The sequence below is a fragment of the Anguilla rostrata genome, chromosome 9 (assembly GCF_018555375.3).
Source record: "Anguilla rostrata isolate EN2019 chromosome 9, ASM1855537v3, whole genome shotgun sequence".
NCBI classification, from domain to species: Eukaryota; Metazoa; Chordata; class Actinopteri; order Anguilliformes; family Anguillidae; genus Anguilla; species Anguilla rostrata.
This window is the reverse complement of record NC_057941.1, coordinates 8896868-8968956: the sequence shown is the minus strand read 5'-3', so window position 1 is coordinate 8968956 and position 72089 is coordinate 8896868. Positions and strand designations below refer to the sequence as shown.

Here is a 72089-nt window from a genome sequence, read left to right as displayed (position 1 = left end):
CATGACTTTGACTAAGTTTGTTAATAGGGAGAGAGAGAGAGAGAGATAAAAAGCCTAAAACATTATCCCCTCTCAATCAGTTGGTTCTGAACCTTTCTAGACTACTATTAACACCCACTAACACAAACCAGCTTCAGATCAGCACTGCTTCATAACTGCTCAAATTATACTAAATTAGAAAACACATCAAAGACTCCTATCTGTACCACTGAAACAAAGAAACACAATCCCAAAATAAACTGTATTATCAGTTATCAGGCCCTAAACAGAGAACCTGAAAGTACACACTGGCAGAGACAGGGTATCTCTTCTCTGTCAGAGATACAAAGCAGAGACGGATGCTGAGCAAGTACAGGCTCAGTGACCACACGCTTGCAATTGAAAAAGGCAGATGACTCATGGTCACCAAAAGAAGACCAAACATGTGATCACTGTGAGACAGGAGAGGTAGAAACAGTGATGCACTTCCTAAATAAATATATATCCTCAATTTATATATTAATAATCACCTCTAATTATAAATAATTTCATTTACCTATCTAAAGAAGAAAAATGAGAAATTTTATTAGGAGAATACAACAGTCCTAGCTGTGGCACAGTTCATTTCAGCGTGTCATAACTTAAGGGACAATGAGTGTCCTCCACACCAAACATATGAACATGTACATATTTTTAGACTTACTATTGTTGTTGATATTATTTTTTGTTATTGTTATTGTTATGATTATTATTATTATATTATGTTATAATAATAATGTATTATATATGTTATTAGGTAATAATTACATTTGTTTTTCATGCCAATAAAGCAACTTGAATTAGAATTTCAGAGGGAGAGAGAGAGAGACTCTCTCTCTCTCTCTCTCTCTCTCGCTGCTACACAGATTTTATGCCAGCTTTTAAAAGTTATCTTAATAAATTAGTTTGTTATTTATTTTGTTATTATTAGTTTGTTACTTATTGAATACTAACCTGGATCTGACATCACATGATAGTTGTGTACCTGGCTCTGCTACAGAGAAATAGTTTCTAGAGCCTTTTTTCTATTTCTTTCCCCAGCTAACTGGCATGCAGTCTTATTTAGTACTTTGGGTTGAAATAAAAGTACATGTATCAAAAGAATTTCAGAACCTACATTAGTAAAAGTTCCACATGCATGTCCAAAAAACACATTAGAGCTGGAAGTCCTGTAGCTGTCAGTCAGTCAGGTTGTGTACTTTCAATAAACAGAGGTATTCTGGCTGATGCAAAGGGCTATTAGTAGCTTGCTTATTTAAATAATATAGTATGCTACTGTGGAACCAGATTATTAGTCCCTAATATGGTCCAATTCATCCTGAGTCTTAAACAATACATTGAATCTTTTAATTTTTTATGCTTTTCCTGTGTTTTTATCTCCTTTTTTGAATTTCCAATTTTACTTATCAGTGCCAGAGCCAGCTCAACCCAATATGTGACTTAAGTTTCTGCTAAGAGCCCTGCGACCACCAGGGGCTCCTTAATTATTCTTTTACATATACACTATATGACCAAAAATATCTGGTCACCCCTTGCTCTGGGGCTATTTTTCATGTTTTGGGCTCGGCCCCTTAGTTCCAGTGAAGGCAAATTGTAATGCTACAGCTTACAATCTCATTATAGACAATTCTGTGCTTTCCCAACAGTTTGGAGAAGGTCCTTTCCTGTATCAGCATGACAATGCCCCCCAGGCACGCAGAGAGGCTCCATATAGAAATGGTTTTGTCAAGAACGGTGTGGAAGACCTTGACTGGTCTGCACCGAGCCCTGACCGGCAAGCCAGGCCTAATTGCCCAATCAGTGCCCAATCTCACAAATACTCTTTTGGCTGAATGGAAGCAATTCTGTGCAGCAAGGCTCCCAAATCTAGTATAAAGCCTTCCCAGAAGGGTGGAGGTTGTTATAGCGGCAAAAGGTGGACCAACTATGTATTAATGCCCATAATTTTGGATGAGATGTTGGATGTCCACATACCTTTGGCCATGTAGTATATATATATATATATAAGTCCGACATGAGTGTTGTGCACACACAACTGATCATGCTGGGGGGTCAGCAATCATTCTGGCCGACTGGCACCCTACCATCCCTGGGCGACACTACAGGCAATCCTGCATCACCCTGTGTGGCTGCCAGCCACAGCTGGCATTGGCACGGTGCTGACTCAATAACAGACTATGGGGCCACTCAGAAGACCCGGATCTCTTCGTTCTGGTGAATGTGACCTGTGCAACAAAGGAGCACTCAATGGATTAACTGAATTAAATATGTGTTCAGCGTACAGTGTCAAGGGGGTTGCTTTGTTTGATGATGCCTTCCGTGACTTCACTCCCAAGGAAAAAGTGTACAGTATGTGCGTGCATGTGAGCGTGCGAGCGTGTGTATGTATGTGTACGTGTGCACTAGAGATGTACTCTAGGACCTGGGCACTTGGACATTGAGGTGCTGATTCAGCTGATATTTAGAAACAAGCCCTATTTCTTTTACCTTCAATCAAGGCTCATACTTACCGTGTTGTCTGCCCTTTCTTGTCTAGTTTATATTCACCCTCAGTTTCTCTGAGCTGCCTGCAAAGAAGGAGATAGAATGTGACTCAACAGGAAGCTTGTGTGTGTGCTTGGTGCGCTGTGGTGGGTGATGTACTGGCAATGCTATGACACAGCCTGAGTGACTTGAGTGAGGCTTTGTGGGTGAAATCAAAATATGAAGAGAGGGAGAAAGGGGGGAGTGTGTGAGGGGAAAGAGAGAGAGAATATGGGAACAGAGGTTGGGTAGGAAGAGGCCTTCAGAGTATTCCACCACCTAAAAATGCTCCCAGTCCAAAAGGAGAGGAACAGAAACTCAATAGCAACCTAAATCAAAGCAAAAAAAAAAAAAAAAAAAAATTTCCACCAATTATATCCTTCTCTGCCAATTAAGGTAAATTGGAGCCACACTATCCAATCCAAGTGACCTCCTGTTCACCATTCATCTTTTATCCTTCACCGGAAACATCTCTTGAAACTTGTATCTCTCTCTCTCTCTCACTCTCTCTCTCTCTCACGCACACACACACAGACAGACAGACACACTTCACATCTACATTTTTTCACAAAAAGATAATAAAAGTAATGGTTAATGGTTTAGCTCAATGGTTCCCCAAGCTTCCTCTGGGAACAAAACAATGACATGATATTTTGTTCATGAGGGTGGGAAATCAGTTTTTCAAGCACCAGCTCTGTTGAATTATTGAATGTGAAACTGTTAAATCTCTAAATCTTTTTTCTAAATTCTTCATCAGAACCTTGTAAAGTATGTATTTAAACTACTTTTTCTTGTAGCCATATTCTTTTAAAATGTGCATATGGGGAATAAAATTTATGCATGCTGTTGAAATGCTATGAAACAATTTTTTTCTGTTAAATCAATACAGAATTCTTAACTGTTCAGCCAAAAGCTGAAATTCTTGATGTTGTCCTGGATGCTGATTTGAACCTTCACCATATTAAAAGTATGTCTATTTTCCTCGTAAGAACATTTTTAAAGTTAGACCACTGTAAGTTGAACCACATTTGTCAAAGGGCCGATTGATGACTATACGGTTAGACAATTGTAATTATAAGAAAAAAGAGCAGAACAGCTGTAACTTGTAGAATGCAGCTGCGGGAATTATTGCCCGCACCTAAAAGAGTTATCCAGTACTTAAGTCTCTGCATTGGTTTCCATTACTTTTAGAATTGCTTTAAAATATCATTTGCTTTTGTCTACAGCCCAACACCTGAATACATTTCCTTTTTGTGTATGCAATAAAACTATGAAACAGCGTACCACAAAAAAAAAAAAAAAAAAAAAAATTGCAGGGGGTGGGAAGTGTGGCTGCAGCTAGCAGAAAGGTATATCACCCACCTGGGTAATGCACTGTATAGCCTCTTCATGCCAGAATGCTCACCACAGATCATCGGAGGAGGACAGGGTGGGATTAGTGACTCATTTAAACTGGGAGATAATACGATGCCAGACCTGGTGTTTTGCCAAGACACCAGAGAATCCTCTACTGGCCTACTCAGTGTAAAAAGTGCCTTGTTATCTTTAATGACCACCGTGAGGTGGAACCTAAGATTCACATCTCCCCTAGAAGTTGATGCCGGCACAGCAAAGACTCTCTGTTGCTGTCCTCGTGTTCCGCTGTTTTTCTTAGTCCAGAAGTAAAACTGCACCCTGCTAGCTGACCAACCAACACCACTTTCACAAAACACTTTATCAAACCACTAGGAGTTCTCCTATGTGCCACGAAAATGTATTCATAAAGCTTCTAAGACCAATTTTTATGAAAGAATGGGGAGAACCCTTACAGTATAAGAGAAAGATAAAGAGAAAGGGCAGGGTTGACCTTGTTGCCATGAATGACATTGTGCTTCATGAATGAGCTTATTTACTGTGCCCACAGTGATTGATTGGTTTATAGGGGATGAGTCTGTGTCAGTGAATTCATCGTAGAAATACTGTAGTGGGAGCTACAAATACCGTTGTCATATTCAAATAAAGTTTTTAAAATAAAACACAGGTTTTTTTAACTGTATCTGACGCGAACTCAAAAATCATGCTGAACTGTTAAGTGTACATGCCTAATTGTCAGTGTTGGGGAGTAGTGAACTACATGTAATTAAACTAGTAGTTCAACTACATTTTGCAGTAGCTTGCTGGTAGTTCAACTACATTCATATTTGCATAGTGATTCAAGTAGTTAATTTACTTTTTTTGCCATTTTTTGTGTAGTTAACTACTGAAACTACAAACATAATATAATTGTTTTTTCTTTACTGTTTTAGTTGTAGTCAGATAATACAAAATCCAGATTTGTTTACAACAAAAATATAACATTCCTTGCACTTTCCCATGAATCATGGGGTATTTTATTTTTTTGGTTTATGTATGACCTGTGAACAAGTGGGCATTTTTTGCAATAAATTCAATTCAGTGGCATTTTTGCTGGCATGTGACTTTTTTGTATTATATTTTGTTATAATTTTGTATCATATGTACATTGTCAATTTGATAATTTTTTTACAAAGTAGTTTGAACTACTTTTTCTAAGTAGCTTTAGTTAACCAAACTAGATTTCTCCCTAGGGTAGCTTTTCTGTGAAGTAATTGGTAGCTTGCAAAGCTATGCTTCCAAAGTAGCTTCCCCAACACTGCTGATTGTCAGCCCCTAACATGTCTGGCAGTTCATAAAATATTTATCAGTTATGCACTTAAACAACCTTCTAATTATTGGGCTAGAATGACCATGGCTGACAGAAACATTTATGATGCTACATTGCCCTGCATACAAAAATTAAAACCAAACTGTACGCAAAAACAGTTTTTTTTTTAACCTGATTCAGGAAAAGAAGGACATTACCTAGTTAGGGTAATATGATTATGTTAGTTTGGCAGGATTGTTTTTGTCTGATTAGGCAAATGTGATTCCAGTGCTAGTTTGTACTTAGTAGGATTGTTTGCTGAACAGGTTACTCTACAGGGTTGGAGTCCTGATCTGTGAGTTCACTTCGGCACTACGATCCCTTGTACTTAACTCTAGTGTATTTCTTTTGCACCTCTGCACTTTGAACTAATTCACTTGTTGAAGTCGTCTCTTCTGGATAAGAGCGTCTGCTAAATGCCTGTAATGTAATGTAATTATTAAAGGAAGATTTGGAGCCAGGATCACTTCAAAAGCCAAGAAAGAAGCATGAGAACATACATGCTTCCACATAAATGCGGCTTTACCGCTAGCTCTACTCTACTATAGCTCATAATACTTTTGCAGTTAAGGCAGTAAGTTTTGTTACGAACTGTGGGAAATTTAAACTAGCAAAATGAGAGTGGTTATAACTATTGGGATGGCAGGTATGCATCTTTTTGGGTCAGCATGCCCCATACCTATACAGTACTGAGAACTTAGCACTTTTCAGGGTTCCCTACAGAAATAACCATAATGACCACAGACTCTCAGGCCTTAGAAACATTAATTTCTGTACCTTCTGACCCCATTTCAACAAACTGAATTCACAAACAACTTCACATGTCCACACTAAAGCCCCAAAGTTCTTTCCTTCTTCTTGCCTACATTATCACAAATGCTCCAGGCCCACAAAGAATACGTCTTCACAGTGGACATTTAGGAACATCAGCCAATAAAAACATTGGATACAGACACAAAATGGACATATGTGAACTTGGCATTTTTCTATGTTGAAAACGTCTTTTTCATCAGATATAACATCACATAAAGGCTGTTACAAAACCTTATGATGCACTTATGATGCACTATGAACATTGCCATAAGCACTCATAACAACTCATAGGTAATTATAAGTGCATTATATGTGTATAGAAAGTATTACCTTATAATCTTAAAATTAGTGCTTTGATTGTTTTTATCATTAAACAATGAAATGATCTCATTTGGGAGCAATGTGCAGAGTCTAGATCATATTATTGTTTATATTTAACAAGCACAAACCAGGGTGAGAGAATACTTCAGAAATGAGCATAAAACCCTGTAAATCTGTTGTGTGAAGGCTAAAATGACATTCAGAGTGATGCTGGTGCTCGCATGTAGACTTCATAAGAAACCAGGAGCCATATTCACAAAACATCTTAAAGATAAAAGTAGCTACTAACTTGACAATTTAGGAGAAACCTAAAAATATTTGGTGTTTCAGCCCTAAATTTAGAACTCCTAAGTCTTTGGTCTAAGAGTAACTCACAAAGCATTTTGTGCTAAAACCAGCTCACAAATCTGTGAAAGTTAGGAGGAGTGAAAAGGGCTCCTAAGTCACTTAGACCAAATCAGAAACAGCCCTAAAAAATGGCTATTGCTGGCAATCCGTAAATGGGTCAATGTTTTAGAAACATTTAACATGAGTGTGTAATCATTGCTACCAGTCATCATCTGTGCTTAATTAGACGCAGTTGTTTTATAAACTTAGATTACTGAGGTGGTGCAAATAGAACAATTGTTTGAGAAGGGGCTTGCCAAAGAGGCTATCGCGACCTCTAGCTGACGGAAGACTGAAGTACAATGCAAGAAAACAATGGATAAACTGGTGGCCCTAATCACAAGGCACAATAAATGTAGCTAAAAGGCGTTATCTGCGTTTTCTTCATAGAAACTGTTACCACATGTTATAAGTCGTTTTTGACAACCCATAGTTCAGTACTGGCATACAGTTATTATTATTACTATTATTACTTCTCGTCACTGATATCATTAGAATTGAGCATGATCTGGGTTATGTGGAACTATAGCCTTTCTGAACACTAATGCCTTCGAGCAAAGCTATGCTTGAAAAGCCTTGAAAACTCAAGCTCTGAAAAAGAAAGAGAGGTTGTGTTTAAGCACCCAGGGCAGATGGCGGAAAGGCCAGACTCTTCACCCCCCCCCCCCCCCCCACCCCCATTTTGTGATTATTTGTCATCCTGTAGTCAAGGGTGCTTGTTTCTTTCTTTCTTTTTTTGTTAAGTTGCAATTTTTCATTTTTTAAATCATCTCTTTTTGTGAACAAGGGAAACATGTATGAGCAGAGCATGTGTGACAATTGGGTCTAGGTAGCCTTGGGCTGGGAGGGAGATGGTATTGGGGTATGACAGTGTCTTTTGTGTGCAAGCCTGGAGCTCTTTTTGGACAGTGTGTTTGCTTCATAGAGCACAAAATGGGGGCTGACACCAATGGGTCAGCTCGTCTTTTCCAGCCACAGATGGATGGTGGGGGGTTGTCTTAAAAGGCTACTGCTGACAATAAAAGTAAAAGCCATTAGATGCATTAAAAAACACAGGTTTCCCAGGGAGCCACAGTGTGTGGTTTCTCATGCTACAAAGAATCAGCACAAAGGTGGCTGTTCAAGGTCAAGGAGATTTGAACAGAAATAGATTTTCACTCACAAACAAACTCTATCTCTCTCTCTCACACACACACACACACACACAGACACACACATACTGTATGCACACATGCATGCACATTCACAGGCACACACACACACACATACACAAAACACATGTACTGTATGCAAAGAAATAGAATTACCAGAACATTGAAATTCTGTCAGACCCTATTAGGTCACACATGTACTAACACACATGCCTCTGGGCATTTTTTTTTGTGGAAAACGACAGAAAAGAAATGACACTATACACTCAGGGGTATTCCATGGAAGGCAAAACATTGAACACAGCAGATAGGTGTCTCGCCTTCTCCCCATTCTCTGATTCTCTCTCTCTCAAACTTTCACATTAAAAATGTGTTATTGGCATGACATATTCTGATATTCATATTGCCAAAGTATAATAATCATTCAGAATAATAACAGCAATGATGAAAGGAATAACAACAACAATATAAAAAGATTAAAATATAACAGACATAAACTGTTTATTAATATATAAAAAATTATATGCTATAATATTATATATAATATGCTAATTTGTATATAAAAATACTATTTAAAAAGCTGGCATAAAATTGTTCCATGGAAATATTGCTCTAGACCCAACACAAACCATCTGTGCAGCAGCTCTCCAAGTCATTAATATACAGTTTCTCTCTCTTTCTCTCTCTTTCTTTATTAAGGAACCTAGTCAAAGTCATGAATTAATTGTAACTTAAGTTTAAAAATCCAAAACTCAAAACATAGCATAAAAAGACTGAAAAGCCTTAAAAATTTCATTTTAGATCGTTATATTATTTGAGCAATAATTCACAAAAGCACATGTTCTTAATACTAATTCATGCCTATTCCTCTGAATTTCCTTTGACTATTGTGACAACCAATCTTTGTGGATGTCACAAAGACAACCCTACTAAAATGTCTACCTTTCTACTGCATCTTTTCCCATTCAGAAGAATCATTTTCCTTGACAACACATTGTTTTTCTGTTTAGTCAGAGGCTAATTCAATTTACTTTCTGTCGAGGGTCAGTTCAGTACAAATTTCCATTTGGTCCAAAAATTTCAAAAGAATAGAAAATCAATGGACTATATACATAAGGGAGGGTAAATCTGTTGTGCTCGGGTGCAGTAGAGTAATCAATAATTGTAATCAATGAGTTGTGAATTTATGGCTTACTGATAATATCTAGGCATTAACTATAGAAAATGTATTTCTTTTTGAAAAAATCCCAACATTTCTAGGGCTAGGGCTAGGGCTAGGGTTAGGCCTAGGGTTAGGGTTAGGGTTAGGGTTATCCAAAATGGCTGGGACAGAATTATAAATAAACACTTCACTAGAATGGATATTATGTAGCATAACATCTGAATAGCTTTAGGACAGTAGTCATTTTCATAAAAATAAGTAAATATTATTAACAGCTTACAGCAACTAGCTTCCAAAAGTGAATTATGATGTTATATCATTAGTTTTATAATGCTGCATAATGATTAAAAACTTTATTACCATATTCCATTGATGAACTGGCAATTTTTTTGTCTTAATATACAGATTATAGTTATTATTTAGAGCTGATAAAAGTGTCATCTAGGCTCACCTCCTAAAATATAAAACATTTTGTTAGTGTAAAGAACAGTGAGCCTTAGTTATTATGTTTGCATTACTGCTGTTGCCATTCATTGCATCAAACATTCTGTCAAAATGACATATTCTTTGACTGATGATGATGGTGGTGGCGTTTATGAGGAAGAGCACATTATGAAACTATGTTGCCATTGATAAGGTCATGTCCTTATTCTCGACTTGTTTCCCCAGTTTCCATCTTTTTAGCACTGTTGCCATGGTGCTGCTGATTTCTGTGTGAATCTGTGTGTTTATTATCCTGCTGCTTTGAGATTCTGTCTCATAAGCACAGTGAAACACTCGGCAGTGTGATTCTCAAACGGTATTAGCTCTGCCGGTTTGGGCCCAACACCAAAAGGCCATTAAATACAGCAAGAGCGCACAGACACAACGGCAAGGAATCTGTCAATACAGCGCTTAATGTTACAGTTCAAGTGAGGACAAAAAATCCATGAGAGTAGAAAAATGGAAACCCAGTTACAAATGCAAGGCCAACGGCATATAAAAATTTCACGGTAGCTGTTTTGTAGGTGGCGTAAGCATCTTATAAAAGAATGCTCATGTGGATTCCCCAGGCTGGGCTGTAAGCCTTTCTGCCACTCTAGGCAAGATTGCTGACTGGGGGTGGAAGGGGATGGGGCGGGCAGTGCTAGCTGGAGACAGGAATTGCGGACCCGTTTTGTGCCCCGTCGAATGGATGGTTCCCTAGGTGACCACCTGCGCCTTCTACGCCTCGAACCAGCACGGGGGTTTCCCATTCACAGCGGGTTTGGGACAACAAGGGATGGAGTCCACTCATAAACACTCGGGAACTCGGACACAAACAACAGCACATGATTTTGCCTTTGGTTAACTAGCTCCAGTCCTCCTATATTTTTACCCGCTGTTTGTTTAGACAAAACGGACAAATCATTTGTCACGTCTCTGTTATCTCCCTCCCTCTCTACTTCTCCTCAGAGTGCTCTCAACTGTTCTTCTCTTGGAGGTCATAGAGAATAAAGCGCATTCTGAGTGCATCGAAAGTGATTCATGACAGAGAGAGTCAGTTAGTTATCAGGATACAAATAGCTGGACATGCACTTCTTATCTCTCTCTTACATTTTAGTTTCACCTTTCATACTTCCTTTGATCCTTTGCTTTTTTCTTTTTCTACCTGCTGCACTTTTGCTTTCCCTGCCATTTCTGTGTGTGCCGCTGTCTCTGCTCTTCTTCCCAGTGGCTTGTTTGTCTTTTGGAGACTGTAGTTTAGCTGGTCTTATGTGAAACATTCTGTTTCTTTAGTTTGAGGTCTTTATGCACTGCCTCACTCCCCCTGGGTCCCATATCTCTTTATCATTATTCTGTTGCAAAACCTTTTTCTTTTCTCAGGCTTCCCATTAGTGGAATAGGCCACTGATCAACATTAAAGCTGTACGATCTCTTGTCTTTTGTTCTAGTGTAAAGCCACGGTATCTGAAACAATGCCTCTAGCCTTTATTTTATAGTATTTTTCTTATGTTCCAGCTCCATTTAAAACTATAAATATTCTCTGCTCTTATACCTGTCTAATAGACTATTATCTCTCTCTATCTCACTTTTCTCTTTTTTTCTTTTTATATATATATGCATTTTTTAAGTTTGTGTTTGGTTTGATACTGTGTGTATTGGTGTTCTTTTTTGGTTCTTTTTATTATCGTTAATAAGGAGCATCAAAGTCTCTCTCTCTCTCTCTCTACAAGGCACAGGGATCTGGTCCTGTGGACCCAGAACTGCTTTTTAAATGTTATGTTTTAGCTCGCTTGCGAGTAGAATATGCATATGCAGAGATGGTTAAAGACTTTGAAGGGTTCAAGAGAACCTGGTGTGTTGGGGAAGCAATTTGTGTTGGGGATGAGGGGGGGTACATGTCGTTGCTTTAAGGTATATGAACTGTTTTCCCTTTTGATGTTTTTTGGTTTGATACTGTGTGTAGTTCAGTTTTCTTTTTGGTTGTTTCTTAATTTTTTGTTTTTTTATTTTTCTTTTTTTCATTTACGTAATTTATTTTAGTGTAATGAATTGACCATGATGTTCAAATAAAAGAGCATCAAAAGTCAGTATCTCTCTCTCTCTCTCTCTCTCTCTCTCTCTCATTGCAGATAATGCTCATCACAATTTGTAATCTGAACTGTATTACATTTCTGACCTGTTAATGAATAATGTATTTATCATATAGTGTCAGTTTGTGAATCAATTACCAAAAGTGTCAGAGTATGGTGAGAAACACGGGCAATTGGAAGGGGCCATCACTACCAAAGCAGCAATAATGAGAAAGAAAAATTGAAGGTTAGAGTGGCTCTGCTTGGTCACATGAAGTACAAATGGCAGGAGGGGAGAAAAGACTTTAGAGATAAGAGGGCAGGGTTATGCTAATGGTTGTGGAAATGGGAGAGGTAAATTGCCTTCTGACTATTTATTTATTTATTTGATCCAAATCCATGACATTCTGAGCACTCTCATATCCATGCACTGATTTCCAGCCTGAAATACTGACATTGATATCGGGTCGGATGAGGTCAAGACTGTGCGAAACTGTGAGTCAAATGTAGTGACTGTGATCTTCTACTGCAACATTGAAAGCCTTTGTGTGTCTCAGAATGCAAGGGTCACTGCCGATCGCTGTCTCACTGGTTCTGATACACAAACTATACACTATCTGGCCTATAGATGACCTGGCCTATAACTGGCCTATCTATCAGCTACACATCCACCAACCTTCTGAGACAGGACAGGAACAGGAACATTCCATATTTCCCGTCAGTTTCAGAAAGAAAGAAAGAAGGAAAGAACGAAAGAAAGAAAAGCAAGAAAGAAGGAAAGAAACAAAAAAGAAAGAAAAGCAAGCAAGGAAGAAAGAACAACCTGAAATTAACAGGCTATGATGATAATGTGGGTATGACACAAACATAGTGAGCTTGCTGTTTGTACAATGATTGGTGGCTGTTGTGAGAAACATAAAACCATTTAGAAATCCATTCAATATTGCAGAACTGTATTTGGAAAGCAAGGATTAAAATTTGATGGTCAGGAACAAAAGCCAAAGTCTGTTCTCTACTCAACCTTGGCGCCCGTAGTCAAACTGGGACTCTGGGGGTATGTCATGTCAGAGAGAGAAATATGTCTGTGTGGGTAGTTGGATTGTGACTGTTCATGCTCAACTGTGTGTGCATTTACCATACATGACTGCATACACTTGTATTTGCATGTTTGTTTGTTTGAGTGTATGCATACAAGTGTGTGGACATGCGTGTGTGTATGTGTGTGTATTGTGCGTCTGTGTACGTATCCATGTGATGCATGTGGTACTATTTCTGTAAGTCAGCTATTGCAAACAGAATGTGGCTGAACCCTTGCAGCAGTGCTGACAAAGAAGAATCGGGTAAGGGATGCATTCTGATTAGAGTGATTAACAGTAAACGAACAAATAATATCATTATTTTTATTTCTTTTTAAGCAGTGTTCTCAAATAGTAGTCAGTAATTTTTTAATGCTACATATTTTTATGTGCCCTCCATCAATTGGCAGGATCACATTCCTTTTAAATATCAAACAGGAATTTTATTTGTGAGCTACAGTGCATTTCACTGATCTGTCAGTCACTTTAACATGCTGTCTTTTAATGTTGCGATTAACGCTGCTCATGGCCACAATGCTGTCTTTTAATGTTGTCATCAACAATGTCCATGACAACAATGCTTTGTCTTTTTATTGTGTGATCTCGATAATAATGCCTGAGACTTGGTTTGCACTTACAGTATGAACCAAAATTCAGCATGCTGGCAATTGCTATGGGAATGACAGGTTCCAATTATGCTCTGAACATGGTCTTACAAATTCACAAAGTTAATCGTATGCTGCTTTTCACTGTTCGACAAAAATATGGAAAGAAAAACCTTTCTAACAAAATATGGTTTTTACCTGTTATAATATTTTATTGGTTCTCTTTGCTTTGCTTCTGTGAGTGTGCAAACTGTAAATGATTAAATGGTTTTGATTTACTGCACAATCCATTTCCATCTATGTCAAGCTCAATAGATCACAATTTCATTAGCCAATGATCCGCTCAAGGATCATTTTGATTAATGGCACAATGACAATCACATCATGCCTGCAATGCCCATTGCTTTTTAATCACTGAACATAGGAACACAAGATTGAATGACAAGAGCAGGCCATTTGGTTTGCCGTTTGTTTATAATCTTTAGTCAATCTATATTATTCTGTTGTCTGTAGCTAGCTAAATTCAGATGTTTCTAAAAATTTAATTTTGGACCACCAGTCACTCCCAGAAAATCCAATATTTCAACCTCTGCCCTCAGGCAAATTGCTGAGATGTTAGAATGCCGGAATGTTTCCAAAACAGCACTTACCCCAGTGCTGGTGGGATCATGAATTCCCAGAAATTTTTCACCGCTCTGTATCAATTTGCAAAAACCATTGTCATTTTAACCAATTATGGAAAGATGCTAGTCCTTTTGTTAAATATAAAAGCAAACACTGAGTTTATGTGTGGTCATGCTCAAGGGGGTCTTGTTGCCTAACCATATCTTTTCTACTGTTGAGATTCTATAAGTGTAGGTATATCTAATCCAAAAAATTCAGGCCTCAGATCATCCTAACACTGACCTTACATGTCACATTAAATACTGGCCATAGAACTGCACAACAGAGCTGTGTATTCATATTTTTGTGTAATCATACAATCTATGATTGGCCATATAAAATCCAGCTTGAAAAGCACAAAAAAGGAAAAGGGCAAAGGGGTTAAATATCATGCATGCGTGTATTATTTACAATGTAGCACACGCAACTAACCTTCTGACATTTTACTCTTCAGATGCAACTGGAATTCTGGTACATTCCAGTTAAGCTGGCAGGAATTTGAACACACCCATCTGAACGTGTAATCTGAATTTTAGCAGCCATTGAAACATAATTGTTATAAAATGAAAATATCAGTTCTCGATTGTTTTTAATACATTTTCCTGGTGTGGTAATGTTTCTTTTTTCAGTAATGCTATAAAAGCAAATATTACATTTATCTGAAGTGTGCATTTATCGGAGACAAACAAAGGCACAAACAAATTAACATAACTGCATCCGTTCAGTCCATTCCATTTACAGACATCTGAGTGTAACCAGTGAGAAAGTAGCAAGGGTCAGCCTGTTGTGCTAACAGGTCTACCATGCTGCAATAGCAAAAAAAATTTTAAAAATTCTTATTCTTATGGCAGATAGGTGTTTACAGCAGGAAAATTATTCTTTAGAGTAATAATAAAATGAGCATAAAACAGTCGCTCTTCATATTTGCTGGAATATGGCCTTGCCTTATCGCACATCAGTACCTCAGGCTGGGAAGTGACTCACTGTCAGACAGCCAGTGGGTGCACTTCCTCGCCTACTCGATTTAAAATGCTTGTAAGATCACATTCAATATTGCATCCTATCAGCTACAATGAGCTGCAAGAGGCTCAGTGCCCTCCTCCAGGCAGTCCGTACAGAGGCATCCTGTGCAAAGTGGATTACCCTGAACTCAGGCAAGTTCGAAGGCCTTAGACGACTGTGAAAGCCCATTCTGTCAGTGCACCATCCGAGCAGTTGAAGGCCTCATCTTCTATTCCTAGGTGCAGTGGGTAGCGCTGTCGCCTCACTGCAAGAAGGTGCTGGGTTCGAAATCCGGCCTGGGCTTTTCTGTGTGGAGTTTGCATGTTCTCCCTGTGTCCGTATTTTTTCATTTTTTCTATTTAGTTTAAAACAAAATTGTTAAATTGAGCGGTAGTTAAATGGACTTAAATCTACCAAAGTTTTTTTAAAACCACAGGTAGCCTAATACCATCGCCTGGCCTGTAGTGTAAGTAAAATAGGCACTAAAGTTGCATAAAATATGGCAAAGAAGGAGGAGCTAGGCTTTGATGTCCAGAGCCAAGTGGACATATTTTGGTAAGGTTATTCCCAGTGGGAAATTGCGAAGAAGCTTAAGATTTCCAGGAGCAGTATTCAGTACACACTCCAGATCCAGCTGATGTGCTGTTATGTTAGCAGGAGAAGAGCAGGAAGAGGGATAACATCAGAGGCAAAAGACAAATATCTTGTGTCGTCTAGCAAAAGAAACTGCCGTAAAACTTCACCACAATGACAGGAAGAAATGCCCATAAATTAACAGAATCCTTCTCCACCTGTTTTTCTTTTTAAAAACACAGGTGGCCAAATGCTTTTGGCCTGCACTGTATGTGGTTTGGAATGCAGCCAAGGAGTGACCAAGTAAACGAACAAGGCCATTAACATTTGGAGCTTCATCGGTTAACGTGATATACCTAAATAGGACGTGTTCCTGATCAACATTCCTTGTTGTTCCAGAAACAACTAGGGATGTTTATCCAGGAACGTAGGTAAATCACGTTATCTGATGCAGCCTGATAATGTTAATGGCCTCATCTGTTCATCTGTTGGTCACTCCTTGGTTACGTTCCAATGATTGGCCCTCTGCTGTCATCAGTGCTGTGCTGAACAACCTCCCACTCCTGAGCCATTTCAAAATTCCCTCCAAATCGCCTCAGTTTCCAGAGAGGTAAGCTATTCTGTGCACCATAGCTCTGCATTTCTGTTTGCAAAATTGAACAAAACAATAGATTTAGTGAAAATATTAGTGGCAACTTATTTCCGTCATTCGTGCTGCATATATGAGTACTATTAGTGGCTTGTACTTGTAGCTGAGGTGCAACTTGTTAAACTTGGCAACGCTTTATGGTTCGCAAATAAGCAATAACTAATCATGTGTTAACATTATTCAACGCTGATGAGCTTGTAAATACTTATTCATGAAATAATTACAGTACTAAATAATATTTAGGTCATTTTGGTAACATTTTAGTTAGTAGAAAATGTTCCCCAAATTCAGGATTGCAGTGTTAATCCAGGATCATCATCAGAGTGTTAATCCTGGACACACATGCTAAGGTTGATCCAGGATCATCATTACATCGTTCATCCTGGAAATAGATGTGCAGATGTTGAACCTAGATATATTTCTCAGTATCCTGTTTGTCTAAGATGATCATTACTGTGTTGATCCAGGACATGTTTGCAAGTGTTTATCCAGGATGATTATCACCATGGTGATCTTGGATAGATTTTCCAGCATTGATAGAGAATATATATCTTTTATTTAACCAGGTAAAAAAGTCTCATTGACATTAGAATCTCTTTTTCAAGAGTGACCTGGCCAAGAAAGCAGCATAAACATTTTTACAATAATAAACACAAACAATACAAACAGACAAATACAACTGCCACACACATGAGTGAAACACAATATCCAGTTAATATGCAATACAAGGTCAAGGACAAAAATACAGTTATGATGCATAATCAGGTACAATTTTCTAAAACGATTTCAGTGAAAATTTAGGAGCAATCACATGGACCAAGAGTACTATTTGTACTAGGATGATCATCACATTGTTGATCCTTGTGATGGCCACAGCCACACATAGTAATATTATCCCAATTCACACTCTCTCACCTCATTAGTTTGCTACCTACACAGGTTCATTTCATTTGCATTCAACCACACCCAAAGAATTAACATCAGTTTGTTTGATTTGGAATCTGTTTATTTGTTTTTAACCTTACATTGTTTTATATGAGGTGCACACATTTTAACACTGTAGGGTTACACAGGCAATTTTCTGTTATATTAATCATTTGTTTCTTTGTCTTTGAGTTACCGTGGTTGTTGGTGGAGTAAAAGGTGTGGCTGAAGGCTGAGGACTCTCAAATACTGGAGCCAGCTCATGAGGCCAAACCATGTGCTGCCATGTCATAGGGGGGATTTGGGTTTAGTTAGTTTTAATTTGTATTTAGTTGTAGTTGGTGTCCATCTTGTTTACCCCTTGTGTGTTATTTGGTTTGGCCCAGCCGCTATATATATGTTACCTCGTGTCATTGTGTTAGGTCCGTTTGTTCAGTTAACATCTTGTTTAGTTGTGGTTATATTGAGTACAGTTATATTTTGTTGACCTCTTTTATATGCCTAGTTATTAAATTCTTGGTTTATAATGTTTTTGCTTTTTTAGGGTAAATAAAAACACAGTTTTTTCATCCACAACTCCTGTTCCTTCATTGCCTCACTGCTTGGTCCCGAACAACCCTGAATAGGTTCGCTTTTCAATGGTACAACAAAATTTTAAACATTAAAAACAAATCCACAATTTTTAAGAAATGTTTTGTATGTTTTTTTTCTAAAACAACTGAAGATGGCCCTTATATTACTTATTGTCAATAATTAGGAATTTAAAAGCAAATGTGACATGACAGAAAAGCACAGCATTCTGGAGAATTTTGAAATGGTTCGACACATACTGATGACATTACAGAACACTGACTGGATAACAACGTTTTTTTTGTCCAGCAACGATAGTGATGTTGATCCAGGAGCATAACCTACTTGCCTAAATCACATCTTGTGAGCTACATCTTCCGGTTAAAATAATTTCCCTCTTCTCCTTTCCTTTGTCTCTCTTGCTGCATCCAAGGACGAAAACAGTTTTGTCACCATGTTCCCGATATTCTCACAGCCACCGACAAGGTGAGAGAACTGCTTTCATTGGTTACAATTAATTATACCCTGATGAAGGTACTATTTATGCCAGAGCTGTGTTTCCCTTCATTACAAATAATTGTGAATTTGAATGTAGGAGAGTATACAGATTTCCTCGCTTCATTACTGCATAGATCACACCTCGTTAACACTGGTTGTTTATTCTTTCATCTCCCTAATTTGTATATTGGTTCAGTAAACAGCAGAAGTTTATTTTACAGGTGGGCAAATGGTATAAACGGAATCAAGTGGTAACATCAGAGAAATTGCATGAATTTCATTAAACCAGTATCAATGTGTACGTAATAAAAAAATATATAGAAATAGAAAATAAAAGCTCATCTTACCCAGACTGGTCATGGAAAAAATATACTAATCAGATTTGGCGTTATATTAGACAATCACTTCACTTGAATGTAACAGTTTTTGGATTTTGCTAATTTACTCAGAAAATAGTTCACCTAGCACTATGAAATTGTACTTCATTGAATCAGATACAATTTAAACCAAAGTAGAAGCAGTCCGATGATACATTTGTACACTCAAGTCCGTGTAATTTTAAAAATGGGCGGAATAATTGTAACAGTAAATGAAAACGCCCTATAATGTATGTATGGAGGTTTTTTCTGCAAATACTAATTCTAATCAAAGAAACACATTTACAATGGTAGTGTGAGACCAGCCACATCCTCAGATTATGAAGCATGGGGCTTTATTAAAAAATACTGTGCAAACACTGATGCTCACGCAGCTTTGTAACCTACCATGAACTGAGTTGTGGTATCATTCTAATCGATGAGAAAAGCTGCTTTTGTTTGTTTCTTAATGCCCAGGTAAGCTTTTTCCAGAGCAAATAGCCTACTATACAGACAAATGTGTTGTGTGCTTATTATAAATGCCTTTGTCCAAGTGGCTAGCATTATAACAGCTGTTACTCTTATACAGATGGGGACATCGTATTTTTTTTGGTCGCCTAGCTTCTAATGATGCACTGTGACAAATTTCTCTGTTCTTCTGGCAGTCGGTAGAGGACTGAATTCCACATGTACTAACCTGAAATGGCTTCTGTAGCAGCAGTGTGCAAAACGTTATTGACCGTGTTACTTTTATGGTGCGTTACATTTATACCGACTCTCCCCTATGCATTGATCCACCCATATCATAACCTTACTGTGAGCTCAAACAGAATGATGCTAGCGCATGCCTCCTCCTCTGAAAGATATGAAGAATACAGGCCCTGGACCCCACACCCCATTACCCCCAATGTGGCATGAGTTAATTACTCTCTCCTTTTTCCCTGTAATGTACCTATAAATTTGCATCACAGGTTCCACTTGTAAATGTAGACCTGGATCTGTGAGTGGGTAACATCTTCGGACGTGAGAAGGACAGACCTACACCACTTTAGGTGGGATTAGAATGAAAATATGGCATGAAGGATGTAGAGGAATAGCTATGCCACCTCATCATTCAGCTATTTGCTATACTACAATCATGCTTTTTCTTGGTTTGCTTTCTTTGAAAAAAAAAAAAAAAAGATTATGGAATACTGCTGTATGAGACATGCTATACTGTTGTAACCATCATCTGAATTTTTTACAGGATATTAAAAAATGTTTGAGTCTGACTCCAGTTCAGGACTTGTAGAAAAGCAAGATTGGCTATTGCATAAATTAACGGCAGGAAAAGCAAGAAGAGGAGGCACCAAAGTGGTGGAAGGATTAATCCCTCAGGCCATGTATGCAAGCAAAGATAGATCAATAATACACATGCATGTGTGCAATCACACAAGCTCGCGCGCGCGTACACACACATGCATATGCGTGCATATACACGGTATGGTTATGTATGTTTTGGCAATTTTGAGATGTAAATTTGTGAGTATTTTAGGTATGTTTGGAACTGCCAAACTGTGCTAGGAGTCCATTCAGTATTACAATTGGGATGAATCTCACACAGTCTCTGCGCAGCCATTTTTCTTTAGGGGTGGTGGCCTCTGCCTGGAATGTGACAGAAAAGGAAATTGCAGCTTTCTGGGAAGTGATCCAGTGTGTGACACCACTGTAAAAGTGCAGCAGAGGCATGCTAATTAAATTATGATTAAACTACACATCAAGCAAAAAGATTTGTCAGCTCTGTGTAAGTACCCACAATATTACACATTATCTGTGCATGTTGCATTTAAAATTTGAAAACCTCCGCGGACAGGCAGTTTATAGCCCTATTTTTTCTAGCGGCAAGATAGACAATGGACTAGAGATGAAGGGCACAGAGAAGAAAGAGGGGGGGAAGGGCACCAGTGCATTCAATGCGTGTAAGAAAAAAAAATGACAAAGTAGCTGGTGTATTAATCCTGACGACTGGACAATTAAGCCACCACACTCCCCAGTGATGGCAGAGAAGCCACATCTGCCAACTCACTCACCTGCGACTGATAATGTGCACAGCACATTGCTTCCTGCTCTGCTTCTGGCTAGCCTTCCCACAGAACAGACTAACCAGCGCTCAGTGCTTCTGGCTAGCCTTCCCACTGAACAGACTAACCAGCGCTCAGTGCTTCTGGCTAGCCTTCTCACTGAACAGACTAACCAGTGCTTCTGGCTAGCCTTCCCACAGAACAGACTAACCAGCGCTCAGTGCTTCTGGCTAGCCTTCCCACAGAACAGACTAACCAGCGCTCAGTGCTTCTGGCTAGCCTTCCCACAGAACAGACTAACCAGCGCTCAGTGCTTCTGGCTAGCCTTCCCACTGAACAGACTAACCAGCGCTCAGTGCTTCTGGCTAGCCTTCCCACAGAACAGACTAACCAGCGCTCAGTGCTTCTGGCTAACCTTCCCACTGAACAGACTAACCAGCGCTCAGTGCTTCTGGCTAGCCTTCCCACAGAACAGACTAACCAGCGCTCAGTGCTTCTGGCTAGCCTTCCCACAGAACAGACTAACCAGCGCTCAGTGCTTCTGGCTAGCCTTCCCACAGAACAGACTAACCAGCGCTCAGTGCTTCTGGCTAACCTTCCCACTGAACAGACTAACCAGCGCTCAGTGCTTCTGGCTAGCCTTCTCACTGAACAGACTAACCAGCGCTCAGTGCTTCTGGCTAGCCTTCTCACTGAACAGACTAACCAGTGCTCAGTGCTTCTGGCTAGCCTTCTCACTGAACAGACTAACCAGTGCTCAGTGCTTCTGGCTAGCCTTCCCACAGAACAGACTAACCAGCACCCAGATGTGCCCCCTGCAGGAGGTTTAGGGGGGCAAGATAAGCAGAAGGGAGGTTTACTACTGGAATTTTCTAGAATGGAGGAACCCCTGTCTGACAGATATAACAGCTCTCTCTTAAAAAATTTTGAAGAGAGAATTCTGAATCATTCTATTGAGATTGTACTGAGCATATGGGCAGCATATCCAGCATGTACTCCCGAATGGGTTAAACCCTGACAGAAGCAGAACTGGAAAATTGGATTAGACACAATTTATTTGAATTTAGCTTTGGCGCATTAGCGGTGTACCTTTTGTGATAGCAGGATATATGAAGTCATATTTGGAGACTGTTACCATGTTGGCGAATCTGCAGATGCCCGGGACTATGTGTCTGTGAAACCAGATACAGCCTGTTGTCCAGTCTCAATTGACTTTTAATTCCTTTGAGTAAAGAACCTGAAAGCGTTTCCTGGACTAAAGGCAATACTGTATATAAATCGATTGTGTTCTGTATTATATTGCACTGAATACTTTCAATATATAACTGCAGCGGATGAGGTGAAATAGCAAAAAATAAGACACTTCGGCAGTTTTATGGTGTCTCGTGAAAATACATATGTATATTTCCCCATATAAAAATGTAATTCTTGATTTACATTTCACTTACTAGTTGGCACTGCAAACATCTCATAACATCCTTGCTTCTACACTGCATCTGTATACCTGGTAGCTCATTACATTTACTCCTACCTCTTGTACAGAGACTTAATTATGAAGAGCAGCCCAGACCCACTGTTCATTTGTCTGTCTCTGATACAGTTCATTCATTCCAGGCCTCTGAGGACAAATACAGAAATTTTACACCTTCTCTCATCACTCTGGTAGACATGTCACTTAATTACGTATACAAGTAGCTATTTATTTTCCATATACTGCATTTCCAGGAGTTCTAGGATCATTTCTCAGGTCAGCGAATGTCTGGGAATGCACTTTCTTAAGTAGTATCGTACATTTTTATTTTATTTTTTGTTGTATTTCTGTATTGCTTATTTGTTTGCTTGCACAGTTGCTATTCCATCAAACATTAGTCACTGTAAAGCACCAAATATATATTTGATTACAAAGAGTGCCATATCAGATACAAGCAAAGTGACTTTTAGTGATAAAACTACAGGGTGCTCCACAGTCATAGGTTTACAGCAATGTAAGGCACGAACACCAAATGCGTAACGCGCAGTTACAGCTGGTCTAATCAAACAAACATCAGCACAGTTGAGCATGGATGAGGAGGCGTAAGCACAGACTAATTTACAGATGCTTGCAGGGTGTCATATAGGGCAATGTGGGCGATCGGAAAAAAAAATGTTGAAAAATCTTTGATTAATAGCCAGTGTGATTTGTGGAGGACTGGGGTCAGCTGCTGGTACGCATCTGCATACGTTTAAACCCCAATTCTGCAGACATCTGCGCATATTGAAGCTCGTTCAGGTCTCTGACTGGGGCTCCAATCAGGAGAGCACTGCAGTAGTTCAGCTGAGAGGTAATAAGAGAGTGAACAAGCTGTTCTGCGGCACAAAGAAACCAATATAGATGTACAGTAATCCTTGGCTTGGTGATTAAAAATTGTGACAGTTTTGACAGAAGCATTATATATTATAGTTGAGTCTATTATTGCATGCAACTATGAAACAAAGGTCTAATGAGGAGGGTATGACCTCATTTTTCTCACATCACAAGTTAAAAATCACTGACCTTGTCAAGTTTCCTTGCAAAGCTGAGCAAAATCATTTCCGTTTTATCATGTTTTAGGTGTGAGCCCTCTGGTGTCAGTCAGGTAGGTTAGAGTGGACTATTTTTATATGGGTTTAATCTAGGCATATATATATCTGGGTTGTCAGTGAGGTAAATAGTATCCAAGTCATTACAGGTACATAAGATACCAAAGAACAAAACCTTGTGGAGCACACTGCTCAGATGGAGCTGCATAGATCTGCAGTCCCCAGAGCTCATCCTGTCTGCCTGAAAGATATGACCTAAAACAGAAGATGACTGTTATGAAAAACCCCTGTAAATCCCATATGTCTTGGTGAGATAGCACTGTTCCATGTGTCAGAAGTGCCACCAAGATTGAAAAGAAAGAGCACATTTCATAAATCCAGTCTCAACAGACAGCAGTTGTGTACCAAATCCAAATGAACACTTTTGATTTTCAGGTTTTGAACTTAGCTGTCTTTCATGTATTTGGAAGCTCGGCATGTCACACTGGTAGATAATTGGGTAACCTGCTGCTTATGTGTGGTAATGGCTTTTTATATAATGCATTTGAGTGGAATGCAAAAGGTACAAGTATACACTATTGTACACGACAACTGTAACAGCTGGTCTTTGCGCTGGGGATTCTGAACGGGGTGTTAGACGGTATTATGGATGGGAATCCGCTGCAAGGCAGTAAGATAGCTTTATATGTCACTTCAGCTACCTTCTTCCCAGGGTAGTCTGACTGGTTCAGGCCCCAGAGTATTATGGGGTATATTGATATACCTCAGCAGCAGAAATTTACATTTCACCATTTGTTGCATGTCCGGGTGGTAAAAAAAAAAAAAAAATCAGTTTTACCTGTATTTACAGGATTATCCCATAATGCTCTTGGCACCCAATGGTCCAAAGCAGGGGTTGTTGAGTGGTAGGAGGACAATTCTGGGGGATGAAGTTCCATTGCAGAGATTCACAGTACAGGATACATCTTGGGGTGTGTGGAGGGGGGGTGGGTGGGTGGGGTGAGGGGGATTGGAGGAAGTGGCAGAAGAAGTTACAGAAGAAGTGACAGAAGAAAGAGGTTAACTCCATTATCTTCAAATTGGACTCATCGTGGAGGTGTTTTAACTATTATGGTCATAATTTTTCATTCACTTGAATGAAATCATATAAAAAATTATGAAGAAAGCAAGTGGGAGCAAACAGATCGTTCAGCAATAATGGTGCCATAAAGCTAGCTGGGACACTTCAATCCGTGAATTATTTACTCCCACCATGCCAAGCAACAATTGAGATAAGAGTATCCTCAAATTCCATCAACCTGCTCACTGCACTGGGGGGATGATGGAGGGGTTATAATCATAAAGAAGTGAATAAGCATTTCAGAAGCTCAGGAAGGGTGGATCAGGAGAAATGTCAGGTGAGTTGTGCCGTCACTTTATCGTTGCAAGTAAATACTGTGGTGTCCTATTCTCTGCCGTGGAGCTTTTCAGTCCAGAATCACTCTCATGGTTGCACACACCCTCTGTCTTCTAATCTTTTAGATATGCTTCCATAGCATTGGACCCTGGGAGTTCAGGCATATGGAGTACAAGTGTGATGCTTTAAGCTCTTAACATCATAATTAATTCAAGCCGGAGTGAACTTATTTGCATTCACTCCATTTTTTCTACGGTGAAATTTTCAATCAATCTGGTCACACAATATACGGTTTTGTAGGAATTTCTTAACAAAAATGATGGTATTGAAGATAACAAATGACAGCGTCAGGAGCTCCTTTTTTATAACTTAATAATGTGACCGGCCAGGAAGAGGTACAAATACAGTCTTCAAAAAGTCCAATACATGAGTTTATATAGTCTTCAGAGGCAAAAAAACAACAACTGTTGTTTCGGTCTATGAGATTAATTTAATCACCATATGCAAAGATTCCATTTACTAGCCAATCATAAGTTAGGATCAAGGAGTCCATACCAAGACTGACCATGCAGGCCAAGAGGTCCCCGGAGTTTATCTCCTCTAGCTTACATTCCAACAGGGACATGGGATGGGGTGAAAAGGGCGTACAATGAGATGTATAGGCTATTAAAAGTAAACCTTCAGAAATTCAAGTTACCATAAGATCTATATGATATTGCACACAATTTCTTATATAATGCTTTCTGTGAGTCAACTATTTAATCATAACCCAGCAGTTTGAATGTTTTGAAACTTATGGTTCTATTTATATAGAATATATTAGATGCTTATATTTCATTTGTTATTAATGTTATTAATGTTGGTTATTATTTCTAATGCGGGGTGGTAAAACAGGCTTGGGGGTTCTCACCTTCTATGCGTTCTGGAAATTCACAGATGACACGAATCCAAGTAAAGTCAATATCCTTATCACGGCAAGGGTCCAGCAAACAAAATCCATAGTACATTGATAGAATGTTCATTGTTTACTTAACAAGTCTCAGGAGCAATAATCATTGCTGTCCATTTTGTCATTGCATATACACCAAAGGTACTGTGTAAAAAAGAATTGTCACCATGGGCTCTATCTTACACCCGGCGCAAAGCAAGTGTCTTTGCTAGTTTCAGACCGACGCAGTTGTCATTTTCCCATCCAGCGCCCACATTGTTTAAATAGCAAATGTACTTGCGTCCATCTGAGCGCCCATGGTCTTAAAATGGAGTGTGGTCAGGCGCATTGTTGGCACATTGCTATCTTGAGGCAGCGGAAAGCGATTGCGCGATTGACCAACAAAAACGAAGTCAATGGCGTAGTATTTTACTGTTATTTTAAGGGCGCATTATTAAGATAGTAATATGCGTCTACATATGCGTGTGCACAACTCACGATATTTTTTTTAAATACATGTCACTTCGCGCAAGAGCAGATCCGTTTCATCCGTTTCCTACTACTTGGCAAATCCGCCATCATAATAGCAATCCGCCAAGGTGCAAGCGCACCTGGCTTTTAAAGGGAATGGGAGATGACACTCTGATTGGTTTATTTCATGTTACGCCCAAAACACACCTATGATTAATTAAGAGACTAAGTACAACCCCTTTGAACCATGCGCCTTAGTTTGCTCTCAGATTATCCGCCGTTACACTAGCAAAAGTGGATTTTTGACACGCCCTAAATGCACTTGCGCCATGCGCTTTAGACCGCGTGCTTAGATCGTTAAAATATAGCCCTTTGTCTTTATAGTTTATACCGACTCTCTGGTATAAGATGAACCAACCTGAGGTTCTCTGACAAGTACTAGCCAAGCAGTGGGCAGCATAACTTCTCTAAATTAGTACATGGCCAGCCAATGACTAGCTATTATACTGTAGCAATAACTGAGAAGCATTTTAGACAATTAAACTGCTTTTCTAACATAGGTGTAGGTTGCATGGCTTGCATAAAATGACATGCATTGTTTCTCCTGCATATACAAACCATAACTTTTTCAGTACGCTGAAAACATTAAACACTGGCAAAAAAAAAAAAAGTTTTTGAGAAATTATACCTAAAAAGGTATCATTTTAAAACAAGAATTTATTCTGCAATGCTTAAGTCTAAGTAGAAGACTCTGCATTTGGATGCCTTATAATAAATCATTCGTATGAGTGAAATGACTCATCTGAGGGAATATCATCTGAAAACAGCTTTGACTCCTCAGCAGAGGGCATGTACAGTGAAGGACTTGATTGGTGAGCATCTAAATACCTTTTTTTATTTTTATAAATTTTTATTTTGTTTATATTTCATACTATTCAGTACACTTAAATAAGGAGTGGGCCTAATTTTGGAATAATAAATGTGGCATGTGAAACTATGGGATGTGTTTGACATGTTGATGGGAGTGGGGCATTTGACTAAAATTTCAGTTAATGGATTAGTAATCTATATAGATAATGTAGATTTTTTATAAAATCTTCCAGGCCTGCTGCTGCCAGAATTCAAGGGGGAAGAGTGGAGAGAGAGAGAGGGGAGACGGGGAGGGTGACAGGCAGGGGGAAAGAGAGATCATTTCAACACACTACTTCCATGAGCATAGAGTATGCAATATATAGTATATAATATATACACTTCTAGAGACTCACAATATCATTTGGGTATCAAGTGCCCTTTTGGAGTTTACAATGGTCTCTTTGGAAATCCACCTGAACGTAGTTTATGCCTTTATATAAAAACTATGTAGAATGCTCATTTTTGGTGATTTTGTTATTACATTTGCACCAGGTTTTGTCCAGCATTGTGGCTGTGGCTCCACTGTGTTTTAAGCCCATCAGGCGCAAGCCAAAGGCTTCTTTTTCCACTCTAAGAAATATTTTAGTTTTTTTTTTTTAAACTTCCGCTGTGTTCAATCTTTTGTTGCTTTGCATTAGTAACATTTAGAGTAATTCTCTTTTAAAACAAGCTCCTATGGGTTACCATGATTATGCCCGTAGTCAAAATGGTTCAAGAATAGTAACCATTGTATTTTGGGAATGCCATTTTAAGGCTTGTGTACAAAAATGGGGTACTACAGAAGAGGTTCACTAATGATAACCCATTTCCATTTCTGTTCCTCTTTTCCCTTTCCCACTCTCCATAGACCACTCACTCCCGATGCTCTCCTGGTTCATGAAATATAGAGGCTTAGAGGCTTATCATCTTGCTCTTCTGAAATGCATATTTATATGCATTTCCTTGCTTGGACTGCCTATTATACCAGTGATTTGAATACCTCAGGACATAATTTTCACAACCACTTTGACTACTTGCTCTGATAGGTTCCCATTACCACCCTACTACTTAGCTCATTTATAACTATTGACACCAGGCTCCCCTTCCAATTCTGTGTTTCTTTCACGTTTCTTTTCTGGTTTAATATTTTTTCTTCTCACTGGAGAGTTTTTCCCTCACTTCCTGTTTTTTGGATGGGTTAGGCTTGCCTAATTTTCCTATTTTCCGTTTTTCAGTGAGACGCCTGTGTGTCTGTAAAAAGTGCTATCCAAATAGCATTGAATTGCTCTGAAAGCTCTACATGTCGTCTGATTCTGAAATGCAGGAACAAATCACATATTTCATTTTAAGCAAGTCTTTGGTGCTTGTTGGGCACAGTGAGAAATAGATGACCAAACAGATCAAAGTCCGATAATGGCTCCCATCATCATTATGATGCACAGGCAAAGGCAACTGTTGTCATGGAAACCACAACATATAGTCCTACATTATTATTATCCCTAAAAACAGAATATCACTCTTACTTTGCCATTAACAGACTTCCGTCTGATCACGTCTGGAGCCATGTATTAAAGCGGACTTCAAAGTATATGGGGTCTGTTTTGTAGAATCAATGTCACTGGGTGCATGGGCGCAGTCATTGGTGCGGTATTTGGGTGCACTGGACATGGCTACTCAGTGCTGGTATTTCTGTGACTAGTGGCGTGGAGCACATAGCTCAAAGTGCACAGCGCAGGTTGGAAATGGGATAGATTATGATGAGTGTATTATCAGTGGATGTGTTTCAGCTAAATTCACTCATAGCCAATCAAATGTCCTCTTTCCCTTCTCATTAAAGCGGGGGGGGGGGGGGGGGGGTGCACCCTGGTATAGCCAGTTTCTGTGGTCCAACACTGCAGGTGTGCACATTGATTTTGTATTGCTAATTCACAAGGTAATGCCTAAAATTGCAAACTTGTAAGAATCCCCTCAGATACACAAAGCAGTGGAGGTATCTGAGAGGCATAGGAACACATTTGATCTTATCAGTGCTACTGGAATGGATGTAATTTAATGACATCATAGTTATCTGACTCCAAAATAAAGTTTTAACCTTTCCTGTGCACTAACATTTATACAATTTGCAAACTGCAAATGATCCGCCAGTAGTGTGGCTCTATACGGATCACCATCTAACTCAGTAGACACGAATGTGCCTCTTGCGTGTGTAGCCTGCAAATATACAATTGTGTATCTTGCACCAGTGATTAGGTGAGTGTCTACAGGGTACAGATATCCTGAGCTCAATGTATGTGTTAGGACCTTAAAACCGCTAGATGCGCCGTGATAAGTGTCAAAGAGTAATGCCAGGCTTAATTGAATGCAATTTATTGTACAGTGTGTTCAATAATAGCAATATACAATGCGCACCGCAAAATGTGTGTGTAGTGGAATGGCTATATGGGAATGTCGTACAGGGGGTCGTATTAATGAGTCTTCCCGAAGCATTACACTCTTCCCCCTTATATTCCCAAGGATCAAAGAAAAGCTCCGAGTCACCAAAGAAGGACACAGTCACAAGGCAGCACATGCATGCTTAACCTTCTGGATGACAGCAGCCGTCTACACCTCATACTTATATATAGGATGTAATATTCAACAGTATTATCACTGTCATTTCATGTCTATATTTTTTCAGAAGGATTCTACAAAGCCATATGAACTTTGTAAGGTCTAGTATGTGTGTGCATATGATTGTCACATCTTTTGTCCAAATGTCTCAGATCTATCATTATGGTGTTCTTTTTTCATAAATCAGTTTCAATTCTAACATTTTTTTTTTTTTTTTGCATCAGCTGCAAACTGTTGAAATTCCTGAAATTTCAGTAATCCAAAGCACATCTTGTCAAATCAGTTCAGCAACTTTTAACCAGTTTTCCCCTTCAGTCTGTTTAAATGGTTATTTTTAGAGTGTCTAATTCAGTGTCTAATAATGGCAATTGCGGGTTATAAGAACTTTTAATTTAACATTAAAAACAAAATTAAACTGGTAATAGCATATCTCTACGATAAATAAAAAATCCTTCATTTTAAAATGAAATCATTGGAATTACAAGGTTGCTTGCATGATGGCATGTGCAACATAGTCAATTTAGTAAATATATATTACATTAGATTGAATGTGATAATGGTCATCAGTACCTAGTGATGCAAGTGCCATATGTAGAAAGTTAGGAAGCAGAGCAACAAGCAAGGGCCCATGCAAACACAGAGGCTTTCCCTCAAGTCTACAGCAAAATAAAATACAGATGATCAATTAATCACTGTTTTGTATCTATCCAGGCATCCGTGAAGGTGATGTTAGTGACGAGTTTCATATGAGATCATCATTAGCAGAAATGGCAAGCAGCCCATAACTTTGCACCATTAGACCCCAATTACCCTCTGTATCGACCTATTTCTCAGGGTGTCAAAGGAGTTATAAGGTGCGCTGAACATGCATTTGTTTTTGAATGTGCACACTAAATGTCTTTTCATCATAAACCATATATGATGAATATAGTTTCCAGAAGTTGCTGTCCCACCTTTCCAAAAAATATATAATACATTTCAATACAAAGGTTTATTTAAGACAGGTTGGATTCTTACAAATAGCCATGGGTTTTACTGTAAGTGGGAAGAAAGGGTTAATTGAAAATACTTCAACATAATTATTTGCAAAAATTAAGAAATGTTTCATCACTTAAAATTATAATTAATACATTTCTTAAACCTTTCCAACATTTAGCATGCATTTATTTAGAGAAATTACTTCAATGGAAATTACGGAAGATGAAATGACTGGATATTATGATGTGTTTTAATTTAAGTTTAGGAAAGATCACCATGACAGAAGTAATCATCAGAATTAAGCTGGCGAAAATGTATGTTGCATAAACAATTTATATACTTCTTAGCTCAGGCAAAAAGTGGTAGGGTATTGAAACTTTGATTGTGCAGGTAGCTCATGTGTTTTTCCACTTTCCAAACCAGAAAAACAGTCAGAAAAACAACCATGCCACTAAATACAGAATGAGGGGACAGTGATGCACAGTTTTGTATGCAATTGTTCGGAAAAGCACGTACAAGATCTCTAACTCGACAGGATAAGTGAAAATGACATGTTGTTGAGCGCAGTCTGTCAAAGTAGCGTACAATATTCATTTGGAGATTGTCAACAACAAATCACAGTGGGAAAGGTGCCCTTGAACCCTTAGGTATGTTTTCAAACTCCAGAGCAGATGGGATTGGATTCAAAGACATTACCTCTACAATTATGTAGCTTTGTAGATTTGTTATATGACTAAATACTCAAGTAATACTCTCTCTCTCTCTCTCTCTCTCCCCCCCCCCCTTTTCCCTTACACACACACACGAACACACACACAGGAGTATGAGTTCAACTGAAACAGCATAAGTAAAACATATTCTCTAATGTAACCGAACCCCTTTCTTTTCTTCCTCTGGGCACGTGTCTTTCCCATGTGTTTCACCTACAGTACTTAATTAATTTATTTTTCATGCTTTGGGGGGCCTCTCTGCATTTTGTAACAGTTTTGTTAAAGTTTGCAAATAAAAAACAATAATAGATGAGTAAATATGGAACCCCCCCACCCCCCGCCCCCAGACACCCTTGATGTGTGAACATGAGTGCTGGGCCAGCGTTTGAGGTATTAGCTGTCAGGATTAGGAGTTCTGAAAGGTGTCAGGACAGAGGACACAGGCTCAGGGCTTTCACCGCATTACTGACATCAATCATCAGTCCTTGTAATCCCATTCCTCTCACTGACATTGAAAAGAGAAAGACAGTGATGGAGCGGGACCATACAAGAGATGGAAAAAAAAAACACGAGAAGGGAAGAGAGGAAGGAGAAAGATAAAAGAATGAAATATTTTGCAGGAATTGGGCAGGAATAAGAGGCATTGGAGGGAGGAAAGAGAGAGCTGGAGGTACTAGCAGATACATAAGGGCTGTGAGGAAAGCAGAGAAAAGACTGGAGAGGAAAATGACACCTGGAGTAAAAAAAAGTAAATAAGTAGAGCGCAGAGAGTGAGAGACAGGAGGAGTTGAGACATACATGGAAGATACTGAGTTTGAATGAGGGTAAAATGCAGGGTACATTGTGAAAGTGTCTGTGTGTGTGTGTCTGCGTGTGTGTGTGTGTGCGTGCGTGCATGTGTGCGCGTGTGTGCATGGTGTGTGTGTCTACGTGTGTGTGTGTGTGTGCGTGCGTGTGTGAGTGTGTACGTGTGTGTGTGTGTGTGTGTGTGTGTGTGTATGCATGCATGTATGTATGTTTGTTTGGAGGGTAGTAGGCAAACCAAATATAACAATGAGGGATTTACAATATACAGTACATGAATTGCCGACACAAAAGCACACCCCCATCAACTTTTTTAATATATAATATCTATTAAAGAGAAGATTGATGCAAAAGGGGAAATGAATCCCAGTTCAAACAAACTGACAAGATTCTACAAAACAGACTTTAATAGGTTCCTCTGTGGCTGTTTTTTTTTGTTGTTTTTTTTTGTTTTGTTTTTTTGCTTTGTTCCTTTTGAAAAGAGTTACACAGCAGTACTTTCATCATTCAACCAGCAACAACATTTAGAGATTTTTAAAGACTGAATATACAATATTATTGCGTAATATTTTTTTCACATTTGATAACAAGTGCATATCATTTTGTCAGATAAACTGTAAAAACTGAAAGTATATTCAAAATGAAAAGGAAATCTCAGATTAGAAGAATAAAGGGAGGTCCATTAAGTTTTATTTGGTGGGGAAAACACTTTGGATTGGAAACACAATCTTACACGTTCTTGCATCAAGTTAACAATCTTTTAAATAGAAACTGTTGCATTAAGATCTTTGTGCTGCATCAAAACCCCAAATTCTCCTTACAGAGGGTAGGCAGGTGCACACACCTCTGGGCTTCTGTCCGCCTTGTTCAAAGGTTCTGAATTTCTCTGACTTCTGGAGCTGCAACCTCGCACATATTACAGAATTGCCTCTAGCTTCCCACAGGCTATGAAAATGATCCAGACTATAAAATATCTTCAATCAGGACTGCTGGGGAGAATGCTGCATTGCAGCCCCGCAGAATAAACAGAGATAATGCCAACTCAATGAGAACAGATCACTAATACGAGACGCAGAGACTACTACTGCAATAGCAACGACTCTGAATTTGGCCTCTGAGTTTCCAGAAAGCCGGTGCGGGTGGGTAAAGGGAAAATAGCTCAGGGCAAACAAGGACAGATTTTCTTCACTTTTTCAGTTCATGGACATTTATGTGGATACGAGGTCAAGGTGAATGTGAGCATTTCGTTACGTGAGCGCAAGCAGATGTGTGGTTAACATGATGTGACACAAATATTGCGCCTTGTGCCAGAATGGGGACGACCAGGGTGCATTTAACCAGGCCTTGTGCTTGCATTCCGCCTAGTTCACCTTTACACCGTTTATTTCTGTTTTTCAGCACCGCCTGCCGATGTGCCGGGCTTCTCCCCCTCCTCTGCTTTTTTCTCCCCGGTTGCTGCTGCATCCACCTGGTTGATCATGAGCACCTTGAGCACGGGGTCCATGTACTCCTTTATGGTCTCCTTCACCCCTTTCTCCAGTAGGTACCCCTCAGTCTCCATTTCTTGGTTCTCCTGCCCGTCCACGGCATCCATGGACGTCTGCAGGTACCGCAGGCTCACCAGCACTGACGTCTATGAGCAACGGGATGGGTGGGGAGGGAGGAATAATGTGGAGGTGGTGGGGTAAAGAATAATGCGGAAGTGGGGTGGTGTGGGGGGCGAGGGGGGGGCGAGGACAGTGATGATTAGAATTGCAGTGACAGAAAGAGGAAAGAAGAGATTTTACGGAAATATATTCAGGAAAAGACGGAGCAAGGAAAACAGAGGCAGAAAGATCATTAATCAGTGACAATTATTCCTCAGAATCCCGGGAAATAATAATAAAAAATCTATATCTGAACATTAATGAAGCAGAAAAGGTCTTCCAATTCAAATGCCACAGAGTGAGGGAGGGGGGGGGGGGGCATAAAGTGAACTGCAATCAGCAAATCGGCCCAAATAAAATGGCAACCATGTCTGAAAACATTTGGGGTGATGCGAAGTGTCTTGACAGTCAAGTGAACACTCTGGAAAGCATGTGGGTTTATTGCATTGCCATTATCACAGACCATTTCTTTTAATGCTGAGAATCTGTGCGGTGGGCAATGGAGGACAGCAAGGATTAATCCTACAACATTACTGTACTGCGTGAGGACACTCTTACAAAGCCAATTAAACCTGCAAATTGCCCAAAAAGCCAGATGTAAATCCTGCTGATAGAGCCAATCTTTGATCCTGACAGCTGGCTGTACCTGGACCAGAAAGATGGACAGGACTCCCGCCCCAATGCTGTTCATCAGGCCCATGTAGTAGTACACCAGGGCCTCCCGGCAGCCGCGGATGTAGATGTTGAGCTCCTCGGTCTGGTAATCGTAGTTGTAGTGGACGGAGTTGTTGGTGAGCTGGTACTGGATGCACGGCCGTGGGGAGCTGGGGTTGCAGCAGCTGAAGGGCACCCCGTCCACTAGGTAGCGCCCGTCCACGTTGCTTTTGATCCGGCTGGAGAAAACAGAAAGGGAGATGGGGGGAGCTGTTAAGTTACCGGAAGTGCTTCTCTCGACCCACTTTGCCCTGACAGGATGTGTCCACTAATATTCTCTAAGTCCCCCAACTGACTTTGTATTTGCCTTCAGTTTGTCCCTTTATAACCCGTACTTCTCATTCTTCACTGAATCACTGACTCCTGAATTATTTGTCCTTCCCAAGTACCGCTCATAACAGCCTTGTCTTTTATTTAGTGTGCTCTACTGAACTGTCTAGATGTGGCAGGTGTGATAAGAAAAAGATCTCGGAAAAACAAACTTCAGGAGGATGCTCTTGCATGAAATTTATATAGGGTTTCGTTTTTCACAAAAACTAAGTATACAAAGAGTTTCCTTCTAATCTGGGCACACACCTGCAAGGACTTGAAGCAGCAGGGGGTTGTGGGGCACTCAGGGTTTCATAACACTTCAGAGTTAAACTACCCTACTTGCTAAAGTCTGTGCTTGGATAGGATCTTAAAGCACCTATTACTATGGGTGCTAATCAGCCGCTAAATGTAATGGGATTTCTGATGTTATTGAGCCAGTCTAAAGTTAGATGAGGACAGTTGAGGCATGGTATCAGTCTAATTTACTACGGGATTAGGTCAACCTCTTAATTATATTTGGAACAGGCCAAATTACAATACAAATAAAACCAGTTTTATTGGAGGATTAAGTATGTTCACAGCAGGAGTCTCAATAGCCCTGCATGAGGAGGTTTGTGATCCTTCCTCTTGTTCCCTCCACCCCTCAGCCCAGGCCACCACTCACTCTTTGACCTCCTTTGAGCCGAAGTCCAGGTAGCGGTTGCTGATCCACTGCACCTCAAACCAGTCCTTGAAGTCGGTGTTGCCGCAGCAGCGGAACTCCATCTGCATCCTGTCGATGGTCTGCTTCTGGAAGCAGCGGCCCGGCGTGTCCGTGTCCTTGTAGAAGCGGATGCCGTTCTTCAGCCCGACCTTCAGCGAGCGCTCCAGGTTGCCCTTCATGGCGTAGCTCATGACGACCGACACCAGCATGAGGAAGGCGATGAAGATGGAGAAGCCGAAGAAGGGCTTCATGAAGCTCTTCCAGCGCGGGAAGCGGCCGGGCTCCAGAGCGTCCAGGCAGATCCGCCCGGTGAAGAAGTTGATCCCCATGCAGACCAGGCCCACCATCATCAGTGTGTTGGGCACGGCATGGATCTCTGTGTTGTCCATCACCTGTGGACAGCATCCCAATCCCCATCAGTTAATTTACCTGATTTACCTAGTCTGCTAGAAAAATAGCCCGGTACATTGTTGTTCAATTGAGATAGAAGCAACAGGCAACTAGATCTGTAATCCTCCAAAGTATGTTCATGATCATAGTGAGTCATTTAACTGGAACTGCTCATCGGTAGATCAGACAAGATTCACAAAAATTGTAGTCCATCACAGGCAGGACAGCTGTTACACAGCAAGTGCCACATCATGCGTTTACAAATGGGAGGTTTTCAGCATGAATGTGTGACCATAAAAAGCGATATGGCATTGTTTGGGTTAATCCGATAAGATGACTGAGAAACACTTAGGTGTGGGTACAAGCTGAGTCACAGTGCTCTGTATTTGTTACTATTTTTAGAGCCACAATTTTTAGCTTCGACAACTGCAGTTGCAAATTTATTTGCAATTGAACGATCCCCCCCCCCTCCTTTCCATACTTATTTTCCCTTCTTAGAGCCTTTTGTTTTAGTTTTTTCCCCACCTTCTTTGATTTCATTGTGTTTCTATTAAAAGTGTTTTCAGTAGCTGTTGGCTGTTTGCTGTGGCTCACATGCTAATAGAAAATAACTGTATCCTGGTTTGCCAAAGCATGTCTTGTTATATCCCTTGAGAGGGCGGTGGGGGGACCCCTATTATGTGGGTCACAAGTGTGCCGCACTGCTGTGCAATGATGTCTATGCCTCGTAGAAACATGCCTGCTTTGACTCTCTTTGAATATGATAGTTAGGTCTGTTACACTGTGCAGCACAATTACTCAGTTCATTATATCCCCATAATCTCTCTAGACCAGAAGTTCACACTTCTGTTCACCCCTCTTCAAGTTTAATTATGCTCTTGTATGCTAATTCTAGACAAAATCTAGCCATGTTTCTGGGAAAATTTGCTGAAAAATGTCAAGCAGCACCGTATCGTTGATAAATATGAGAAACAAAGATTATGGTCCTCTCACTGAAACATTTCAAATAAACTACATAACAATTTGCTATTACTTTATGCTGCTCGCATAAAAATGGTATCTGTGCTGACCAGTGTAATCTGAATAAATAGTTAGAGAAAGAATCCAGAGCCACTTTAAGACATTCCAGCTGGATGATTATTGAGTACTGCTAGTGGTAGAAATAACCCAGTTTGGAAATTGAAAAGTTGGTGAAAAAGCTTTACATGAACCTTTAAGCAGGACATTTAATATGTTTTAGAAAGACCTTTCAAATGACTAAATTTATGTAAGCATAGCAAGTTAAATAATACCAAACATTAAAAAAATAAACTTCAGATATCTAGCACTCTCTCTCTCTTTCTCTAAATAAATAAATAAATAAATACATAAAATTTTCTGTACTAAACCAAGTCTGACAACTACTAGCTTTGCTTGTCTTGACCTCATAATTCCTCGCAGTACTCCAGGAAATATAATTACATTTTGAAGTGTTATAGATGTAATTACCATTTGAACAGATCCATCACAATTATTACCGGAGTTGAGAAGGACATCAGGTGCGGGCCAGGTTTATGTGACAAGTATAATGACAATTCGGGAGAGGACACTTTGCACCGTACCTCACTCCTCCGGGCCAGCTCAGTTTTGAGGAAGCACCCCAGGGTGAAGGTGAAGGAGGCTCCGATGGTGGCCAGCCAGGACAGCAGCCACAGGCCCTGGGCAAGCCGCACCCTCTTCTCAAAGGGGAACTTTATCTTCAGCAGCACCATGATGGTGGATGGGTGGTCAGAGAACCAGGAGGCTGGGAGGTGAGCAGGAGGGGAACAGATGTACAGATAGATGGATCGATGGCAGTGTGGAATGTCTTCAGAGAAGAGGATGAGACCAAGGACGCAGCTGTGTGTTGGCAGGCAATAAAGGTGTAGGATAAAGACTAAATCTGGTTCAACAGAATTAGGACAGTTGGAGTCTGGTATGTATGTATGTATGTATAGGAAGATTTGTGGTACCAAGCTGTTAGCAAGATAGTGTACAAATAACAAGGTCAAGTCGAAAGTGAAGTGGGAATAAACTAGAAATTATAATCCAATTTTGAATGGTAAGGAACATTTTTTCAATGTAAATCTGCAGGTTACATCTATATCCTGCACTGCAATGTGAAAAATTAGCTTGTTTTTGGTATTTGGTATTGCATGTCCTCAAACCGCTAGATGACCCTCCTCCTTACTTCAATTCCTTGATGTCAGATCGATCCCCAAAATCTGTGAAGAGCTGGTTTGCGGTAGGATTGATTCCCCTCAGTGCTGCATGCAGTGTCCCTGCGTATGCACCCCCATGCTTGAGAGAGACACACTGGATTTGCCCAAGGCATGAAGTTGGTGCTCACTTACCTCTAATCCTCTTCCCCTATCCTATTAAACTGCCCTTTCCACGGAGAATCCACAGTAGTGTCTGCTCAGCAAAATAGGGTCATTAAGGGATTTGGCTGGAGCAGCAGATTGAATATGATGGTGAGAGTGAGAGTGAAAGTGACAGAGAGAGAAGAGCAATTGGAGGAGATTTTGTTTCATTTTGTTTAAAGTCCCTAACTACAGCCCCGTTAGTAGTTTATAGAGCACAAGTGCCGAGGAGAGACGTAACAGTGCCAACCACTTACTGTCTAGCTTTCACAGAAAAACTAATACAGGACAGAAAAGGACAACATACATATGTATTTCCAGAGAAGACAAACACATTATTTGCATTCAAACATTTACTCTCTGGATAGTTAATAGTTAAACTAGCTCTATTTTTCAATTACAATTCATTCATTAATAAACTGTTTTGCAATGTATTATTTGTTGGTCCTGTGGATCAATCTGGCATGGAAAATAACAAAAACATCAGAAATTCACACTGGAACCCTTGACAAAATTGAATTTATTCAACTGGTTTATTTATCATTTAACACGTGGAAAGCTTATATACATCACATACAATCTTAACATCTTTAGACACCAATGACATAATCTATGCACAGAGCTTGGAGGAGTAACTGGAAAGACCCTTATAATCCAGACTTTACTTGACAACCAGGTCTAGGTGAAGAGTCCTTGAGAACAGCAGACAGTATGAAATGAATTCCAACAGCAGGGCACTGTTCCTCTGACTACAGACCTACTGAATGCATTGTGCAGAAGAATGTCTGGATGAGAGGGACATCTGGATGGCATGGAAGACTACTTATGTTCATTGGCAGGTCTGTGTGCCTTTTGCAATACTCACTGTCCATGTACTCACTTTACTCCAGCTAGTAACACTGACGAATAGCAGACAGGAACCTCCCAAGGACCTGTGACTTGTTTGTTTCTTGATTTATACTGCACACTGTTCAGGGGAAAGGACATATTCAGATGAGGCAAATTTGCAATAAATAATGCTTCTGTATAATGTCCAGAAACCATGAATTCCATGAACCACCCCCCCTCCGAAAACACACACACACACACACACATATGCCCTTGCATATTGCATTCTCTTACAGATCACCGTGGTACACAGCACATTTAACAATCAACGCCCATACAATCCTGACCTGTCCCATGTGACTAGATCATTTTGTCTTAAACATGAGAATGGCTTCAAATTTATGATTCCATTATGAACGCTTCCATTACTAGCTAAATTACTGACTTTGCAAAGACAGGAAATATAACATCAATCTATTCCCTCGTAGGGTGCTTCTACTTCAGGATAACTCAATAACCTGCTTTGCTGGCTCTCCAGCAGCAATAAAAGGTACACTATTATTCAAACACTGTGAGACCATAACTCATGTCTGTCCAATACAGTTATAAGTAAGCAAAAGAAAATCACAAAATGGAACAGTTTTGTAAAATGGAAAAGGGAAAAGCAGGATACCAGACCATCATGTCACCACCAGGGCTGGGAATCTCCGGCACTCTGGGAGACCCTCAGACTTACTACTGAACTGCAGCACTACAGCAGTCACCTACTAAGCGCAGGACCTGAGCAAATAGTGGCTCTGGCTCTGTGTCCAAAAGAACAGCATCAATTATGATCAGTAACATTAATGGCTACAAATTTGCTGCACTTACTGCACGGTACACAAATATATTGAAACTACACTGTACATATTTCTTTTGCATTGTTTGGAGGTAATCCTACAATATTAAAGCATTAAATGATTCAAGGGATCATGAAGAAATACATTATATATATAGACGCACACACACACTACATACACTCAGTGGCCACTTTATTAGGAACACCACTCTAGCACTAGGTAGGACCCCCTTTTGGCTCCAGAATAGCCATGATTCTTTGGGACATGAATTCAGCAAGGTGCAAGCCGCCTTAGGGGATTCTGGTTCATGCTGACTTGATAGCATCACGCAGTTCCTGCAGATTTTTCTTTTGGTAACACATTCATGCTGCAAACCTCCCATTGCACCTTATCCCGAAGGTGTTCTATTGGATTGAGATCTGGGGACTGTGCAGGCCATTGGTGTAAACTGAAGTCACTGTCAGGTTAGTAGAACCTGCTTGAAATGATGCATGATTTATGACATGGCGCATTATCCTGCTGGAAGTACCCATTTGAAAAAGGGTAGACAGTGGCCATAAAGGGATTGCATATGGTTAGCAGCAATGCTTAGGTATGTGGCATTCAAATAACACTCGGTTGGTATTGAAGAGGCCTACTGCGCACCAATAAAACGTTCCCTTCACCATTACACCACCAGCAGCAGCCTGTGCTGTTGAGACAAGGCAGGGTGGATCCACGGATTCATGCTGTTTACACCACATTCTGACCCTGCCCTCCCCATGCCGCAGCAGAAATAGAGCTTCATCAGACCAGACAACGTTTTTTCAGACTGTCCAGTTTTGGTGATCCTGTGCCCACTGTAGCTTCATCGTCCTGTGCTTAGCAGACAGGAGTGGAACCTGGCGTGGCCTTCTGCAGGTGTAACTGCTTCACAGTTCGACCTGTTGTGCGTTCAGACGTGCCCTTCTGCACACCACTGCTGTTATTTGAACATTAGTAGCCCTAATGTTAGCTTGAACAAGTCTTCCCTTTCTCCTCTGATCTCTCTCATTTACAAAGTGTTTTTGCCAACAGAACTGCCAATTACTGGATGTTTTTGTCTAGCACACCATCTTTGTAAACTCTGGAGACTGTAGTGCATGTGAATGCCAGGAAGACAGCTGTTTCTGAGATGCTGAAACCCTCAGTCATTTTGCTCAAGCATCTGGTCATTTCTAATGTTTGATTGAAGAACAACTAAACCGCGTCACCCTGTCCGCATGCCTTATATACTGAGTTGCATCCACACAATTCACTGTTTGAAGCAGCAGGATATTAGCGTGAACAAGAAGGTGTACCTACTTAAGTGGCCACTGACTGTATATAAATATACTCCATGCTGTTATCATTCTCTCTACCTTTTATCTAGCCTTCATATTACAAACTTACAGTAAGAGATACTCAAATATATTATTAGATTTATTAAAGGATGTAATCTGCCAGCTAAGACCTGCCCAGGTTTGATGTTTTCTTATTTAGCACTGCCTTTCTCTCCCTGGTGCTGTGAAATATCCATGTGTGATTGAGTTTCCATGGGGCCCACACGTGGAGCAAGTCAACACGAAGCCACTGCAGTGGTCTATTTTAAAGTTATTCCCACTTACTGCTCTTTAGAAGAAATTAGTCTTGTGCACTCATATTTCATGATGAGTTCTTAAGCACCATTATTCAATATGAGTGGGCTGAAAATCACAGCAGTGTGTACAAATAGATCTGTGTAATTTAAGCCAATGTTCATTTGTATTAAAACACTAAGGTAAATATATATATTCATTGATTAGGAATTAATTTAAGAAGCTATTTATAAATTTATATTCTCATATTTCATATTCACATTTGTGTGGTCTCATAACATGTGAAATACTGCATTGATATGCAGTTGAAAGAAAGGGCTTTGCTCATGTGTTGTCCCTCTCTCTGTGCTAACTGAACTGGGTCAATGCACCAATAAGTTCTTTTAAGGTTGATTTATTTTCCCTGAAAGTGCATGGCTCTTGTAGAGCCACAGTTTTGAATGTGGGTATGGCATGAAATAATATTATACTGCCCGATAACTCAAAGCTTTTCCTTTCTCGATGTAGGATGTTTCTTTTGATTTTGTTTCAATTTGGTGATTTTAATCATAGTACTTTTCATATGGAATTACTGCAGGAAAAGGATTTATATCTTGATGATTTGACAGTTCTTATACTTGTAAATCTTTTTGAATAATCTTTGCACTTAAGTTGACTGAGTTTGGTCAGTTTGATGTATGAGAACCCATTAGGACCTATAAAACATGCACTGATGAACACAAAATAATACCCTTTAGATTAGACCAAACCATTAAAGAAATCTCTAGTGCTTTTAAAAGGGACAAAACGCCCCTGAGGGGGAAAGCAGTGGCCCCCACCCACCCCCCCAATTGCTTTACAACTGCGTTCTTTCCCCATTGAGCACCTCCTCTGTCACCTCGCCAGTCCAGCCTTGGGTCTTCACCTCCATGGGCTGCAGCTGGCATACCAAGTGACTCACCATCCTGGGAGCCGCATGGTAGTTTAGGAGGCATGCTCCAGGCTCAAAACTGTCCCCAACCCCGCCAGCACCTCCCCCTTTTCCTCTGTTGTTCCCTTTCCCCCAACTGCAAAGTAAGTCATCCTCATCAGAATCTCCCAGGGCACCCCCCTCTGGATGGTGGAGATTCATCATGGCCTCTGTGCACTTCAGCGTGGCTGGGCCGGGCTGGTGCTGTCTCACACCGGTGGAGCATATCTCCTCAAGGCTCGCCGATAGGACCCGGATCGGAGAGCCTAGCTTGTGCATAGCCGCAACCCTGTAGCCTTGCCCAGCGGGACTGTTGGGTGTGTTCCTAAAGCGGGCAAGGCTAAGGTCAGCAGTGGGGACGGGCAAGGTTTCAGGGTGCATGGTGAACTGGAGGTGGGGTATCTGCAAGGAGTGCGGAGGGTGTCGCCTGACTCCTTCGTCTCTCCCAGACTCACTTCCTGCATCCCCTTCTCCCTTACGGTCTCGCGTTAGTCCTACACAGCTGCCCTGCTCCTGTTTCCAGGGTAGAAATGCCGTGACACTTCGCTGACCTCCGCCTGGTCCTTGCTGTAGCCCTTCCCCAGCTACCAACCAATCAGATTCTTCCTCCTCCAGCACTGGACCCAGTGCTTGGTTGTCCCCTGTTCCAATAATTTTGTTATAATGGTCATTGTCCATAAATTGGGTAGGTGGAGGAGCAACTGGGAGCAGGAACTGATTGGCTGCTTCTTCTGCCTCAAAGCCTTTCCCTGAGGTTTCCTGAAACAGGGAGGGAACCTAGTGCAGTTAAAACAAAATAAAAAACCAAGAGATATAAATAGCAGAAATAATCACAGCATTAGGAATGTGTTTGTTTTCTTTCACAAAATAGTGTGGAATGGAAATTATCTTGCAAGAGATATCTGGCAAGACAATGCCAATTTAACAGTACAATAATAATATATAAATTGAAAGTGTATAAAGCCTTCAAAATATTAATGGTGCAGATTTAAAAGCAGTCATATTCAACCAGAAATTGATCATTTAATATACTATTTTATTCAGGTAAGGTGGACAAATACCATGACCATGTAATATTACGACTGAAAGCTCTCCTTCCTACCTCAGTTTTAGTTCTGTTTATAGAAGAACACACAGACTGTAATCTAAGATTATAGCTCTGTGGGAATCTCACCAGGAGAGAACTAAACGTAACATATTTCTGCACATTTATGCAGAATGAGACAGCTGAGTTGCTCTTGTCTGTCCTTGACATTTGCGTTTACATGTGTAGATTTGTCCATTTTTTCAGCTACAGTGCATCTTTTCACGCGGCCTTTCTCACGTTAATGATCTCCAGGGATTGGACGGTCTGTGCAGTGGCCATCTGCTCAGTCAGCTCCAATATGCGCTTGCTCAGGCACTCACGCTCCCCGCCCATGCTCTGCGACTGCAACGGCAACAACGCAGGCAAACAATGACCATGAAAAGAACTCATTGCTCTTATTGGCTGTCTCTCTGCGAATGGGCGGGGCTGTTGTGTGCATGAAGAGAAAAATGGCCAATGTGGTCCACGCACATTCAGTTAAATGACCTTCTAGTTATACCAAAATGATAATAGCCAGCTCGGAATGAATATTGTCAAAATGTGCCATGACTTGTAACACAATTGCAGGGTGTAATGTGTGAAGTACAAAGTGTCTGGGCTGCAGTAGTCACTGGCTTTAATTGGGCCCTGTCACTTGTCATTTGTTTCATTGTAGAGGACTTCCATTTAGCTGTCATTGGCAAATGTAAAGTACACATGTATTATCTGGGAAGAGGAGCATCTTTTAGAAGCCTGCTATTGTTCCAAATATGTCACTGTTAATACTGGCCGTATGCATTTCATAGAAAGGTGCAACCACGCATACTACAGATAAGAGAAGGAGGGGAATTCATTCCAGGTTGGTACTCTCAAGGAGGAATGATTCCAGGCTCACCACTGACTGTATTTTCTGCTCCAGCAGCTGATTTGTCTGCTGAGTGCTGGAGTAGTTGTCCTGGAGCCTGAATAAAAAAGAAACAGAGGGTCAGACAGAGGCATGCAGTAAGACAGCATGTAAAAGAGGAGAGGAGAAATTAGTCTAACTGTTCAGCATGAGTAGGATCTATTGATATTAGTCTTCAGCTGTTTTTGTTGGGAAGGCCACATCAGACATAAATATAACAGTTCTATAGCCACAAGGCCATTCATGCCATCATCACTGAGTGTAGACCTTGTGAACTTGTCCTTCAGGTTCTCCAACTCCAGCTGGGTCCTCTGCAGGTCCACCTCTAACTGCTGGTGGTTGGTTTTAAACGCCACCTCCATGCACTCCATGCGCAAGGCTGTCTGTAGCAGGGTGTGGTGTAGATCCTCATTCTGCTTTTGCAGGATCCTGGATAGAGAGCGTAGAGAGGGGGAAAGAGTGTGCAAGCGAGAACGGGCACATGAGAGAGGGAGTTGGTACAGTAGTTGCAGGGAAAAGGCTGGGAGCCATGCAAGACATTTTTTTTATAGTATGGTTTGGAAAATACAGTATCTTGTTTGCCTAGTTAATTTTCACAGTGTTTATCAGTGAATCTGTTAAATTAAATTACAAAAAAAACATCCCATAAGCACATAAGGGAACAATTTAATTGATAACAAGATAGGAAAATTACACTCACTGTAGTCTGTGGGCCTCAGACATTACATCCTGAGAACAGAGGACAACGAGAGTGAGAGATTGATCTTTATTTCCACTGAAATAGCTTCTAGGAAATAACCATTGATTATCTGGTCTCCAGTATTAAAAGTATAGACTATCAATACAGTGCAAATAAGTTAGATTTGATGTGCATGTGTCAACACAGAGATAATATGCGTATATTCAGTGTGCATACTTCATTACATACTAAGACGCATGGATGTTACTACATTAATGAGGCATGATTAATAATATGTAGCCTATTTGACATTCAAGAGCATAGAGGTATATATCATTATCTACACATCCGCCTATATATTCCTGAATACTATAAGCCACATGGAAAAATGTAAACTATCCCTTAAATGAAATTATTTGTCTGCACAAATGAAGTCAAAACTCCTCCCCAAAAAACTCACCTTATACTGTACCTCTGTGACCATATGACCTGCCTGTCTGGGTTCTGGGCTGGCTATGTTCCGCGGTGAATCCAGTCTGCTGGAATGTGACTCTCGTTCTGGAGTAACTGGAGTACCTGGAGAGACATCCTTGTGGCTGGGGGAGTGGTGAGCTTGTTTGGGGTGGTGAGGCGGGCTGTGTTGAGCACTGTAGTTATATTGGTGGTGCCCATGGGAGCGCGTATGGTGGGAGTGATGTCTTGGTAGGCATGGGCTTAGCTCCGGGCTGGTGTTGGTCCCATCTGTCTGGAGGTTGTTGGACCCCCCACGGTGTTGTGTGCCCCCGCTTAGGCCTTGCCCTTGTTCTTGGGAGGGACTGTTCTCAGGGCTGGTGCTGGCATCTGTGTGACTACCTGAGGTGTGGCACTGGAGCTGGGGGCTTCCGCTGGTGTTGCCGTGGTGATGGTGAGGCTGGTGTTGGCTGGAGCGGGAATACCCACTGCAGTGGGAGTGAGCACTGGAGGCCATAGAGTCAGCGCTGCTAGGCCTGTTGGTCTGCTGTCTCTGTTTCCCTTCCTCCTGCCTGCACCCTTGGCCTCTGCGTTCCTCCCTGGGCAATTTAGGAGAAGTTGAGCCCGCATTGGCAGGCCTTTGAGCATTGGTGACCCCCAAAGAACTTAGCCTGGCGGGGCTGAGGACCTGCCGACTAATCTCGTTCAGAAAGGCAGAAAACTGCAGCTTCTCCTTCACTAGATTCTGCCTGGCTTCCTCCTTCCTCAGTTCCAGGTCTTTCTCATTGATGGGCCTGCCCACCCCTCCTTTTGAGGTCCCAGGCCCTGTCCTCTCATTTCGGCTAGAAAGTACTTCCATGGATTTGGCCTTCCGGAAGTTTCCAGCTTTCCCCACTGCATCACTTTGCCCTTGCTTATTCTTCAAGATACTCTTGGTGGGGAGCTGGATAGATGACACGGCTTTCTTCGGCTTCCTAGACTCAGGGATCTCAAGGTTATCCTTAGAGGCAAGACTCCGCTCAAGACTAGCAGATCTATAGAGATGGTAGTCATCTGATAGCAAGGGTCTGGTGTCTTCTTCATCATCCTCTTCCCCAAATGCCCTCTTGCCCTTTGAAATGTCCGTACAAGACCGTGAGTGCAGAGTATGGTGGAGCTTGCACCTGTTGTCCACCAGGAAGGCTTCATTCTGCATGCTGGCTTCAGACGACCAGGAGGAAGATGATGAGGAAGAAGAGGAGCCAGAGGAGTGGATAGAAGAGGAGGCTGCGGCAGAAGTGTGAGGGCGGGAGCAGGTGTTCGAGGTCACGTCAGCACTGTGGTGACTCTTCTCGTGATGGTGATGCTCATAGCGCAGATGATGGCGGTGCTGATGGTGGTGGTCTTGGCTATGGTGGCCATGGTGATGGTGAAGAACATCCTGACCAGCATGCGAGCTGCTATTTCCCAGCATGGCATAAGTAGAATTGTAAATGAGTGTAGGAAAAATAAAATGCAATGAAAATTATCAAAATACAGCCATTTTACTTTCTTGATTTACGAAGGAAACACTCGTAGCGCAACAACATTCGCTGTATTGTGGCTCTGTTGCAGTTGCAGATACCAATACATTAACAACCGATTTACCAAGACTGTTTCTATTTACAAAGTCAAATAAATCAAATGCACCCATTTGCAATTTTGAGGTAGGAGACACCCATAAAATGTGTCAGAAACAACATGGCATGCTTACACATCCAGATTGCAAGGCACAAGAAATGGGTGCGAAGCAACCAGACACAAGTAGCGAGAGATCCACAGGAAAAATAAAACTTAAATTTACAGATCAGGCAATGCAGGTACTGGTTATAAAGGCAGCTACAGCTTCACACCATATTATATCATAGGAATACAACACTTCAGAGGACGAGGAGGACAAAAATTTGGAGTGACATCACATACAAAAAGAATTCTTTATGCATAATAAAAAAAACAGAAGAGGATGTAAATAAAAGATGGCATGATGTTAGGTGGTGTACAAAGGAAAATCCCTACAAGGGCAAGAGACACAGGTGTTGGTCCAACTAAGGAAAGAATATTAACACCGATAGAAAAACAGGAGGAAAAATCCCTGCAAAATGAACACATCGTGAGGGCTGAAGGAATCGACACGGATGAACTTGTGATAGAACACATGGAGCGTCTGAAGGTAAAAAATGTATTCACAATCTGTTACATGCTCTACTGAACGCATACACAGAACTTTAATGGTTTCATTGTTAAGTCAGAACTGCGTTTTTATAGGCTAGTAAGTGCTAGCTGGTGACTTCAACAGAAGTGTTGCGTCCTTATAAAGATAATTTCATATGTGATAAGTAGAAACATGTGCGATGCTAATTTTAAATTCTGTCACCTTTCCAGAGTGTTATGCATCATAGGATGCATTTATTCATCTCCAACCCATGCAGTCCACAATTGAAAGTGATTTGACTGCCAAGGACGTGCATATACTGCCCGACACCCTTCTTGGCATCCTGTGTGTGAGCTACAGGCTATATCAGCGCAGACAAATTACCGGCTCCTTTCAGGAGTTCTAAAATTTCTCACACAAAGAGGGGAGTTGCAACTAATGTGTGCTTTAGTAAATTAGATGGAATACTTAATTACCCTAATTGACATAATCTCCACCCTGTTTTAGCTTGTTCACTCCAGGTACAGTATATATGCATGAATACATTTAGCTGTGCTCCTAAAGGAAAGTCGTAGAGTGACTGCAAATGACATTTTGACCCATGGCGACCGTTTAGCAGTTTCCATGTAGATATTGTAACCTTAGAGAGACTGCATTTGCTTCGGAAAAGCAGTCACAATCCTTTAGTAAATCGGGGCCCTGATTCTATTACAAAATGTGTTTTTAAAACAGTTAGACTTTAATAAGCATGAAAAAGGCTTTTCAAACATATTTTAAATAATAAACAAAATTTGACGATTTGATTCTTGTTGACTCACCAGAATATTGCATTGCAACACATGACCAGAACAGTGCTATAATGCTGTACCGTATTGTGTGAGAATGGTATCTCAACAAGGCTCTACACTCACCCATGGAGTCCTTCCTGATCTTCAACCCACTGTGGCTCTTGCTGCTGGTGGTGAGGGTGCTGCTGATGGGAGTGATGGGGGTGATGGCGATGGGAACGATGAGGGCGCGGGCGATGGTGGTGGCCTGTCCCAGCATGCTCTCCCTTGACATGCCCACCAGCCCTGATCCCCTGGTTCAGCTCCACCGGGGTGAAGAACTTCTCCATCACCTGCAGCTTTCCTAGAGGGATTTGGTCCACGTCCGCTTGCTGCTCCCTGAGTCTGGTCTGAGAGAGCAGGGGGGCACCGTCGGGGGTCGAGCGTTTCCCTCGGTTGTTGTTCTCTGCTACGGGGTTCGATCTGGCCCTCCAAGCAGTGCTGCTGTCTCTATGTGGGTCTTCCTTGTGGCTCTGAGGTCTGCTGCCTGGGAACTGTCTGCCCACTGCTGATGTCATGGTCCACAGAGGGTGGGGGTGCTAATCTGTAATGGGGTCCAGCAAACAGAAACATATGTCAAGAGCATAATAGTGATTGCAGATCAACCCTGTCAATATCTGCATACCCACGCAGAGAAAATTGGTTCTTTTAACAAAAGGAGGAATACCAGTGAGGTTCCTTTATCACAAGAAACATTGAAAAGTTGTTTTCATTTTTTTTTTAAACGTTGTCATTAACTAGCATCACACTCAGTAATCAGAAATCTAATTTCAAGTGAATGACTAATTATGGACATTATAAATAAGGGAATTACTTCAGTTGTTCATTGTGTGAATTTTCAGTTCTGCCACTTGAATTAAACCCCAGAGATACTAAGATTATGGTTTCTGATATTTTATGAGGGCAACATTGCTCAAAGGGCATTGTTGGATCTTATTTCATGACATAATGCAATTTGATGTTGCAAATGAAATTACAATAAAATTTATAATTCATAGTTACAAATGTCTCACTTATAAATATATAATATGCAGTCATAATTATAATTACAGTTTAACAGAGATATTATAAAACAAAATGTGTTTAATTTATATTTATTTAATTATATTTAATAATATTAAAAACGTGCAAGTTTATATTTTGAAAATGATCACTTTTAAATGAATTTACCTTAATCATGGTGTTGTATCCTTGAAGATTCAGTATTTAGGAACCACATCTAGAAAACTGCTGCTGAACAAGGTGATGATTAGATTAAAGTTATGCTACGCACAGGTTGAATATCTCCTTTTTCATCCAGTGACTCATCCTGTGTGTTCCAGTGCTCTCTGTCTAGAAGAACCTACGGCACGATACAGGACTGCGGAAATCATCTACCTTTTCTTTATCTGTTCTCCCTGTCCTCATTCTGATGTAGCTGAATTTCCAACTGTGTAAGAGCATGCATGTACGGCAGACATCAATAACACCAGTCCGATTGCCCTCAGCACAACTGTTGAAACAAACCATTCCACATGATAGAAATATTGAATCTTGTCACAAACATTTATATATCATCGGTGTGATGGAATTCTGGCAACCACCATAAAAACCAAAGAGGTTCAAAGACTTTGGCATTAAAAGCATCGGATATTTTCTTCTGCCATAACATCATGTGTTTTGTGTTTTTTTTTTTCAATTATATATATCAGAAAACTAGTAGAAACTGTAGTCTGTTTTAAGAATAGTTGGGGGAAAATGTTTTTTCAAACTATCAGCAGGTATTTTTTTACTATTTCAAATTTGTTTGTTGTTATTTTTATATATTAGCAAAATTAGCTCCTATATATATATTCTCTCCAAAGATTTTTTGATATGAAAGGAGACGTGTTTCTCCTTCAGATGGTATATTTGCTTTTGCACATAACGCCAACAGAAATGGATCTCCTTTGAGATTTATCCCATGTTCTGCAGAGTTTCTTCAAAGGAAATCTCTCCATATCAATACTGAAAGCCACTTTATTCGAATTTAGGCCATATCCTCATCAGGGATTTTCTGGATGTATTTCCTAATTGTTTCCTATGCTGTAGGGATTAACTATTCATCAATGTCTCGCTCCAAACTTTCCCTGTACATATTGACCTGCCTGTCCCTATTATGTCAATGTGGCAGTCATGGTTATTCAAAGTGGAGATGGACTCATTGAGAATCCCATTGATTTCCAATGGCGTAACACCATGCACAGTGAAATTTGCTGCGAATGATCACTCACACACGTATATATCTACGCACATATGAAATTCTCTTCAATATACTAACTGCTGCAAAACAAATCCACCTCAATAACGCAATGTTAAAAGCCGGCGATTGTTTTTCATGGTGCGAGTGATTTTAAAAAAAAGAGCCACAACAGAAAAACATGCGTGAGTTTTCCAGTGACCTATTCCAAAACTGGTCTATCGGGTTGAAAACACAACTCCTAGTTTATCAGCAGCTGTAATTGTCCTGCGCTCCTGTTCCCCACTCGCTAAATCAATTACCAGCAATGAAAGAGAGCTGCCTTCAGTGCCAATCGATGCCGGCACAGCACTGATGCAACCTCCAGCAAAGAGAATGGAAGGTTAACATGCTCCTCCCCCCTGTGCAGCCCTTGCATTCAGAGCAAGTGATTGCCTCATGTACCATTTCCAGTCCAAAATAAGCACTTCCACACAATATTTGTCACAAAGGTTTGCATACTCAGACAGAGGAAATATTGGTCACATCTTGGACAAAATACAAAAAAAGCAAAAAGCAAAACCAGACTTGCAAAGTTATACTGTGAGGGTTAGCAAGGTAGCTAACGTTAAACTCTGTGAAAAATTCCTAAAGCAGAACTGTTCAAAGTGTGGGGGTATTTTATTTGGATTACCTGCAAAGATTTTACAGATGCAAAACAATAATTTCAGTGTTTTAATTTTAGTCGGCTGGCAAGCTGGTATAATGAGTTGGCGGTTCGCTTGAGTCCGAGGAGTATTTGGTCGGTCACTCATCCAAAACGTTCCAAAGGGAAACGCGCTACTCAGTTGGCTACGAGTTGACGTCAGAGCATGCAAGTTTTGTTTTTTTAAACGTGTTCACTTGTACAGTGCCTTCTGAAAGTATTCACTTTTTCCACATTTTGTTACGTTACAGCCTTATTCTAAAATTGATTAAATTCATTTTTATCCTTATCAATCATGATGGGCTATTTGTAACACTTGGCTAGTTAGCATTTACGTCATTGTCCTCGTTTGTTTTATTGAGTCAGACCATTGATGCGCATTCATTTATAATTGCGATTAAGCTTTTTCCTGCACTACTTCATAGCCTGACATTTATTGAAAACGAATGCACACCTTTGGACCAATCAGAATCAAGCATTCAGCCAAGCCGTTGTATTAAAAGTAGTAATATACCAAATCCCATGTAAAGATACAAATTAGCATCATTAATGTAATCTACAAATATAGGCTACAATACACAAATTCAACCTGTTCAGTATAGTATTTGTGTACATACTTGCAGTACAAGAGAAATCCTCTCAGCAATAATGTGCAAAACACCATTCAGGATACAACCAACAGTAATAACGTATAAGAGATACACTGGTGTTCTTACATGTCATCCTACCTATTGAATTGTATTGCATTTGTGTATATCACAATTACATTATTTGTCTTGTGTTTAATGACACACCCATAAATGTATGCTACTTTCACTTGGTTTTTATTTCATGTTTTTCATCATTAGTGTAGTTTTTGTTCAACTTCTATTCCATTTGGGATGTTACTTCAACTTTTTTTCTAGCACAAATGAGAAACCAGTTTATTGTTGTTCAGTTCTTTGATTTTGTTTGTGTTAATCAAATCACCAGTGGTTGTAGGCAGCTAACACACTCATAACTGACTAGCTTTAGCTACAGTTGACACTATGCATTCGGGCATGTAGCATATTCCTGGCATTCGCCAAACCTAGATTCGTCCGTCAGACTGCCAGGTAGTGAAGCCTGATTCTTCACTCCAGAGAACGCGTTTCCACTGCTCCAGAGTCCAATGGCAATGTGCTTTTCACCACTCCAGCCAATGCTTGGCCTCTGCCATGGAAACTAATTTCATGGAACTCCCGATGAACAGCTCTTGTGCTGAAGTTGCTTCCAGAGGCAGCCTGGAACTCGGTAATGAGTGATGCAACCGAGGACAGATGATTTTTATGCGCTATGTGCTTCGGTACTCAGTAGTCCCGTTCTGTGAGCTTGTGTGGCCTTCCGCTTTTGCGGCTGAGCTGTTGTTGCTCCGAGACATTTCCACTTAACAAGAACAGCACTTACTGTTGACCGGGGCAGCTCTAGCAGGGCAGAAATCTGACAAACGGCTTGTTGGAAAGGTTGTATCCTATGACAGTGCCACGGTGAGAGTCACTGAGCTCTTCAGTACAACCCATTCTACTGCCAATGTTTGTCTATGGAGAGTGCATGGCTGTATGCTTGATTTTATGCACTTGTTAGCAATGGGTGTGGCTGGACAAGCCAAATCCACTATTTAGAAGGGGTGTCCACATACTTTTGTGTGTGCCTAATACTGCCATACCACAAATTTAGTAACATTATAGTTCTTTGTCATGATACACCTTTAGACAAAATGTAATATCAGACAAAGGGAACCTGAGTAAACACAAAACACATTCTTGTAAATTATTTCATTTCTTTAAGTTGTCAAACGCCCATATCACCTATGTGAAAAAGTAATTGCCCCCTTACTCAATCAGCCAATTAAGCAAATTTAATTGATAATTAGTTTCAGCTGACTGAACACAGCCAGCCTTGATTACAACCAGCCCTGTTGAATCTAAACCCCACGACTATTGAACCTTACCATCAGAGTGAAGTAGTTACCACAAAGTTTCCACAAGCACACACTGCCACAATTAAAGGAAATGAGAAAATAATATATCAGTCAGGACAGGGTTACAAAGCTATTTCTAAGGCTCTGGGACTCCATGGAACCACAGTGAGAGCCATTATCATTATCAGTGATTAATCTTCCCAGGAGTGGCCAGCCTGCCAAAGGAGACTGGGCAAAAATGGTATTCATGGGAGAATAGCTAGATGGAAACCACTGCTAATCATGAGAAACATCAATGCTCCTCTCAAATTAGCGAAAAGTTGCCTGATGAGCCCCAAGCCATTTTGGGGTAATATTCTATGGACAGATGAGTCAAAAGTGGAACTTTTTGGACGATACGGGTCCCATTATGTCCGGCGTACAGAAAATACAGCATTTCACAGTAAGAACATCATACCAACAATCAAAAATGGCGGTGGTAGTGTGATGGTGTGCAGACGCCTTGTGCTTTGGGACCTGGATGACTTGCCATTATTGAAGGATGCATGAATTCTGCTCTCTGCCAGAAAACTCTAAAGGAGAATGTCCGGTCATCTGTCTGTGAGCTGAAGCTGAAGCGTAACTGAGTTAAGCAGTAAGACAATGACCCAAAACACAAAAGCAAATCCACGTGTGAATGGCTGAAAAGAAACTAAATTAAAGTTTACTGGAGTGGCCTAGTGAAAGTCCTGACTTGAACCCAATAGGGATGCTGTGGTAAGACCTGAAACAAGCATTTTATGCTTGAGACCCATCAAATTTGTCTGAATTAGAACAGCTCTGCAAAGAAGAGTGGGTTGAAATTCCTCCATAGTGATGTGAAAGACTGATATCAAATTACTGGAAGTAAAATCGGTGCAACCAGTTATTAAGTTTAAGGGGGCAATTACTTTTTCACATGGGTGATATTGGTGTTTAATACCTTTTTCATTAAATAAATGAAATAATAATAATAAAATGTGTTTTGGGTTTACACAGGCTCATTTTGTCTAATATTACATTTTGTCTAAATGAATAATTAATTGTGACAAATATGCAATAATAGAGGTAATCAGGAACAGGGCAAATACTTTTTCACGGCACTGTCTAGGCTACTCTGTACAAGTCATGTCAGTTTCTGTTGATTTTTTTTGTGCAGGACATGGGGTTACTGAGTAAGGGTTACTGACTTTTTTTGGCTAATAAAATAGCACAATTTTAAATTTATATATATATATATATATATATATATATATATAAACCAACGGGTATGTAAATACACACAATTATGTTCTAAAGCAGAATGAACATCGATTATGTTCAGCTTCCCTGGGGATTATATAAGCGTTAGCAACATTGATGGATGTCTAAAAACCAAGTCCAGTGCCAATAATGACCTCATTCTCTTCAGATGGTAAGATGAAAAAACACAGGGCAAGTTACAAATAATTTAGGAAACATTTGGTAGCATTGCTTTGGAATAGCTAAAATAGCTCATATTTTAAAAGATTTTGCAAGTTTTAAGTAATTACTTACAGACAGTGCTTTGTACACGTAACCGCACATTTTTGTACGTTGAAAACGTTTTGTGTGTGTGTGTGTGTGTGTGTGTGTGTACAGAGGGACAGATAAATTGAACGTCGTGTGCTGCAGTGTTACTAACAGCAACTCTTTTGGTTTGGAGAACTGAAAGAGAGAGATAGAGAGAGACTACAGCTGTGATCTATTGATTGCAATTATTTTGATAGTTTCCATTCTCGTTTGACTTGCCTGCATCTGCCGGTCATTTTCTCTCTTGATTCTGTGCCTTAGAGCCTGTTATTCAGGGACATGAGAATAATGACATTAATTCAGTCACTACAAAGACCTGTAGGTTGGATATAAGCCAGGGGCTCACAATGTCAAGGCTGTCGATGACATCATCTGTGCCACCATCTGGATGAGTTTCCCAGCCTTGAATTTACACGCAACTGCAGTATTCAGGTAAAAAAAAAAAAAAAAAGGAAATGAAAAACTCACAGAACAACTGCACACTCTTGTGGACAACTAGGGAAAGTGCCAGCATAGCAATGGCTTCCTGAATACTGAACAACAAAAGGATTTTTTAAAAATTGAACCTACTTATAAGGGTCAAATATGAAGGTAGATTTATGCTATGACAAAATAGGATATTGCATTTAATCAGCTAAGCCAAGTCTGTGTATTAGATCATTCTAAAGTAGGGTGACCATATATTGCATTTTTTAAATGACGGGGAAGGTTGGCATTTTGAACATAATGCTAGGATATTTTTAAATATGGTATATGGAACAAGCTAAATTTATCCAGACATTTTTTTTTATTTTGACTTGGGATTTGAGAACATGGGGAATATGAGACCTGGGTGGATATTTTTGGTCCTATTAAGAAATATCCAGGGAAAAAGAGGATGCCTGGTCAGGCCTATAGTTGGTGATCAAAATCCTGAACATGCAATTCCAGAATGAGTTATACTTACTCATCAGATCTCTTCAGAATACATACACCAACCAGCAATTCAGCAAAATCCTAGCAATCCTATTGAAAAGTTTCATTACAGTGAGCCTAGAGTCTGTAGACAGTCAGTCTCTCAGACTTCTGTCAGTTGTATCATCTAAGAAAATAAAGAAAATAAAGGAGGCAACAAGGGAGAATCGACAGGACAGAGGAAACATTCTTTCCTCATTCACCCGAAAGATGGTCTTCATGCCTGAACAAACAATATAACCAAAAAAAAACAAAAAACAAACAAAACATCATTCCTCAACTAACGTAATTAGGAAAGAATGTGTCATTGTACTCACTTCATTAACAGAGAATGAGATGACAGGGATAGAAAACCGCAGAAACGCCTGGTATAATTATAGTCTCACCCGTGTCTGCCGATGAGCAACAAGAACGGCAAACTGCTGACAGGTTGACAGCATAAGTGCTCCACAGCAGCACGCTCCACAGGTATGGGAGTAACTGGGCCTTTCTCAGTGCAGTTAGGAACTATCAGCTTTCTCTTCCATAGCACTGTCAATTTTATTATGTAGTACCTGGATTTTTTCAGGGACTTCTCTTTACCTCAACAAGCAGCAACCATTTCATTATTGTGATACATTTAAGGCAAGCTGCTTGATGAATGCTTAAATTTTACAGTTGTGTAAGAGTAGCACAATACAGTGGTCAACATAGGTGGGCAAAGATCTGCAGGTTTTCTATACATGATTACATTAGTTGACAAATGCATTTTACTAGACAGGAACAACTGGAGATATGACTTCATTTAAAAATAATAATAATAAGACCTGAACAGAAAATGAATATTTTAATCACACGTCACAATGTAGCTGTAATACTTGAAATATAGTAAGACAATCGTGTTGCAGAAATTTTACCAATTTCAATTTGTAAGCCAAATTGCTCTACACTAGTTGATGTACTTCAATACTTTAACCAAAAAACTGGTGCAATAAAAGACAATATTTTATTTGAGAAACATACAGCAGCAAAGTGCAAAGGCTGTACATGATTTGTGCACAGTATTTCAACATAACATGTTCAGTATTAACCACCCACAAGGTATACATAAGCAAAATAAATAAATAAATAAATAAATAAATAAATAAATAAATAAATAAAAACCAATGGTGTGCATATTATACAAGGTACAGTATGTTAATGTTGCTTGTACCTGATTGGTGCACACAAATGTCACAAGGCCAGATATTTTCCTTGGCTGTGCTCAGTTCAGCATAAGCTCCATTGACATGAACTGTCCAGAATATCACTATGTCTGAACACAGCACAGTTGCAGTCCTGAAATTGCAGTACAGTGTACACCATAGTATCCGGCCAACAACTGACAGAAATCGCCTGTTGTCAGTGTGAGTATGGCATGTTCCCAATTCATTTCCAACAACAGCAGCATTTTGGATTGTATAGCCAGCCTGAATATGTCCCTCAAGCAGCCCCTTTCCTCCAGCAGAGAAAAAATTACAACCTCAACATGTGTGGCTAAAGAATGGTTGAAGTTGAAGTGTAGCAATTGACCAAAGGGTTTTGTTAGTGGCCAATGATATGGTACGCCAAATGTTGTGGTTTAATGTTTACGAGTGGTATTCACTCACTAAAATGAGATAATATGTACCTTAGGCTGACTTGTGGAGCAAAAATTTGGATCTTCTAACCTGGCAATCTTTCACATGCAAAGGCCCTATAATTTAAATTAGCTGGTGAGATGAGGCTATGGTTACTTCATAATTTTATGACGTAATGGGTAAATGTCATGTCATAATATACAACAAAGTTATCACATGAGAGAAACTACCACTGCCTGCCACAGGGAGAATGTCGGTCATTTTCATGTACATTACATTACATATATTTGGCAGATGCTTTTATCCAAAGCAATGCACAATAAGTGCATACTGAATGTCACTGGAACTACATTGGAACATGCAGTTGCTAGGGTATGAACACTGTACACTAAGGCTACTCCAGGGATTTCTTTGGCTGACAAGTATAAAATATCCTGCCTAAGTAGCTATTTACAACAGTATAATAACAGTAACTTGCAATTAGCTAACAGCCTACGTTACTTTTCATGACTTTCACGACCGCAGTTCAAAGCTGAATTACAGCACACTACATTACAATAAAAGTGTATCATAATTCAAATCCCACAATGATATTTATGTGCTTGATTGCCTTCTCTTATTTACATACTAGCTGTCATTTATGGGCTTGTCATTTACTGAAGCAAATGAGTTTAAGTACTTTGCTCAAGGGTACACCCAGTTGCAGTGCAGAATTCTGATTGCGACTCCAGGGAAGGAGCACAGAGCACAGTAAGCAGGTCTACTGCGGAAGTCAGACCACCACCATATGCAGGTACCACTGGTAGCCGTACAGCAACGTTATTATGGGATGCATGCATTGTACCAGGTTGCAGATGTCTGGTGGGATTTTCTCATGTTTAGAGACTGGAAAGCACGTGCCTAATCTCACACTACACATCACACCTCATCCTAGAGTACAGAACAGGTGTTTCAATGGAGCTCAAGTGAGGCTAACTGGGCTTTTTAATGGAGTTTCATAACCAGTGCTGGATGCATAGAGCTGCTGGGATGGATTTACATTAAGATGAGTCAGCAGGAAGGGCAGTGAAGTCTTCAGACTTCATCAAGGCTAGGCCTTGCAGTCAGGTCTGCATATTCTGGATTAGTCCTGTCTGGAAGTCTTCTGAAGTAAGCCACATTTTTTATTACATCCTAGCCATAGGTGAGCACCCCAAATTTTTATAGCCTGTACCAAAGACAATGACCAAGTTGTGTTCTACAGCAAGTAGACCCTTTCACCCAGATTTGCTGATGAATTTTGATTATTTGCTGTATCTTTTTGCACCTGTGCCCTAGACTTGTTGGCATCCAGGTCCACCTAAAATGCGACACCACCAAAGATTGTGGCGTCAGTGCTGGCAGGTCCAACTGAGGTGTTACTGAAACAATCTCATTCTGAGGTACTGACATACACACATTGTCTTGCCTTCCAAACAGCTGTTGCCACTACAGAAGAACTGACTTGCTCCTGCAGGGATTACAACGGAAACGAGAAATTTGAAAAAGACAGAGCACATCACAGGGTTGGCAAGATACTGCCACTTACAGCTGTCAGTAATGTCTTGCCAGGTTTGCCACTGTCTAAGAATGGCCCAGACGGTCAGTGGATGCTTGATAAGCAGAGCATATTGATTCCTTTGCGCTCTCAATTTTTAATCAAGCTTTACATTCAGCAGGTTAAACAGCTTCTGTACGACAACACTATCACTTCTAGCAAACTGTCCCTCTCTACGGCCACCATCACTCTGTTGCTTCAGTGGGGACGAGCCTGGTTAGTAGTTCAGCAGGAAAGAGAAATACCACAGGGATATATGCATGGGCACCTCTCCAAACCAGGGCTGAATTCAGTTCCACTGTAACACATTCCCTTCCCTTGCTCTCCTCCCTCACAAGTCATTTTGTGACATGCAACAAGTAATCTTAACAGGTGCTGTGCACGGGAGGATACACTAGGAAGACACCAAAACGTTTCTCTTGTGAGAAATCCTCACTCAAAAACGCAAACCAAATTGCGTAGGCTGAAGAATCTGACAATTAATCCTCCCTCAACACGCACTTATGAATTATTCACAAACCATCCAATCTCATCCAACAAAAAACCTCCTCCATCTGACAGCACACCAAATCATCCCGGCCATGTCCGAATCAGCACGCTTACCTACTATGCAGTATACAACGTGTACTCAGTAGTAGGCAAGTGCACTAATTCGGACACATGCTGTCTTCAAGTGTGGAGCACTGTATTGTGAGAGTCCCTTCTTGCTGGAAGCTTGCATTTTATACCCTTGGTGGGAGGGGGTAAAAACAAGGGGTCAAGGGAATGAAATTACTGAAAAAAAAATTTTTCTTCCCCAGAGGCCCACAGAAGAAATTAGATTTCATTCCAATATGAAACGCATATTTTTACACAGCACAAGTATAAGGCTGTGATTGCTTGACTATGCAGAAAAAGGTTGAATTGAATTCCCTGTACATAACCGATGTATCTGAATACAATGAGCATAAAGCCTTGACCTAGATTTACACGAGTTCACCATCGTTTTTATATTGTTATTCTGATTACTACTAATATTCCTAATGTTACCTGCCTTAACATTCTTGTCAAGGTGAATTGTGACAAATGAATAAAGCTGGCATACGATGCTCTTAAATTATGCCATCATGCCAATCCCACCATATTTTGACAATTCCTATTTTGACATTGCCAACAGCCATTCATTAAAAATATTAGGCGTAGTACTAGTTTTTTGCATGACGGTGCTGATGACAGTAATCAAACTGTATGAAATAGGCAAACCTAAATAATGAGAATCTTAACATTTAATTCTCAAATTGAGACAATGCTATGACACTGATTAAGGTGAAGTGAACTTTCCTGTAAATAATTAGAACAAGCCACTACAGCATTTAGGCAAGACCTTTATTATACATTGTATACATAGCCAAAAATAAAGCACTTTTATTTGAATGGAAAGATACCAAGTTAATAGTTTCCTTGTTTAACAAGGCACAGTACACCCTTCCCTTAACCAGTTCCCACCTTAGCAATGTGCCGAGCGCTTCTGCACAGAAAGGTTACAGCACAACCGCATTACTTTGAGGTGTTAATTGGGCACAATCTAAAAAAGGTTGTGCGTATGCTAGTTTCTGTGAGCAAACCAGTAACTTGACACATTTTTTAAAAAATAATTTAATGAGCACAGTAAGTCAGAACCATGCTTGTGTAATAATGACAAACCAGATCACCCACCCTCTGAATCAGGGCAGCCCAATCCTGTTCCTGTAGATTTACAGGCCAAGCCTAATTTGGCATGCCTGATTCTACCAATTATCTGCCCAACCAGATCTACCTGTTGAATGTGTTAGGGCTGGAGTAAAAACCTACAGGACTGCAGATCGCCAGGAACAGGGTTGGGCAGCTGATGCTTTTTAGTCAATAGGTAGGTCCCAACAAAGCAACAGAAAATGCATGTTTTGGATGCCAATTAAGACAAGCGCATTACCATTAACAACCCATTTAAATGTTAATTACTTCTTAGATTTTATGTCAAATCAAAGCACTGGTTGAAAGCCTACATGAAGTGAATATAATGAGCGGACATCGACATACCATCATTGTGCTTAAGTGTGAATGCCACAACCTTTTAATCTTGAGCCTCCCGTCTGGGCTTGGCTCCTTCGTGTAGCCGAATGGTTTTGATCCACTTACCTTGGTGCAATTAACTTCCACAGAATGCTCATTAGCATTTCCGTCTAGCCACCACGCAGGCAAACCCTTCACTTGGTTTCAGGAAAAAAAAAAAAAAATCTATATTCTCAAGAGCAGTGGTCTGCAACTCTGGTCCTGGAAAGCCACAGGATGTGCTAGTTTGTCACTCAGCACTTGTGCCAGTTCTTACCTCATCTAGTTTGATCAAGTCCAAACAGGCTGAACAGATCTATTGACCATGCACACTCCAGAACCAGTTGCAGATCCCTGCTCTAGACAAGTCTAGAGTTCCTTAAGTCTTAGTGTAGCCTAACATACAAAACCCAAGAAGTAGTTTAGCGTTTTAGTGCATCAAACAGGAGTGTATGGAAGGCTGCGAGTTCCCATGTTTTACTGCCCTGCTTGAATCACAATTTAGCTAGCATATTAGCCCTGATAACGCATCAGAGTAAATAATTCTAGGTCTAAATACAAAGTATGAATGTACATTATGGATTAGCAGGCAGAAGCATCATTTCCCCAAAATCGATGGGCATCAAGGGGGCATCCAGGAACTCCATGAGCCTAAGAACACAGGAGAGGGGCACAGGGTCATTTACTATTCACCTGCAGTACAGATTTGTATCATGTGCCTTGAAATTGATAAGATTCACTGCACCATGAGGCATATGCTAAAATGCCAAAGGTTTTCAGCCCAAGTAAAATTATGACCGCAGGTAGAACAAAAAATTAGTTTAACAGAATAGTCCAGTGCTACCAAGAAATTGCCAGATTTGACACTGGTATAGCTAGCCTCAAAACACATGCAAAGTAAACTAGAGAAATGCAATATCTTGGACAATGAATGCAATCGAACACATCTAAAGAGCCACATAATGACCCTGCCCTCAACACTGTGCCAGTCATTGAGCCAGCACAAAGAGTCATCCCTTTGGCTGCTGCAGTCTGACAAGACTGCTATCCCTCCATAGATTACACACACAGGCACAATCAACACTGTGCATGCCAATATGAGGAGGTGTGCATTCAGACCCAGTTTCCACATTTTAAAAAAAATAAATGCTCACCTGCAATGTGATGCAGAACCACATGTAGCTCCAAGGCTCTGTGAAAGATTACATCAGAAATTGTTAAATTCCATAAGAGCATACAAACTACTGTTAAACACTGATCTTTGAAGTATACCAAGATCATGTAAATTTAGAAAACATTGATCATTGATTTTTAAAGGTCCAGGAAACTGAAATCGGAATTATGCGCATTTAAGACTTTTTGCATTCACATGGTCTAGAAACATTCCAAAATTATTCTTGTGATTGGGGGTTGCAAAGAACAGAAACCAATGCAGCCATCCAACCAGAGTAAAACGTAGTAAAAATCCAAAAATAAATATATCTTTATCAAGATCTTTGAAATCGCAACCTGAGCATTGCTGATCTTTGCCACAAATGTTCTCCAAGTGTTAGCGTGGAGAACGAAGAGTACATGTACCCACAATGTTAATGTTGACAACGTGCACAATTTCACAATGAAAAAAGAACAATTTTATTACTTGCCTACAGCGGAGAACTGACTATCCTGTACTGAGCAGCATCGTGTGAACGCAATGAGCTTACTCATATAACAGATGAAGCTCTGCCGATGTACTCATTTACTTTTCCCACTTCGACTTGATAACCATTTCAGGCCCAGCCCTGTTCGGGTGTACTATCAGCGGGGAGGACACGTCCACCCATGTCCATATCAGCTTTTACAGGGCACGATAATCTAATGGTGCTCATTACAACAACGGCTAAAATTGTGTTCAAGATAAGTAATTAAGTCGACAATCAATTTTCACTGCTCGGGAATATCACCATAATTTCAATCTAGTTTCCAGGACCTTTAAAAATTGTTCCAGTGATTGAGGATAGAACCAGACGACAGGAACCGCACTGGTACCGAAGACATAGCACTGGAAACTTCTGTTCCTCCATACATACACACACGAGTACGAGCAACTACGTGCATGCCAAGAAAGGAGGTTAGTTGCCAATTTTTGGATCCAAAAAACGTGCGTGGTTAAAATCCGGCCACGCAGGCCCGTTTTTCCAATACCGAGAAATTTAAAAATTACAGGCCAAAGCCAAATGCTCCACTTTTGTGGATAATTAACAAATAATATCAGATATCAAAAGGGAAGTATAACGTACTCTGTACACGAAGTTAAGACTAAAAGCGGGAACAGGAAACTATACCTTGAAAACGTCGATAGGTTTCAACCAAACAAATATATATACATGTACAACAGATCTACAAGACCCATATATATATATATATAAAACGAACGCCTCCCATTCCACACTCACCTTCCACAAGCAACAGAACTCCCCACGACAGCAAACGTGAACGGAAAGGAATTATACCACTGGCCGTTCCGTATTTATATGGCACATGTCGTCACGTAATCACAGAAACAATTTGTGCAGTAGATCTAACTTTCTACTCATAGGTCAGTTTGAATACAGCGCCGCCCTGTGCTTAGAATTGTTATTGTTATCGTTATCGGCTGTTTCGTCCCCAGACGCGCTCCCCAGACGTAGGTTGTGAGCCAAACAAGTGAGGCTATTGGAATAGTCTACTTTAAAATTAAATTTTAACTTTAATATTTGGTATCTACTTTTCACTTGTCTTAATGGGTCGACTGAGCAGCTGGCCCCCAGCAGTCCAAAGTCCTTACAGGACCAACAAAGGTTTGACCTGGCACCTTTGTGAATCCTGTCTTGTGTCCTTCATAAGCAGGGGGAATTAGAGAATTAAGTATTCGTTGGAAACAAATGGGTTTTGTGATATAGTTTTAGAATTAGCATTGATACATCTACTAAACCTATATGAAATGTTCAGTTTAGCTTCATTTGAACCAAGATGCAATTTAATGGACACTGTCTATCCTGGTTCCTGTGGGGAGCTCATTTCACCACTTAGGGGCTAGGATTGGAAGAGATGTTATCGAGAGGACTGAGGAGGATCCATTTAGGGAGGGGACAATAAGGCAAGGCAACCAGTGAATGCACTACAAAAACCGAAAAAGTCTGTCAATCTTAAGTATATTACTGTTATATTTAGACTTAAAATTTAATTTATAAAACTTTTTCTAAGTTAGACAAAAAGATTGGCAATGAGGTGAGACATGACGAGCAAAAAGTAACTTAAAATAAGATAATACTTTGTACTTGAGGGGACAAAACTAAGATTTTTAAGTCTCATTACAAGACTAAAACATTTGTTAATACAGACTTTTTTGCCGTGTGTGGAGCAGACTGGCCCGGTGATTTGATAACAGATTGCATGTAAGAGGGTGATGTCCCTCTCGCTGCACCATATGCCAGGACAACAGATTTGCATTTATTTAGGTCAACCACCTGTTGCCAGTGGAGGTAGATGAAACATGATGCTTGTATTTTGGCTGGTTGTAGGCGAGGCAAGAAACAGTAGTCTGAATGAGCTGGAGTGACCTGACTGCACCTGCAGGGAAACCAGTAAGGAGAGAGTCGCAGTAGTCCATTAGCACAAGGGCCTGAAGTAATAACAGACTATTCTTATATCTGGCACAGAGTAACAACTATATCAAAATATTTCCCTTATTGGTTCCAAATCTGGATGTGCTGCTGCAAGTTTTGGGGGAGTTCACTGGAATAGCCCATATCTCAAAAGGCTGGATTCTTCACAAGAAAATGTTATTCTGGGAATTCCCCAATGCATGGATATGCCACGGAACCTCAGCTTCCTCTAGAGTATCCTGTGAACAGTTTAAACAGCTGGAACATCCACACTTTCAGGTCAGTGAGAATGAGAAAGTGTGGGAAATAATGGGGAGGGGTTTCAGAAACTGGTGAGGCTCCACAGTCTTGTTTGGATGCTTGGCTATAGTTGTGCATTGTGCTTAATGGTCCCTGATATTATTTTTTACATTTAAATACATGTGCATGCAATTTGGCATTAAAATAAAGGATGAGAGGGCAAGAAAATAAATATAAATAAATAAAATCTTGTGTTGTCTAGCAAGAGAAACCATTGTAAAACTGCACCGCAACTATAGGAATAACTTAATGCAACTAGAGAGAAACCAGTTCCTGCAGGCCACAAATGTTGGTGGGGTAAAAATATTGCGAGTCTGCCCCACGGTAATCTCCAGGCCATGGGAAAATGGTCTTTTCAACAGCTTTCTGGTTTTTACGACTCCACTGGAGTGCAGACAATGGAATGATCAAAGTCCAGGGACAGCAAATTTGAACCTAATAATCAAAAGGCAGTAGACAAATATCTTGCGGTGTCTAGCAGAAGAAACCGCTGTAAAATTGCACCACAACTGCAAGAAGATACTCAATACAGCTTGTGAGAAACCAGTTCCCCTGACTACAGTGAAACAGCAACTGCGATCTGCTGGTCTAAAAGGATGTGTATCTGCAAAAAAAGCCCTTGCTATGTGCTATTAACAAGAAGAAGAGACTCCAGTGGGCTAAGCACCATCAACCTAGGAACAAAAAGATGGGGAAAAGGCAGATGCACATTCTTTATTTGTGTTTCTTTGTAAATAAAATGTTTACCTTTCAGCATAGTTGGAACTGCCTATCCTCACCAACAGTCGTATTATGCCATTATAAACTGTTTTCCCTTTTCAGTGAATCTAAAGTATGTGGTCTGCATATATGCTGACCCGGGTGTGCATGTCTGCAAGGACCAGTCAGTGTATTGGCCTTATATATGGTAAAGGAGTAACATCGTAAATACAGGTTACTCACTGGGCATAATGATAGTTTCACTGACTGGAAGTGCAGCTGCTCTGGGACAGATGTTAGTTTCAGTGTCCAGATGGATACTAGTATTATTTCATATAAATAGTAATTGGGTCATAGTCTGGGATATTTAGATATCTCACTCACAAGATGGAGGAACCTTAGTTAGGGCTCCCTGGTTCAACGGTTTTTTAACCACAGATAGCCTAATACTTTTGGCCTGTACTGTAAATGTATGTATAAAGAGAGAAATAGACTAATCCTGCAGGAGCACAGGGTACAGCTGGGGAACTGGTGTGAGATAAGATATGTTAGATTTGTATTGATTCCCACATACATTTAGCCCCGGAGAAAGAGAGATAGTGTCATGTTCCTAGTGAAATGCTTAATGGCATTATTGAGCCAATCATCAGGGTCTATCGGTCAATTCCCATGTGTCCAATGTACAAATAGGTTATCAGTCATAGGAACAACACAGACAACCAAGATTGACAGTTAACCTTTGATATTAAGTCAGGATATGTAATACATAAAAGTTACTCATAAATTGATGTTGCACCACTTGTTTTGACAAGACAATGCTGAAGGTCAGGTGCACTTTGTCCACTACTCCCTTGTCAGGTTTGGCTCTTCCTCTACCCTCCCCCCCACCCCCCTTCTCATTGTTCCTTCATCTCATATCCTCATTTCCTCCTTTGCCCTGAGGCTGCTCCTTTAATAGCGTTGTCCAATTTTTCCCTCTGAATTATAACTATATCAGTAATTGGTTAATATTAGCAACCACTACGCAGTATATTATACTATATTAGTTTGTAATCTAAAACAGCTGTATTTGTCACAGTTTGTAAAAGGGAGCATTGATTTGTGTTCCTTCCTCCCTTTGCAGTCCCTTTTTAAGCCTGGCTCTCACCTTTGTACCTTGTTGTGTGCCTCACTGTCTACCCCTGAAGTCCTCTCTCTCTACATCGGGGCTGGCGCTGAATACGTGAACAGAATGCCAAGACTCTTAGAAAGCCTCAGGCTCAACGCTACAGAATGAGATCCGCCCTCATACACATAGCTTTCATCATGTCACAAGCAACTGACACATGCTCAAGCCAATAGCTACCAGTTTTTAAAAATAAAAGTATGTCTAAAAGTATGAATTTTGAAAGAAGCAAGGATGAATGGTATACTAAAGCTATACTAAAGGAATTCCATACATTCATTTGCATTCAAGCGATGTTATTTTCAGGAAGCACACTCTGCTAAAAGATGCCAGTGAATAATCTGACTACTACCTCAACACAGCCATGAACAGTATCTAACAAATACAAAAATGCTCTCGGACCAACATTAAAATAAACCGCCAATTGTACAAACACTTTCTTAAAAGAAAGTTTTTCCATGTATTTGTTCAAGATTTCTTTCAAACTGAATGTAAATATTCATTTTAAATCTTCAATTGCTAGAAAGAATATTTAAAAAGGATAGTTTGGTCATTTGTTTATTAAGCCCTGCCTCTGGGTTTATGCGGTTTTTTACTGAATGTTAATCCAAAACAGAATTCTTACCCAGATATTTTTAAACATTATTTGAGATTTAAGGATTATTTATTTCAAACATACACAAATTTTATAAAGCACTGTAGAAGTTTAAAAAAAATAGACTGCCATTTCTGATAACAGAATACATAGTAAACTGGGTCAGCTGTCTAGGTTATTTCTGTTTTAGCTCAAGATGAAACAATACTCTGAAGGCATACAGGGGGCATTGTTTGCCATTATGAACTTCTTTTCAATCAGAAATTACCCTATACATGAACTGTGAATGGATTACTAGTTGTATGTACATGGGTTGTGACAATGAGAATGACAATTAAGGCACAATGTCTGTCATGTGTTCAGTTTATAAATGTATATATTTTTAAACATGTATATATTTTTCTATTTAACTACAATACATACAAAAAATACTACAAAAACCTTTCTTTTGATAACTGTCCAGGGTTTCCTCCCCTTCCACTGCTGAGGCAGTTGCTATTCTTTGCCGATGTCTCTGCATAGTGGCTCACCAACGCTAAATTATTTACGTCAACTCATTTTCAGGATAGCCCTGAAATAACAGCCCAGTTCACCGCATCATGAACAGTTTGTGCGCTTCTGGTAGCAGCGACTGGCCACGCTGTTCCGTGAATGGCTGTGGTCAAGCACGCCGCGCTTCGCGGCCTCGGCCCTGGAAGCAGTCTCACGTCACGGCGGTGACGTCCCGGCCCTCGTCAGGCTCTCGTAGCAGAGGAAAGTGATGGCGTTCACAGGGAAGGCTCTGAGGCTGTTGAGAAGGAGGCCCTTGAAGAAAACCCGCACGCCCTCCTGGCGCAGGCTGACCGATATGCAGTGCAGGACGCCCCTGTAGACCGGCCCCCCGGCTCCGGACATCTGCAGCCTCGCCTTCACCACGTCCATAGGTGTAGCGCAGGCCCACGTCACCACGCCAGCCGTGCCCCCGGCCGCTAGCACCGCAAATGTGCCTGAAGTCAAGCGCACACACGCACATTATCACTTCGCATGCCGTAAAACCTACATTGTATTACACACAGGCAAAGGTCAAAGATCAGCTAACAATGAACAGCAGTGTTCAATAAACGCGCAGTTACGATGTAATTATAGTTTACAAATGTATGCAGTCTTGACACCTACATTGTCACAAATTTTATTTTAAATTTTAGGAGGACCCAAAATGGAAGGTAACCATTTAAAGTGAGCTTTACAAAAATACGCCAATTCTGAAACAGTAAGATAGTTGGTTTGTGAACACTTCTGAATTTCCACATGACAGTGAATGTGACAGTTTCATTTGCCAATCAGATCTCATTCGCATATAATCTTCTACAAAACACTCACTCACTCACCTGGCTCTTTTCCACTCTCAGTCAGTGCTTTGCATATGAGCTCATAGGGAAGAAAGTAGAGACCGTAGCAGGGCACGTCCCTCAGAGCGAGGGCCCCCATCCCCCGAAACAGGCCCCTGGGACCGTCCTCCTTCAGGATGACAGCCACACAATGCACAGGACCCCTGTATTTGTCCGCACCCACCCCCCACCTGCCATTCATCTGGTTCTGCAACCGCACCTTGACCAGGTCAATGGGAGCTAAGACCAGTACCTGAAGGCGGAGGGCGATACAAGAGAGCTTTATGAAACCAATACATGAGGTGAGAAGGTCAGCTGGAGTTTGGGAGGGGGCTTTGTAACCATTTTGCAGGTGGCCGTGAAGCAGGAAGATAAATGGTTTAATTTAATTCATTCAAAGCTATTAAAAACATCCTCATTGTTAAACTAATGTAAAAGCAAATTATTACTTTCATGTGCTTCAAAAGCAAAAAGTGTTGCCACCCCACAAAGTCATGTCCCAATTTAAACATGTTAATAAATTTGTGAATTAGAACAGCTTATTTTTAAATAAAAAAATAAAAAAAACATCAAAATGCTCATGTTCAGACCTGAATTACAGTCTTTAGGATTGGGAAAGACACAGGCTCAGTTTGTTATCGCTGTGCTTTTTCTTTTACCTGGGCTAGTCCAGAAAAGCAACCAGCCGTAAAGACTGCCGCCGCAGTCGCAGAGTTCTCTTTGCTGCATTGGGCATACTGTGACTGGGTGAGGTAGTCCAGGGCGTTGCTATAGGAACCAAAGACCACGGAGTTGCTGAAAGCAATACTCAGGACAGGGAATGACATGCCCTTGAAAAACCCAGTGATCTGATGAAGAAAGAAATTGATTAACAATTAATACTTCCAAAGACTAAGAAGAAATACATGCAAAAGCAGTTACATGGTGGAAAATTATTTAAAAACCAGTGTAATCACTTTGTACTTTTAAAGTGTTAAGCCATAAGAAAACAACCTATAGCTACTTTCCCCAAATTTACAACCAAGAAAATTTTCTGAGCCGGAGAGCTAGAGGAATGAGGGAGTGTGTTCATTCTGCAATGAATATTCACGTTTACTTTTGACAGACAGCCCACTAAATGGACTCTAGCTAGCCAAACGTGAAGAATTACATGGAAAACAATACAGACTCTGACATCGATGATGCAGAAACCAACTGCATCAGTGGTAGGATCAGTGCCAGTCAGCCATACATGTATGAGCTAATATTAGCCAATCACAGTGAAAGAACTGGATCCGAGGCTGTCACTTGTTCATAATCATAATAGAGCTGAATCGTAATAGGGTGCAAGGTTTGCTGTTAGGGTAGCTACCAACAGTAGCTATCTTGGTTAGCAAGCTATTCATATCTGGCAACTCAGTTTGACACTGCCAAAAACCAAGATAACGTGATGCCCATGCAGTCCCTATGGTACAGTTAGTACCCGCAGGCACATTAACATAATTGTATAGTGAAAAGGTTTTCCATTACCTTAATGTCAGAAACAAGGTCTTCGCTGAACAATTAATTCTTCAGCAGTGGGGCAGTATGCTAACTTTTTTGCTTTCAGGATATATAAAAATAAATAAATAAAAAAATCTCAATAGAACAACAATTGCTTTCTACTGTTAATATTCTACATGCCACTCTAGTGTACCATGAATTAGCATGGGTTTAACACAAGATATTCTGTAGGTCCATGTTGAACAAGATCATGACCAAACTGCATTGGTCCCAACTGCAGTGAGCTTTAAACAGCACCTATAGAATGATGTTGCGAGGTTGCATTTGTACCAGGAAATATTAAAAATGATAGAAATTATCATTGGTATATTCCCATAACATGCAACTGAGTGACTTCATGGCACAGGAAAGCACCACGTGCACTCTTTCTAAGTCATCCTCACTATGTCAACTTATTCAGAAGATGGCATCTCTGCACTCACCCCTTCATGTGCATAAATCCTGGCCACACAGTCAAAGATCCCCTTGTACCTGGTCTGGGTCTGCAAACGCACCTGGAAGAACACAATTAAAAACGACACTACACACAGCTGTGAAGGGCTCCACTCGGATTACGAATGATATCCATGAGCCAGTATATACATATGCATGCAGGTGTCAATGCATGCATGCCTACCTTCACTGTGTCCATCGGATGTCCAACCACCAGTCCCGCTGCACCTAAATTGTATGATTTTTTAAATCTAACATTGTTGCACACCCATTTTAATGAAATCACTCCCTTATAACCAATGATTGTGCACAGGTACAAAGAGAATCTTTACCTGAAATCCATCCTGCAGCAAATTCCATTATGGTCCTTTTGAGAGGGGCTGAATTACACAGGACACCCTGAGAACAGATAAATACTACAGCTCAAGTCTGGCCAGGTATGTGCAATTCATCTGCATTCCTCTTCATAATGAGCTGAGCGGTTCCTTAATTGGGTCCTTGACTTTCAGGCTTCTAAACAGTGCTTTCTGGAGTTTATATTTCAAATACTTACATATGTTTCACAACTTGCTGGCTTCACTACAGCTGGTTTAGGGGCAATTAGCTTGTGGTTTAAAGCAAGAGAATATACTCCAAAGAAACTCCAAAACAGCTTGTATGTGCGTATATTATCTTATTATTTTGTTTTTAAAAAATACATTTAATACTACTTTGGTTGGTATTATTTCCTATAATGCACCTAGCCTGTGTCTACTACACGCAGAACAGTTCTGTGTTTATTCAGGCTTGAATAAATAGGGCTCTGCGCTAAGTTGGAAAAATTTAGGAGTGCACTGATGCACCCTAATTAGCAGAAGTGCGCCAAAATTATTTCTCCAATTAGAATAACACGTCTATTTTCAGGTGCAAATTATCCTAAAATGGGAACACTGCAGAGCCCTGATAAATAATGTTCGACAACGTAGCTGAAACTCTTTTGTTTCATAGTCGGTATAACTTAAGTATCAACAGCAGCTTGGCAAACGTTAGGTAATTCCTTAATTAGGCTATGGACACTGAACTCAGTACACTCTATTGCTAAGGACCTTGAAGCCTGTGTTTTTACAGTCCATGGTGTGAAGCTAGGCCACGTCTTTCAGGTTCAGAGAAGGATAATTCAGAACGTTAGTTGCAACTATAGAGCGATGTTTGCGGGGGGGGATGGTTGGGGGGTGGGAATGGGGGGGGGGCAATCTTGCATAATGAGCACGTTCACCTTCATGACAAGAATAAAAGTATAATGTGTGTTTATGTATGAGTGTACAAACATATTTTATGCATTTTTTGTATTTTATTATTTTTTAAATTGGGCTAGTTTCTTCCAAGATTGGG

General features: G+C 40.4%; 3 protein-coding genes, 1 long non-coding RNA gene and 1 other non-coding gene across 9 annotated transcripts in view; all 5 read right to left on the bottom strand.

Annotated features, from left to right (window-relative positions):
- Nucleotides 1–32317: 32317 nt before the first annotated feature.
- Nucleotides 32318–38061, bottom strand: LOC135262844 (RDS/peripherin-like protein xRDS35). Its single transcript, XM_064350153.1, has 5 exons — nt 37908–38061; nt 37300–37481; nt 35270–35700; nt 34226–34472; nt 32318–33566 (listed from the first exon to the last, which is right to left on the bottom strand). Exons 2-5 carry the CDS (start codon nt 37447–37449, stop codon nt 33315–33317), a joined length of 1080 nt encoding a protein of 359 aa, XP_064206223.1. The 5' UTR covers nt 37450–37481; nt 37908–38061; the 3' UTR covers nt 32318–33314.
- A 520-nt stretch (nt 38062–38581) lies between these two features.
- On the bottom strand, nt 38582–49907 carry LOC135262843 (uncharacterized). Of its 3 annotated transcripts, none has more exons than XM_064350150.1 (8): nt 49557–49907; nt 48471–48930; nt 45400–46828; nt 44961–44989; nt 44528–44689; nt 44252–44318; nt 43615–43719; nt 38582–43067 (listed from the first exon to the last, which is right to left on the bottom strand). In XM_064350150.1, the coding sequence occupies exons 2-8, from the start codon at nt 48902–48904 to the stop codon at nt 42177–42179; spliced, it is 3117 nt and encodes a 1038-aa protein (XP_064206220.1). In that variant the 5' UTR covers nt 48905–48930; nt 49557–49907; the 3' UTR covers nt 38582–42176. The 3 variants fall into 3 exon arrangements, with proteins under 3 accessions (XP_064206220.1, XP_064206222.1, XP_064206221.1); XM_064350152.1 differs by having other exon boundaries at nt 38582–43049; XM_064350151.1 differs by having other exon boundaries at nt 45400–46825.
- Nucleotides 49908–60272: 10365 nt separating this feature from the next.
- Nucleotides 60273–63498, bottom strand: LOC135262842 (uncharacterized). The gene is made up of 3 exons (XR_010332330.1): nt 63428–63498; nt 62147–62184; nt 60273–61643 (listed from the first exon to the last, which is right to left on the bottom strand). It is a non-coding gene; the product is annotated as an uncharacterized LOC135262842 (long non-coding RNA).
- LOC135264344 (small nucleolar RNA SNORA57) lies at nt 62969–63103 on the bottom strand. The gene has a single exon (XR_010332666.1). It is a non-coding gene; the product is annotated as a small nucleolar RNA SNORA57 (small nucleolar RNA).
- A 3995-nt stretch (nt 63499–67493) lies between the features above and the next one.
- LOC135262841 (solute carrier family 25 member 45) overlaps nt 67494–72089 on the bottom strand; it is a 6699-nt gene continuing 2103 nt past the window's right edge. For 2 of the 3 annotated variants that reach the window (XM_064350148.1, XM_064350147.1), the window contains exons 2-7: nt 71051–71117; nt 70903–70946; nt 70709–70780; nt 69404–69592; nt 68745–68997; nt 67494–68363 (exon numbers count right to left, since the gene is read on the bottom strand). In XM_064350148.1, coding sequence (XP_064206218.1) covers nt 68086–68363; nt 68745–68997; nt 69404–69592; nt 70709–70780; nt 70903–70946; nt 71051–71078 — 864 coding nt within the window. In that variant the 5' untranslated portion in view covers nt 71079–71117 and the 3' untranslated portion in view covers nt 67494–68085. The other variant, XM_064350149.1, reaches the window with a different exon arrangement.

Coding starts and splice junctions, on each gene's coding strand:
- LOC135262843 (XM_064350150.1), bottom strand. CDS start 48,904: ATGACATCAGCAGTGGGCAGACAGTTCCCAGGCAGCAGACCTCAGAGC. Junction 46,829..48,470: donor GATCAGGAAGGACTCCATGG/GTGAGTGTAGAG, acceptor GCTGGGAAATAG/CAGCTCGCATGCTGGTCAGG. Junction 43,068..43,614: donor AATCCCTGGAGATCATTAAC/GTGAGAAAGGCC, acceptor TAACTGCACTAG/GTTCCCTCCCTGTTTCAGGA.
- LOC135262844 (XM_064350153.1), bottom strand. CDS start 37,449: ATGGTGCTGCTGAAGATAAAGTTCCCCTTTGAGAAGAGGGTGCGGCTT. Junction 34,473..35,269: donor GGCTCAAAGGAGGTCAAAGA/GTGAGTGGTGGC, acceptor TGTTTTCTCCAG/CCGGATCAAAAGCAACGTGG. Junction 33,567..34,225: donor TGTCCATCTTTCTGGTCCAG/GTACAGCCAGCT, acceptor CGTTGCTCATAG/ACGTCAGTGCTGGTGAGCCT.